Consider the following 60,948-nt stretch of genomic DNA (forward strand, 5'->3'; position numbering starts at 1 on the left):
AAAGATACACAAGTAATTGGGCAGGACAGGAAGAAAAGTACCGGGTTGGGAATTGTGCCCCTAGGAAGGGACTAAGTGGAAAAGGCACTGCACAGGTGGACATTTTCCCTGGGGAATGAGGAAGTTGTGTCACCGACTGGGTGCCCCAGTCCTGGGGTCCTACACATAGGAGACAAGCCATCCCATGTCTGCTTGAAGAACAGCTAGGACAGATACAAAGGCTGGAGAAGCCTAGATTCAACTCATGAGGAGTATTCAGGTGCTGTCTTGCCTCTAGGCAAGGGGCTGGCAGGGTAGAAAGAGGTTTTCACTGGAAGCTGCCTTGCCACACTCCCCAGTCTAAGTCAAGCCAACATTCAGGCACCACTCAATCCATGCCACAGCTTGGCACTGGAACTAGGGTGGACAGGACCTGGGAAAAGACTTTGTCAAGGGGCACAGAGGGGATTTGGGAGCCCAGGGTGAAGCCCAGGCGGGGCAACAGTAGCCATTGTTGGAGCTTATTCAAATAATGCCCCCAAAGCAGCCACACTTCTGACTATAGTGTGGCTGCTGGATTGCCCATGACTATGTGCTCCAACCCAAACCAAGCAAACACTTCAGCCCTACCTGAGGCAGGAAAGACAGGGCCAGACCCAAAGCCAGCCTCCTCCCTCATAGGCACTAGGCAGAAGGCAAAGACACCTCCTGGCTTTGCACTTAATGAGGCCATATGGCATAGAGGAATATCATCTAAAACAAACTTTTAAGCATTTGAGCAAGAAACTCTAACTTTAAAAACTATGGAACATGCACAAATAAAAATGCATAAACTGCTGATGATTGAATGAAAAACAGAGGCTGACCACCACAACTTCCCCAGTTTCGTGGTCAAGATTTCCCAGCCCAACACATGTGCAAAGGTGGGTCTCAAGTCACCCTCTAGTAAGGTTACTCACATTGTAATATCATTAGCATTGCAATTATAACTCCCTTCCCCCGTGAGTTTCACTTAGGTATTTGGAATGGTTCCTGGTGCAAGTCCAAATAAGGAATTGTAGATGACATGATCATAGGGGAGGCTGATCATAATCACCCTCATGGGGTGACTATGGGGTTAATCCCCTGGGGTTTAGATGAGGGTGACTATCTCAACCCCAGAATATTAACCCCATATTACCAGCCTAAACTACCTCTATTGCACACTTCTCGTCCATAAGGATGCTTACACTCTTCATCTTCAAGTGAGTAGATTTTGCTTCTGACCTAAATAAACTTCTTCTTTGCAAGCTGTCTTCCAATAAACTCTGTGCCTGTTTTACAATCTTGGTCTCTTTGAAGAATTCTTTCTTCAAAAAAGATAAGAACTGAGGTCCTCTCACCACTGCAATCACATCCGTGCCACACAAGAACTTAACGCTGGATCTAGAACAGCCACAACAGGTAAAAGAGGTGACTGTGGGCTGTAACTGAGCAAAGCTGCACACACCTACACAAGTAGTGCATCAGATCTCTGTAAGCACGTGAGTTCCACTTACTTCAGCATGTTCCTCCTTTGAGGCAAAGGACCCAGTAGAGAGAGAAGGAAAAACACACAAAGAAAACAGTCAACTTAAACCCAGCACACAGAGCTTCTGTTCCAGCAACTGGAGAGCAGACACTACTCCTAAAAGGGTGGTGATTGCGGCTAAGCAGAGAGGAAGTTCTGCCACACGCCCTGCACATTATCTACTTCCCCATCATCAGCCACACATCTACTAAGGTGATAACCATCACTCCACTCTAGGGAAAGTCATGACTAGAATCCACATCAAACCTAGCCTTCCCACTAAAGATGCTGGGCAAATATTCTACATAGGAATGCTCCCACATAAGAACACCCCTTTAATATCACAAAAGACAACTTTTTCTCCCAAATTCATAGAGACAGAGAATGTTGAGTAAAACAAAAAGCCAGTTACTTTGTTTTGTTTTGCTTAAATATAAATTTATTTATTTTAATTGGAGGCTAACTACTTTACAATATTGTATTGGTTTTGCCATACATCAACATGAATCCACCACGGGTATAGAAGCCAGTTACTTTTTGATTTTCAATCAAAAGTGCAAGACAAAAGTCATGAAAATAATGAAACAGTAAGCAATGTAACAGGGAAAGAATTTTATTTTATTGGTAATAAAAAAAATATTAACTGAATCAGGAGAGAGAATTGATCTAAACACTGACCATTTTAACAAAGAACTAGAAAGTATAAAGAAGGCCCAACTACAATTATAAAAGGCACATGTACCCAAAGGTTCATTGCAGCACTATTTACAGTAGCCAGGACACAGAAGCAACCTAGATATCCATCAACAGATGAATGGATAAAGAACATGCGGTACATATATTCAGTGAAATATTGCTCAGCCATAAAAAAGAAATGAATTTGAGTCAGTTCTAGTGAGGTGGATAAACCTACAGCCTGTTATACAGAGTGAAGTAAGTCAGAAAGAGAAAAACAAATATCATATATTAACACATAATATGAAATCTAGAAAATGGCATTGATGAATGTATTTGCAGGGAAGGAATGGAAAAGCTATAGAGAACAGACTTGTGGACACAGTGGAGTAAGGAGAGAGTAGAACAAATGGAGAAAGTAGCATTGACATATACACACTGATGTGCAAAATAGACAGCTGGTGAGAAGTTGCCATATAACACAGGGAGCCCAGTCTGGCATTCTATGATGACCTAGAGGGTTGGGATGAGGGGAGAGGAAGGAGGCTCAAGAGTATGAGCTGAGTCATGTTGTTGTATGTCAGAAACCAAAACAACATCATAAAGCAATTTTCCTCCAATTCAATATATAGCCTGTGGAAATTTGCTGTATGATTCAGGAAACTCAAACCAGGGCTCCGTGACAGTTTCAAGAGGTGGGATGGGGTGGGAGCTGGGAGAGAGGTCCAAAAGGGAGGGGACATATGCACACTTATGGCTGATTCATGTTGACCTATGGCAGAAACCAACACAATATTGTAAAGCAATTATCCTTCAATTAAAAATTGAAAAAAATAAAATGAATAACAAAAAGATAGAATAACAAGTGAAAAATTAAAAATTAAATTAAAAAAAAGAAGACCCAAGCAAAAATAGATAATTCAACATCTGAGATTAAAAGCACCATAGAAGGAATGAATAGAAAACTAAATGACATAGAAGAACACACAAGTGATATGTAAGTAGATTAATGGAAATCACCTCATTAGAGCAGCAGACAGAGGAACACATTTTTTAAAATGAAACCAATATATAAGATCTATGTAATAACATTAAACATGCCAACATTCAGATCAGAGATCCCTGAAGGAGAAGAGAAAGAAGGGTATTGAAAATGTATTTGAAGAAATTATGACTGAAAACTTCCTAAACCTAAACAAGGAATCAGATATCCAGATACAAGAAGCACAAAGGATTCCAAATAAGATGAACCCAAACAGCACATCAAGACATATAATAATTAAGACAGCAAAAGTTAAAGATAAAAAGAATTTTCTGAAGGCAGAAAGAGAAAAGCAAAGAGCCACATACAAAGGAAATCCCCATAAGGCTATCAGTTGATTTCTCTGCAGAAACCATGAAGACCAGAAAAGAGTGACATGACATAGTCAAAGTGCTAAAAGAAACAAACAACAACAACAACAACAAAAAAAAACACAAAAATCTGAAACTTGGATACTCTACTCAGCAAGATTACCATTTAGAAGAAGAGATAAATAACTTCTCAGACAAGCAAAAACTAAAAGAATTCAGTAGTAATAAAACTATCCTAAAAGAAAATGTCAATGGACTAAATCCTCCAATCTAAAGATGTAGGTGGTTGATTGGATTAAAAACAAAAAACCATCTTTCTAAATTCCATATATGTGCGTTAGTATACTGTATTGGTGTTTTTCTTTCTGGCTTACTTCAACTGTATATAGGCTATACAGAGTGAAGTAAGCCAGAAAGAAAAACACCAATACAGTTTACTAACGCACATATATGGAATTTAGAAAGATGGTAACAATAACCCTGTATATGAGACAGCAAAAGAGACACGGATGTATAGAACAGTCTTTTGGACTCTGTGGGAGAGGGAGAGGGTGGGATGATTTGGGAGAATGGCATTGAAATATGTATAATATCATATATGAAACGAGACGCCAGTCCAGGTTCGATGCATGATACTGGATGCTTGGGGCTGATGCACTGGGACGATCCAGAGGGATGGTATGGGGAGGGAAGAGGGAGGGGGGTTCAGGATGGGGAACACATTATACCTGTGGTGGATTCATTTAGATATTTGGCAAAACCAATACAATATTGTAAAGTTTAAAAATAAAAAAAAAATAAAATAAAATGTATAATAGGCTCCAGTTTCATCCACCTCATTAGAACTGATTCAAATTTATTATTTTTAATGGCTGAGTAATACTCCATTGTGTATATGTACCACAGCTTTCTTATCCATTCATCTGCTGATGGACATCTAGGTTGCTTCCATGTCCTGGCTATTATAAACAGTGCTGCGATGAACTTTGGGGTACCCATGTCTCTTTCAATTCTGGTTTCCTCGGTGTATGTATGCCCAGCAGTGGGATTGCTGGGTCATAAGGCAGTTCTATTTCCAGTTTTTTAAGGAATCTCCACACTGTTCTCCATAGTGGCTGTACTAGTTTGCATTCCCACCAAGAGTGTAAGAGGGTTCCCTTTTCTCCACACCCTCTCCAGAATTTATTGCTTGTAGACTTTTTGATCACAGCCATTCTGACTGGCGTGAAATGGTACCTCATTGTGGTTTTGATTTGCATTTCTCTGATAATGAGTGATGGAACACGTGTATACCTATGGCGGATTCATGTTGACATATGGCAAAACCTATACAATATTGTAAAGTTAAAAAATACAATAAAAAAATAAAGTGCAAAAAAAAAAATAAACACAGAGACTGGAAGGTAGGGGATGGAAAAAGATATTTCATACAAACAGAAATGACAAGAAAATGGGACTAGAAATACTCATACAGACCAAATGAACTTTAAAACAAAGATTACAACAAAAGACAAAGAAAGGTATTATAAAATATCCTGATGAAAGGATCCATGCAAGAAAAGGACATGGCACTCATTAACATATACACACCCAATACAGGATCACCTAAACACAAGAAGCAAACACTAACAGACATTAAGGGAGAAATTGATGATAATACCATAATAGTAGACGGTGGAAGGGATTAGGGGCAGGAGGAGAAGGGGACGACAGAGGATGAGATGGCTGGATGGCATCACTGACTCGATGGACGTGAGTCTGAGTGAACTCTGGGAGTTGGTGATGGACAGGGAGGCCTGGCGTGCTGCGATTCACAGGGTCGCAAAGAGTCGGACACGACTGAGCGACTGAACTGAACTGAAATGAACTGAACAGCTCACTGACATCAATGGACAGACCCAGACAAAAAATCAACAAGACAACAGTTAGAGGTCTTAAAATGATACAATTGGACCTAAGCAGTTGCTGTTAACTGATATTCTACAGAACATTGATTTCAAAAACAACAGAATACACACTCTTTTAAAGGGTACATGAACATCTAGGTTTATTTTTCTGGAATTGAGCTGCAGGAGTTGCTTATATATTTTTGAGATTAGTTGTTTGTCAGTTGCTTCATTTGCTATTATTTTCTCCCATTCTGAAGGCTGTCTTTTCACCTTGCTTATAAACATGTATAATATCATATAAGAAACGAATCATCAGTCCAGGTTCGATGCAGGATACAGGAAGCTTGGGGCTGGTGCACTGGGATGACCCAGAGGGATGGTATGGGGAGGGAGGTGGGAGGGGGGTTCAGAATGGGGAACATGTATACACCCGTGGCAGATGCATGTTGATGTATGGCAAAACCAAAACAATATTGTAAAGTAAAATAAAAATAATAATAATAATAAAATAAAAAAATAATAAAACTAACATAAAGGGTACATGGAAACTTCTCTAAGATCATAAATTATATGCCAATAAATTGGGCAGCTTAGAAGAAATGCACAAATTTCAAGAAATACTCAGTTTGTCAAGACTGAGTTAAGATACAGACAATATGAACACACTGATTATTAGTAAAACTGAGTTTGTACTTAAAAATAATAAATAAAGGACAACATAAACCTCCCAGCAAGCAGAAGTCTAGGACTGAACAGCTTTACAGGGAAATTCTACTAAATGTGTAAAAAAGAACTATACGTATCCTGCTCAAGCTATTACAAAATTTTGAAGAGGAAGGAATAATCCCAAATTCATTCTACAAGGCCACCATTACCCTGATACCTGAACCAGACAAAGTATGAGTATTACCAAAAACAAAAACAGAAAATTATAGGACAGTATCTTTGAGGAATACAGATGCAAAAATTCTATAAAACTCCTAGGGTAAAACATAGGCAAAACACTTTCTGACATAAATCACAGCAGGATCCTCTATGACCCACCTCCCAGAGTAATGGAAATATAAGAAAAAGTAAACAAATGGGACCTAATTAAACTTAAAAGCTTTTGCACAATGAAGAAAACTATAAGCAATGTGAAAAGACAGACTTCAGAATGGGAGAAAATAAGAATTAAACTCAAAAATATACAAGCAGCTCCTGCAGCTCAATTCCAGAAAAATAAATGACCCAATCAAAAAAATGGGCCAAAGAACTAAACAGACATTTCTCCAAAGAAGACATATAGATGGCTAACAAACACATGAAAAGTTGCTCAACATGACTCATTATCAGAGAAATGCAAATCAAAACCACAATGAGGTACCATCTCACTCCGGTCAGAATGGCTGCTATCAAAAAGTCTACAAACACTAAATGCTGGAGAGGGTGTGGAAAAAAGGGAACCCTCTTACACTGTTGGTGGGAATGCAAACTAGTACAGCCACTATGGAGAAAAGTGTGGAGATTCCTTTAAAAACTGGAAATAGAACTACCATACAACCCAGCAATCCCACTGCTGGGCATACATACACCGAGGAAACCAGAACTGAAAGAGACACGTGTACCCCAATGTTCATCACAGCACTGTTTACAATAACTAAGACATGGAAGCAAACTAGATGTCCATTGGTAGACGAATGGATAATACATAATGTAATATTCAGTTCAGTTCAGTTCAGTCACTCAGTCGTGTCTGATTCTTTGTGACCCCATGAATCGCAGCATGCCAGGCGTCCCTGTCCATCACCAACTTCCGGAGTTCACCCTAACTCATGTCCATCGAGTCGGTGATGCCATCCAGCCATCTCATCCTCTGTCATCCCTGTCTCCTCCTGCCCCCAATCCCTCCCAGCATCAGAGTCTTTTCCAATGAGTCAACTCTTCGCATGAGATGGCCAAAGTATTGGAGTTTCAGCTTTAGCATCAGTCCTTCCAAAGAACACCCAGGACTGATCTCCTTTAGGATGGACTGGTTGGATCTCCTTGCAATCCAAAGGACTCTCAAGAGTCTTTTCCAACACCACAGTTCAAAAGCATCAATTCTTTGGTGCTCAGCTTTCTTCACAGTCCAACTCTCACATCCATACATGACTACTGGAAAAACCATGGTTGACTAGACGGACCTTTGTTGGCAAAGTAATGTCTCTGCTTTTGAATATACTATCTAGGTTGGTCATAACTTTCCTTCCAAGGAGTAAGCATCTTTTAATTTCATGGCTGCAGTCATCATCTGCAGTGATTTTGGAGCCCCAAAAAATAAAGTCTGACACTGTTTCCACTGTTTCCCCATCTATTTCTCATGAAGTGACAGGACCAGATGCCATGATCTTAGTTTTCTGAATACTACTCAGCTATTAAAAAGAGTGAATTTGAATCAGTTCTAATGAGGTGGATGAAACTGGAACCTGTTATACAGAGTGAAGTAAGTCAGAACAAAAAAACACCAATACAGTATATTAATGCATATATATGGAATTTAGAAAGATGATAACGATGACCCTATATGTGAGACAGCAAAAGAGACACAGATATAAACAGACTTTTGGACTCTGTGGGAGAAAGCAAGGGTGGGATGGTATGAGAGAATAGCATTAAAACACATATATTACCATATGTGAGATAGATCGCCAGTCCAGCTTCAATGCATGAGAAAGGGTGCTCAGGGCCAGTGTACTGGGATGACCCTGAGTGATGGGATGCGGAGGGAGGTGGGAAGAGGGTTCAGCATGGGGAATACATGTACACCCATGGCTGATTCATGTCAATGTATGGCAAAAACCACTACAATAATTGTAAAGTAATTAGCCCCCAATTAAAATAAATTAATTAATTTTTTTTTAATTCTCAAAATATTAGTAAACCAAATCCAACAATACATTAAAAGGATCAATACCATGTCAAGTTGGATTCATTCCAGGGTCACACAATGGTTCAACATAAATTAATCCATGTTATACACCACATCAACAAAAGGACAAAAACCACATGATTATCTCAAAAATACAAAAACAGCACTTGACAAAAGTTAACACTCATGATAAAAACTCACATGAAAGTGGACATAGACAGGTCATTGTTATTGTTCAGTCGCCAAGTCGTGTCTGACTCTCTGTGACCCCATGAACTGCAGCACAGCAAGTTTCCCTGTCTTTCACTATCTCCCTGAGTTTGCTCAAACTCATGTCCATTGAGTCAGTGATGCCACCCAACCATCTCATCTTCTGTCACCCCCTTCTCCTCTTGTCCTCAATTTTTCTCAGCATCAGGGTCTTTTCCAGTGAATCGGCACTTCGTATCATGTGGCCAAAATATTGGAGCTTCAGCATCAGTTCTTCCAATGAATATTCAGGGTTGATAACCTTTAGGATGGACTGGTTTGATCTCCTTGCAGTCCAAGGGACTCTCAAGAGTCTTCTCCAGCACCACAGTTCGAAAGTATTAATTCTTCAGTGCTCAGCTTTCTCTCTGGTTCAAATATCACATCCATACATGACCACTGGAGAAACCATAGCTTTGACTTTATGGACGTTTGTCAGCAAAGTGATGCCTCTACTTTTTAACATGCCATCTCAGTTTGTCAAAGCTTTTATTTCAAGGAGCAAGCATCTTTTAATTTCATGGCTGCGGCCACCATCTGCAATGATTTGGGAACGCAAGAAAATAAAATCTGTCCCTGTTTCCACTTTTTCCCCATCTATTTGCAATGAAGTGGTAGGAGAGGTCATATGCCAATATAATAAAAACCATTTATGATAAACCCACAGTTAACATAATAAGCTTGGAAAAGCTGAAAACTTTCCTAATAAGTATAGGAACAAGACAAAGATGCTCACTCTCACCACATTTATTTAACATAGTTTTGGAACTCCTAGCCGCAGAAATCAGCTAAGGAAAACAAATAAACGTTCTTCAAATTGGAAACATAGAGGTAAAACTGTCACTGGATGCAGATGCCACGATACTTTATACAGAGAACCCTAAAGAACTAATCAAGGAATTCAGTAAATTTGCATGATATTAAAATACAAAATTCTGCTGTGTTTCTATATAATAATAATGAAATATCAGGAAGAGAATTTTTTTTTTAATCCCATTTAAAGTTGCGTGAAAAAAAAAAAGCAGCCCTAAAAATACATTTAATCAAATAGATAGAAGACTTATACTCTGAAAACTGAAACATTAATGAAGGAAATTCAAGATGATTCAAAGAAATTGAATGATATCTAATGGTCTTGAATTGGAAGACATAATATTGTTAAAATGATCATACCATTCAACCTCAGAATACAATGCTCAAAACAGTAAAAAATATTTGCAAGTCATTTATCTGACAAGGCATTGTTTTAGTATACATTGTATAACAGAATACCATAAACTTGGTTGTGGGGAGCCGGTGAGGCATTCCACTCGTGACAAAGGTCATGAGGAAGGAGGCTCGGCATACGCAAAGGCGGGATCGAGCCTCAGGAGTCCCCCCGGATATTCTCGAGCATTTTCCCCCAAAAAACCAGAGTCTGCCTACTTTATTGCTTTGTGCTCTCACCTCTGACTTTACTGGGGGCTGTCCCCTACCACCATCTCGCTCTCTCTCTGTCAAAGAGTTAACTTACAACTTCAATTAATAAAGTTCCTGGGCAATTAGGAGTGTTTAAATCCAAACCCTTCTGATGGCTCTCTAACTCGCCTGACAAGTTTACCCGGACTCCTGCAGCTATGCATACGATTGTTTACAGTCTCCCAGCCTCGAGAGGCATGGGAAGCTTAAGATATTCAAATAGCTTAGAGCCTCTCAGAGAGTTAAAAACTGTCAGAATAAACTAGTAAAGGATTTCATTGATGAGTCAATGCTTGTTGCCAAGTTTTCACATCCCCTGAATTGTATCCTTGAATATGTATCAATTAATAGTGGGTATGTAGAAAAAATAAGTAGTGGCCTTGGTGTTAGTAACTTTAGACCCTTAAGGTAATAAATTCTTTCTTTGTTGTAAACCCATTACACATCCGCCCTATAGGAATGCAATTTTATCTTTGGAAGATGGTGCCAAACCTTGAAATAATTACTCTTAGAGAAAATAAGTCTTTGTTGATAAGTCCTTGTCAAGAGTCATAAAATGTTAGTAGGCCTTCTGGCCAGAAGATGATGTAAATCACCTAAACCATTTGTATACGATACATTTGCAGGAAAGAAACCTTGGTTTTTGATAAGAACCAAAGACTGCTGACTTTGCATCCCCTATTATCCTCTATGTGTAACTTAGGGTATAAAAGCCCCTGTTAAAAATAAAGCTATGGGCCTTGCTCACCAACGCTTGGTCTCCCCATGTCATTCTTCCCTTTAACTTCCAGCTGAGTCTCCATCTGGAGCGCGGAACCCACCACGCTTACTAATCATACCTGGGCTTCTAAGACCCACTCGAGAAGGTGTCTAGGGTGAGACACCTTCCGCTATTCGAGAGGGCGCCTGCGGCCTACGTAAGTGGTGCAAACTTCTTGTCTTGAAGTTTTATTGGTCTCCCGCGTAAACCAAGCTACTCAGCTTCTTTTCTCCACTGAATTTTCCTACTGAGCTATTCTCATTCTATTGTTCTCTATATCTCTAATTAGCATATAAATAGTCGCCGACGCCGTCTCCCCTTCGAATACCCTGGATCAGCCGGGGCTGGTCCTCGGCACTTGGTGACTTATAAAGAACAGAAATTTATTCCTCACAGTTCTGGAAGCTGGAATTCCAAGACAGATGGATGCCTGATAGATGCAGAGAGTAGATGTCACTAGTCTTTAAGGAAACTCAAATTAAACCACAACTAGATGCTAGTTCACACCAATTAGGATGACCATGGTAAAACACACACACAAACACACACTTATGCACACACTGAAAATAAGTGCTGGCAAGATTGTGGAGAAATTGAAATACTGTGCATTTCTTTTGGGAATGTAAAATGGTCCAGCTGCTGTCAAACATAGTATAGAAATTCTTCAAAAAATTAAACATAGAACTACCATATGAGCCAGAAATTTTACTTCTAGATATGTATCCAAAAGAAGTGAAGGCAGAGACTCAAGCAGAAATTTGTACACCTTCTATTTTTCCTGTGTACATTCTAAAGTCTCTCCTAATTGATCAGACAGTTACTCTGGAATCTGGAGGAAATTCAAGTAACTCTGGGGGAATAGAATTAATTAAACTCTTGTGGCAGATTTCCCAATGGCTAAGACCTGAGGGAGTCCCCAGAGCAGTTACATAATGGCAGACACTGATTTCATCAGGCATTTCCCCTGACAGATGCACTGTCTGGTACTTATTTCTCATGTCCTGGCAGATCACAGCCCACTGCATTGTTGGGCTGTGTTTTCCTTTGGTTGAGCTGTGTTTTCCATTAGTTGGGCTGTGTTTTCCTCCATGAATATCAAGCCAATCACATGGATGAATCTAAACACAAAGAATAGATATGATTCCCATGGGGTAAGCCAATTTTCCAAGGTCAATGATGACTGAGCGTAAGAAGGTTTATCAATTGCCTGGTGTGTTGGGACTAATAATCTGGTGTTTGCCCAGTATGATGTAAAGTCAATGTCCAGGTCATTTCTTCAGTGTGCATTAACTGTACCTCCCTTCAGCAGTTAATAAATGTTTCATCTTCACTGGCCCTGAAATCTACAATTGGGGAATCCTGGACACATAATCTGAGTAGAGCCAGTAGTTTTATATGGAAGAAGTAAAGAGCTAAATTGAGGCTAGCGGCCTTACATGTACCAGGGCCTGGGCTGAAGACAAGCCTTGGGGGCAACAGAGAAAAGACCACTGGGCCATGTCCTTTTACTCTTGCTCCATCTCCCTCCTTCAGCACCACCCCAGATGTTGCATTCCTGATGTGGTTCTCAGTTAAGGTGAGACAGGGGAGCAGGATTGTCTATGTTTGGTCCTGGGTGCACTGGGGGCTGAAGAGGTTGAACAGCCTGAACAGAAGGGACAAAGGAGGGGAGAGCATGGCTATGGTAGTCACCCACAGGTAAGAGACCGCACATGGACTCTGGGAGTACTTGCTCCAAATCAAGGCTCTGTGCTTGTTTATCATGGTCTTAGGCATGTGAGGTAATGTCTATGCTGGAATCCCCCATCTGCACACTGGGAGAGCAATTACTAAGTTCAAAGTTGTTAAAACTGTGGCCTGCTCATAGTTAAGACTTAAGTCACATTTACTATTACTGTTTCAGCTCTTATTATCTGTCCTGTGTGTTGGCCTTTGTTCCTGTCCAGGAATTTATTTGAAAATTTAAAATTAATTATTTCCGTGGAAAAGAATCTACCTGCCATTGCAGGAGACACAAGAGATGTAGGTTCAATCCCTGGATCAGGAAGATCCCTTGGGATAGGAAATTGCAACCCACTCGAGTACTCTTTCCTGGAAAATTCCATGGACAGAGAACCCTGGTGGCCTACTGTCCATGGAATCACAAAGAATCAGTCAGGACTGAGCACATACACATATTTATTCTTTTTAAGTTTTGGTGAAAAACAGTATAATTCTGGGATCATCTTGTTCATGAAGGGAGTCAGGCTAGATGAAACCTGAACCATCCAAGTCAAATGAAAATCAGCCTCCAAGGAAGATTAGATAGCAGACCCTCCTCGTGCATTCCAGCATCCACCAATCATGCTTCATTTAATGCCAATTTCTGCTTATGTTCTGAGAAAATAAGAGTAAATTTCCTCGTAGGTGGCCCTCCACATTCAACCAGCTCAAAAAGGAAGTAACAAAGTATTACTTACATAAGACAATTCTGTTGGGATTCCCAGGAGAAATTGATCCTACTGGGTTTCCTTGTATGCTTTTTTGTCTCCCCCTTGCTTATCTCCTTTCCATATATTAAGTAGTCTTGTATGCTAGGCACTATGTTTTAGCAGTGAAGGTTAAGAAAATTAATGAGGAAGTCAAATTTCTCACAAGCTGGGGACAAGCAGCAGACATATGAACAAATAACCAAAATGCCTATTATTCAAATGTAAAAAGTTTTTATGAGAACCCTGATAGTAAATGTGTTGATGAATAGTGCCAAGTCATTTAAAACTGCCTCTCTACCTAAGATGGAGAAGGAAATGGCAACCCACTCCAGTATTCTTGCCTAGAGAATCCCGTGGACAGAGGAGCCTGGTGGGCTGCTGTCCATAGGATCACACAGAGTCGGACATGACTGGAGTGACTTAGCATGCATGCATGCATTGGAGAAGGAAATGGCAACCTGCTCCAGTATTCTTGCCTGGAGAATCCCAGGGACAGAGAAGCCTGGTGGGCTGCCGTCTGTGGGGTCGCACAGAGTCGGACACGACTGAAGCGACTTAGCAGCAGCAGCAGCTCTACTTAAGAATTGCAATACTAGTTGGTGTTTAAGATTCAAAGGCATGTTTTTATTTTAAAAACCTCCTCTGTAGAGGACTCAAAAGCTTTTTCTCACATCAGCATATAACGTACTTTGAAAATGGAATTGATCTTAGAGGGAATTACCTCATCAACTCCCGCTCAAGAGACAGAAATGTCTCATCCACGCCCTGAAGGCTAGAGAGACATAACAAGAATGAAATGTCTCTGAAGAGAAGCATTGTACAAAGAACTGACTGTTGGCACCCAAGAATAGCCTATGAGGTCAGGGAAGGGAAGGACAGAGATGGAAAAAAAATACAAGAGACAAGCCCTTCACAAGTTTCATCATCCCAGGTTTGGGAAGAAGTCCAAAAGTTTCCATTTAATCTCATGTTATCTATGGAAAGCTCCAAATTTACAATCAGGGTTATGAGAGCATAAATTCACTCATCCAAATGGTTCTGAATACATACAAGAGGACTTCCATGTGGTCAAAATTTACCCAATTTTATGAACTGAATTTTTTTACCTAGTCATCTAGATATCTTGAAATTTATAAATCTTGAGTTGCAAACTCATGTATCTTTATCAAACATATTTTTAAAAAGAGTGATGTGTCTAGAGCTGAGATAAGAAGAAGCGGTGGAAGCTGAACCAAATGAGAAAGTGTAGGGCCTTTAAAGGTGGTCAAATTACATCTTAAGATGCACTGGTCAAACAATTCATCAGTATATCAGTGTGATATGCTTTTGAGCCACCTGTGTGCTCAATTCAAAACAGTGCCTGTAATTAGAAAATTTGTTTGGTTTTCCTTTATTAAATATGATTAAGAATATCTAACAAGGTGGCTCAGATGGTAAAGAATCGGCTTGCAATGCAGGAAACCCGGGTTTGACCCCTGCATTGGGAAGATCCCCTAGAGAAGAGAATGGCAACCCACTCCAGTATTTTTGCCTGAAGAATTCCATGGACAGAGGAGTCTGGCTGGCTACAGTTCATGGGGTCATGAAGAAAGGAACATGACTGAGCGATTTACACTTTCACTCTGCTTGAAGCAATTACCCTGTGAAGGCTATTTACCCTTACTTTGAAGAAGATATTTCTGAAACTATGTGAGTGCAGATGGGCTTAAAACACTTCCTATTTTTCCACAGAGAAACATTTTCACATCTCATTATAAGTAAATTGACAAATGCATTCTCATATGTGTAAAGCATGAGGTTACTATGACCTTTCAAATTTGAATAAAATTGACTCAAATGTATATGCAAAAGGAGCCCCTAGCAAACCCTAGCATCTCTCAAACATCTATAGACTCCTGTGATTGAAGGTTTAGGAAGCAGCTGAGTATCTCCAATTTTTCTGTTTTTCTTCTGTTTTTCATTCATTACCTGATTTATGTTGCCAATCCACTCATGCATTTCCTTCTTGTTTCACAACAGCCCTTGCTAGATACTACTCCTGCCCTGCTCTTTCACTTCACAGATACCTCCAACAAAAAGCTACTTGCATAGCAGACTGCCCTAAGTTTAAGGACAATAAAAGATGCTTACATACCAGAAGCACACCCACATACAATATTAACATGAATCATATGCTTTCTTATTATTTTAAAAATATTTGGCTGTCCTAACCCTGGGAATTTCTCACCAATCAGTATCCTCTAAAGAATACAGTCAGTTCTTTTTGACCCGCCTCCTCTGATCTGTTCATGTTGATATCAACCACAAATTCATGTTAATGGTGCAGCCAAAGTTTTTAGATGTTCCATTCTTCAGCCGCAGGAGCTCACAACCAAGGGTATTTTCCTGAAAAGAGAGCTTCTTTTCTAACAAGATACCTTTATCCCAGCTGTCAAATATTTTTTATCTTTTTTTTTTCCTTGGCACTGAAGGATCTTCAAAGAGAGTGTTTTCAGTAAAGTCATAAGAAAAACAAAAGGCAGGCAGGGCTTCATCAGAATTGCACTTTTAAAATTTTGTTTCCTCCATATCCTCTAGTTCTAGTCTGGAGATTGGAACATGGATGGAAAAAATGAAACATTGACTGATTTCTTTCTCCTGGGACTTTTCCCAGAGCTACAGTACATCAGCATCCTCATCACCTCCATTCTTCTGGTCTACATCATTGCCTTCACTGGCAATGCCATCCTAATCCTCTTGATTTGGGTGGACTCCCACCTCCACACCCCCATGTATATACTGCTCAGCCATCTCTCTCTCATTGACTTGGCCTTAATTTCTACCACAGTTCCAAAAATGGCCATCAACTTTTTCTCTGGGAAGAAAAACATCTCAAAAGTTGCCTGTGGAACCCAGATTTTCTTTTTCTTTGCCCTCGGGGGTGGTGAGTGTCTCCTTTTGACCCTTATGTCTTATGACCGCTATGTGGCCATTTGCAACCCCCTGAGATACACAGTCATCATGAACCCAAGAGTCTGCCTGCAGATGGCTCTAGTGTCCTGGGGCGGAGGTGCACTGAACTCCCTCTTCAATACCATCTACACCATGCATTTCCCCTTCTGTGGCTCCAGGGAGATCCACCACTTCTTCTGTGAGATGCCTGCTGTCTTAAAGCTCTCTTGTGAAGACACTTCCCTCTATGAGATGTTGGTGTCTGTCATCTGCATTGTATTTGTTCTTCTTCCATTAGGGCTCATCATGGCTTCCTACATGCTCATCTTCCTCACAGTCCTCCACATGAACTCACCAGAGGGCAGGAGGAAAGCCCTGGCTGTATGCTCCTCTCATTTGGCTGTAGTGAGCCTCTACTACGGGCCAGCCATGATCATCTACATGACTCCCCACTCCTTTCACACTTTGGAACAGGATGAAATACTCTCCATGATCAATACCATCTTCACCCCCATGCTCAACCCTCTCATTTACAGTCTGAGGAACAAGGAGGTGCTGGGTGCTCTGAGAAAAGCAATGAAAAGAAGATTCATTTTGAGTTAAATCTATCTTCATTCTGTAAATAGTCTGCCACATCTATAGAAACTCTGGAACCACAAAATAGATGACAAACCACATCTCTATACTTACAGTATCTAAGAGGTAAATATTTATCCCTTAAAGTATTTCCTATACTTTGGCTCAAAACTTAGCAGTCTTTTCCAGTGAGTCAACTCTTCGCATGAGGTGGCCAAACTACTGGAGTTTCAGCTTTAGCATCATTCCTTCCAAAGAAATCCCAGGGCTGATCTCCTTTAGAATGGACTGGTTGGATCTCCTTGCAGTCCAAGGGACTCTCAAGAGTCTTCTCCAACACCACAGTTCAAAAACATCAATTCTTCGGTGCTCAGCCTTCTTCACAGTCCAACTCTCACATCCATACATGACCACAGGAAAAACCATAGCCTTGACTAGATGAACCTTTGTTGGCAAAGTAATGTCTCTGCTTTTGAATATGCTATCTAAGTTGGTCATAACTTTCCTTCCAAAATGTTCAAGCTGGTTGATGTTCAAGCTGGTTTTAGAAAAGGAAGAGGAACCAGAGATCAAATTGCCAACATCCGCTGTATCATGGAAAAAGCAAGAGAGTTCCAGAAAAACATCTATTTCTGCTTTATTGACTATGCCAAAGCCTTTGACTGTGTGGATCACAATAAACTGTGGAAAATTCTGAAAGAGATGGGAATAACAAACCACCTGATCTGCCTCTTGAGAAATTTGTATGCAGGTAAGGAAGCAACAGTTAGAACTGGACATGGAACAACAGACTGGTTCAAAATAGGAAAAGGAGTTCATCAAGGCTGTATATTGTCACCCTGTTTATTTAACTTATATGCAGAGTATATCATGGGAAATGTTGGACTGGAAGAAACACTAGCTGGAATCAAGATTGCTGGGAGAAATATCAATAACCTCAAATATGCAGATGATACCACCCTTATGGCAGAAAGTGAAGAGGAACTAAAAAGCCTCTTGATGAAAGTGAAAGTAGAGAGTGAAAAAGTTGGCTTAAAGCTCAACATTCAGAAAACAAAGATCATGGCATCCGATCCCACCACTTCATGGGAAATAGATGGGGACAGTGGAAACAGTGTCAGACTTTATTTTTCTGGGCTCCAAAATCACTGCAGATGGTGATTGCAGCCATGAAATTAAAAGATGCTTACTCCTTGGAAGGAAAGTTATGACCAACCTAGATAGCATATTCAAAAGCAGAGACATTACTTTGCCAACAAAGCTCCGTCTAGTCAAGGCTATGGTTTTTCCTGTGGTCATGTATGGATGTGAGAGTTGGACTGTGAAGAAGGCTGAGCGCCAAAGAATTGATACTTTTGAACTGTGGTGTTGGAGAAGACTCTTGAGAGTCCCTTGGACTGCAAGGAGATCCAACCAGTCCATTCTGAAGGAGATCAGCCCTGGGATTTCTTTGGAAGGAATGATGCTAAAGCTGAAACTCCAGTACTTTGGCCACCTCATGCGAAGAGTTGACTCATTGGAAAAGACTCTGATGCTGGGAGGGATTAGGGGCAAGAGGAGAAGGGGATGACGGAGGATGAGATGGCTGGATGGCATCACTGACTCAATGGACTTGAGTCTGAGTGAACTCCGGGAGTTGGTGATGGAGGCCTGGCGTATTACGATTCATGGGGTCGCAAAGAGTCGGACAGGAGTGAGCAACTGATCTGATCTGATCTGATCCCTGAGGAAGACTTTAACTCAAATTCATAAAATATGTTCAAAGAGCTAAAAGAAACTATGAAAAAGAACTAAAGAAAAATCAGAAAAACTGTGTATAAATAAAATGAGAATATCAATAAATAATAGAAATTATAAAAAATAAAATAGAAAGTCTGGAGCTAAAGAGCAAAGTAGTTGAATGAAAAATTCACTAAACCAGTTTATCATAAAATCTGAGTAGGCAGGAAAAAGAATTAGTAAATTTAAAGTTAGGAAAATTGAATTTAACCACTCTGAGGAGCAAAAAGAAAAAGAAAGAGGAAAAGTGAGCAGAGCCTAAGGAACCTGTGGGCCACCATCGAGGACCAGTATACATATTATGGAAGTTCAGAAAGTGAACAAAGAGGAAAATGAGCAGAAAGAATACTTGAAGAAATAAAGACAGAAACTTTTCCAAATTTCATGAAACAAATCTTCACTTCTGAGAAGCCTGCTGCTGCTTCTGCTAAGTTGCTTCAGTCGTGTCCGTCTCTGTGCGACCCCATGGACAGCAGCCCACCAGGCTCCCCTGTTTCTGGGATTCTCCAGGTAAGAACACTAGAGTGGGTTGCCATTTCCTTCTCCAATGCATGAAAGTGAACTGAGAAGACTAATGAATTCCAAATAAGATAAATTTAAAAGATCCACACCAAGACATAGTACAGTTGACCCTTGAACAATGTGAACATTGGGGCACAGAACCTTTGTACAGTCAAAAGTCTGCATATAACTTATAATTTGGATGTTGTATACACAGTTCCTCCATATCTACAGTTTGCATCTACAGATTCAACCAAGCATGAATTGTGTAATATTGTAATACTTACTACTGAAAAAAAAAAAAAACAATCACAAGTAATTGGACCAATCCAATTCAAACCTCTGTTGTACAAGGGTCAAGTTGCCAAAATGCTAATATACATTCAAGTTGTCAAATACTAATAAGAAAGAGAGAATTTTAAAAGCAACAGGAGAGAAGCAATTCACATAAATGAAATTGTCAACATGATTAACAACTAGTTTATCACAAAAAACCATGAGGGCAAAGGCAGTGGGGTGGCATGTTTAAAGTGCTGAAAGAAAAAAAACTGCCAGAAGACTTCTATGTCCTTCAAAATATTACCATTCAAGAATGAAGAAGAAATTAATACTGTCACATATTTGTGAAAGCAAGAGTACCTGTCCTATAAGAAATGCTAATACAACTACTTCAGGTTGAAATGAAAGAAAGCTAGACAGTAACTTGAAATTATATGAAGAAGTATGTTAGAGAGCATATAAACATGTATATAATATATATTATCATATACAGATCAGATCAGATCAGATCAGTCGCTCAGTTGTGTCTGACTCTTTGTGACCCCATGAATCGCAGCACGCCAGGCCTCCCTGTCCATCACCAACTCCCGGAGTTCACTCAGACTCACGTCCATTGAGTCAGTGATGCCATCCAGCCATCTCATCCTCTGTCGTCCCCTTCTCCTCTTGCCCCCAATCCCTACCAGCATCACAGTCTTTTCCAATGAGTCAACTCTTCGCATGAGGTGGCCAAAGTACTGGAGTTTCAGCCTCAGCATCATTCCTTCCAAAGAAATCCCAGGGCTGATCTCCTTCAGAATGGACTGGTTGGATCTCCTTGCAGTCCAAGGGACTCTCAAGAGTCTTCTCCAACACCACAGTTCAAAAGTATCAATTCTTTGGCGCTCAGCCTTCTTCACAGTCCAACTCTCACATCCATACATGACCACAGGAAAAACCATAGCCTTGACTAGACGGACCTTTGTTGACAAAGTAATGTCTCTGCTTTTGAATATGCTATCTAGGTTGGTCATAACTTTCCTTCCAAGGAGTAAGCATCTTTTAATTTCATGGCTGCAATCACCATCTTTAGTGATTTTGGAGCCCAGAAAAATAAAGTCTGACACTGTTTCCACTGTCCCCATCTATTTCCCATGAAGTGGTGGAACCGGATGCCATGATCTTCGTTTTCTTTAAGCCAAACTAAAGTTGGCTTAAAGCTCAACATTATCATATTATCTTACATTATATCATATTATATTATGTAATATTATTCAGCCTTTAAAAAGAAGGAAATTCTGTATATGCCATAACATGGATAAACCTGTACTACATTATACTAAATGAAATAAGCCAGACACAAAACAGACAAAGACATGATCTCATATGTGGAATCTAAAATAGTAAACTTCATAGTGAGAGAGTTTAATGGTGGTTTTCAGGGGCTGGGGGAGGGGAGAAAGAAAAGATGTACCTTAATCAAAGGGTACAAAGTTTCAGCTACACAAGATGAATAAGTTTTGGAGAGCTCACTTACAACAGTGTGGCATATAGTTTATGCTGTTTGTCATACAGTGTATGATGTATTTAAAATATACTAAGAGGGTAGATTTTAATTGTTTTAACTAAACACACACAAAAAGATGGTAATTGTGTGAGCTGATGGTTATATTAATTAGCTTGATTGTTGTGATTATTTCACAATGTATATAAAGGTCAAGTTATCCACATTAAATATACATTATTTTCAATCTGTCAATTATACGGCAATAAACCTGGAAAAATAGTTTAAAATCTAATCAATTCTAACAAAGGTCTCATCTCTTTAAAAATTGGAACACTCATCCATTACTGGTGGCAGTATAAAATGGTGCACGTTACAGCCACTGTGGAAAACAGTTTGTCATTCCTCAAAATGTTAAATATATAAAATTATCAAATGACTCAACAATTCCACTCCTAGTTCCAGCTGAGAGGGAGTTATTAAGGCAGGCCTCTGGGACCCACTACCAGTGGGGCGAGAGGCAGGGCCCCCATTGCAGAGTTCCATGGGCACATTTGAGAATTATCAAATATTGCAAGACCATTTCAATTAAATTAAAAATAATAAATCAATAAAAAAAGGTTTTAATCTGAGCTTAACCTATACACAGTAAACTTAAAGATTCTAAAGTCCTGGATCTGACATTTCATATCTCTGTGACCTTGGGTAAGTTACTTGATAACTCTCTGCTTTGGTTTCCCCATCTGCATAATGAGAGTGATAATAGAGCCTGTCTCACTCAGGATTGTGTTGTGGAAATAATGCATTGCAATCATAAACACAGGCACATTGAGTCTTCTACTCATATTCCCATCAGAGCCAGGTGAAAACACAGTGTTACAATACTTCACTTTTAATGAAGTGCTTCTGAACTTGGGGCCCAAGTCCTCAAGTAAAAGAAGCACAGCTCTACAAGATTTATATATGTCAAATGCATAGCACCTTTTTGTAAAGGTGTTAAGGAGACTCATTGGAGAGAAAAGTGACATAAAGGCAGCACATAAATTTACTCTGACCAGCCATGATATATACCACTGCCTTTATGGAAGAGCCAACAGAGAAGGAAACTCTCCAAAGGGAAAAATGAGTGTCTCTGTGGGAGTCAAGGTGAGGACCATTTGGTTTTTAAATCGGATTACTTATTTATCCACATGCTTCGGATTACTCATTTATCCACATGCTTACGGGCGTCCCTAGTGGCTCAGATGGTAAAGAATCCGCTTGCAATGTTGAAGATACCGGGGTTCAGTCTCTGGGTTGGGAAGATCCCCTGGAGAAGGGAATAGCAACCCATTCCAATATTCTTGCCTGGAGAGTTCCACGAACAGAGGAGCCTGGCAGACTACAGTCCATAGGGTTGCAAAGAGTTGAATGTGACTGAGCTACTAACACTTCCACTTTCACTTCAAGCATCAACATATAGTGAGTCCTCTGATGCTCCACAGTTTATTGTGATCACAATAAACTGTGAAAAATTCTGAAAGAGATGGGAATACCAGACCACCTGATCTGCCTCTTAAGAAATTTGTATGCAGGTCAGGAAGCAACAGTTAGAACTGGATATGAAACAACAGACTGGTTCCAAATAGGAAAAGGAGTATATCAAGGCTGTATATTGTCACCCTGTTTATTTAACTTCTATGCAGAGTACATCATGAGAAACACGGGACTGGAAGAAACAAGCTGGAATCAAGATTGCCGGGAGAAATATCAATAACCTCAGATATGCAGATGACACCACCCTTATGACAGAAAGTGAAGAGGAACTCAAAAGCCTCTTGATGAAAGTGAAAGTGGAGAGTGAAACAGTTGGCTTAAAGCTCAACATTCAGAAAACGAAGATCATGGCATCTGGTCCCATCACTTCATGGGAAATAGATGGGGAAACAGTGGAAACAGTGTCAGACTTTATTTTATTCTGGGCTCCAAAATCACTGCAGATGGTGACTGCAGCCATGAAATTAAAAGATGCTTACTGCTTGGAAGGAAAGTTATGACCAACCTAGATAGCATATTCAAAAGCAGAGACATTACTTTGCCAACAAAGGTCCGTCTAGTCAAGGCTATGGTTTTTCCTGTGGTCATGTGTGGATGTGAGAGTTGGACTGTGAAGAAGGCTGAGCGCCGAAGAATTGATGCTTTTGAACTGTGGTGTTGGAGAAGACTCTTGAGAGTCCCTTGGACTGCAAGGAGATCCAACCAGTCCATTCTGAAGGAGATCAGCCCTGAGATTTCTTTGGAAGGAATGATGCTAAAGCTGAAACTCCAGTACTTTGGCCACCTCATGCGAAGAGTTGACTCATTGGAAAAGACTGTGATGCTGGGAGGGATTGGGGGCAAGAGGAGAAGGGGACGACAGAGGATGAGATGGCTGGATGGCATCACTGACTCGATGGACGTGAGTCTGGGTGAACTCAGGCAGTTGGTGATGGACAGGGAGGCCCGGTGTGCTGCGCTTCACGGGGTCACAAAGAGTCAGACATGACTGAGCGACTGATCTGATCTGATCTGATGCTCCAAGAATTGCTTGGAATTCTACAGTGGGGGCCCCACCTTTCGCCCCAGTGGTAGTGGGTCCCAGAGGCCTGCCTTAATAACTCCCTCAGCAGCAAGATTCTCAGCTGGAACTGATTATCTCAAATTTGTGCTGTCTGCTTAGGGACCATTCATGTGGTTCAAAGATGCCTACCAGGTATGGTCTTGGAAGAATGGTGAGAGAGAGAAAGCCTTGAAGTCACCCCATGACTTTTCCAAAAAGCACAGTTCAGACAGCTGGAAATGTCCTCAGGTCTGTGTGGGCAGCCTGTGTTATTCAACTTCCTTCATTCATTTCATCAGAGACCAGACAAAAAGGGACAGATTTTCTGAGTTCTCTGTAGACATAGTCCAAGCCACCAATGGAAAGTTGCTTCAGCCTTCTGGGATTTGGTCCTCTTTATCCTTAATGCAAAGTCTGGAGAGCGATTTCATACAAATATACAAAAATAATTATCTGCACTCTCTCCAATGAGAAGTATGAAAACCTGGCTTTAGTTCTTTTCAATTCCTTTGGGATGAGCTGGATAAAAAGCACCTTTTCTGGTAGATTATAGCTATAATTAAATCCAGAAAAATAGACTGACATTTTGAACATCATTAACAATTGATTGAAGATAATCAATTTGATATTACTGTATTTACTATTTTAAAAGTATTATGGTATAAATAATGAAATAAAAGGTAAAAGAATCACCCATCACTCATCAACTCAAGATTTGTCTTACATTCCTTTTCTATATGTATTAAAATATGCAATTTTTATCATTATAATCACAGATAGTTTTATGGTCTGCTTTATAATTTTGTTATTTTCATAAGATTTCCTCCAGGTTGCTACATATTTTAAGTATGTGTAACTTTCAAACAATTGATGATACTCTACAGGGTGGATGTAACAAAATTTATTTATCCATTCCCCTATAGGTAGGCATTTTTTTTCCCATTTGTTCTAATACAGTATAAGATACATGGGATATTTTTATGAACACAGCTTTATTGTTCTTATTAATAATTGTTTTAGCATAAATTCCCAGAATTAAAACTATAACGTTAAGGTGTTTTCTGAATGTTGGTTTACACAGTTAAAAGAAAAGTTTTTATTTTTAACTTATTTTCAGGGGCTCCAAAATCACTACAGATGGTGACTGCAGCCTTGAAATTAAAAGATGCTTGCTCCTTGGAAGAAAAGTTATGACCAACCTAGACAGCATGTTAAAATGCAGACACATTACTTTGCTAACAAAGGTCTGTCTAGTCAAAGCTATGGTTTTTCCAGTAGTCACGTATGGATATGAGAATTGGATTATAAAGAAAGCTGAGCACTGAAGAACTGATACTTCTTAACTGTGATGTTGGAGAAGACTCTTGTGAGTCCCTTGGACTGCAAAGAGATCTAACCAGTCAATCCTAAAGGAAATCAGTCCTGACTAGTCATTGGAAAGACTGATGCTGAAGCTGAAACTCCAATACTTTGGCCACCTAATGTGAAGAACTGACTCTTTGGAAAAGACCCTGATGCTGGGAAAGATTGAAGGCAGGATGAGAAGGGGACGACAGAAAATGAGATGGTTGGATGACATCACCAACTCGAAGGACATGAGTTTGAGTAAGCTCCAGGAGTTGGTGATAGACAGGGAAGCCTGGCGTGCTGCAGTCCATGGGATCGCAGAGTCGGACACAACTGAACAACTGAACTGAACTGAAAAGCAAAGTTTGAATATGTACACAAAACTTATGTACACACAATTTGTGGTTTGATATTTTTAAAAAACAGCACTTGGGAGTGGTTCCATCTGCAGGTTTATCTGAAAGAAAAGGACTTTGTGCATGTTTAGCTACTCCAGTGATCTACTGGATTGATGGGTTTGATGGACCTGACTGCTCTAGCTCTTAATCTAGTCAGCAGAAGTCATAATGCATTGATTGCTCTTGAAAGAACTCCAATTCCTTCATAATTATTTGAGTAAATTGTTTTCACTGGTGATGGTGATGTGATTGTGAAAAATGTTTTTCCATTTTGGTTTGGGAAATGTTAACCCAGTGATAAATCCCCAAAACATCCATATATTGGGAAACACACTCCTAACAAGTGAGGCTTTAGGAAATGACATTCCTTGCCTTAAATCCTGGTTCTGCTGGTTATGCAGTCTTGAGAAAGTTACTTAAACTTTCTGGGCCTCCATGTGACTCACAGATGTAATAATCCATACTTCATATGGTTGGTGTGAGCATGTAAAACTTATGGCTCAGTGACTTATATATGGTAAGTGTACAACAAATGGTAGCTATTATTATTACTGTTATTCAGAATAATAACAAAAGTAGCCAAAAAGCTGATAATGCTGATTTTTAAATATCCCATTAATAAAAATATTTCAATGTGTATAAAAATACAAGAATTGCTGTCTTGAAAAAGAAGAATGGGGCTGGAGGAATCAACCTTCCTGACTTCAGGCTATACTACAAAGCTTCAGTCATCAAAACAGTATTTACACAAAAACAGACATATATACCAATGGAACAAGAAAGAAAGCCCAGAGATAAACCCTCTTGCTTATGGGCACCTTATTTTTGACAAAGAAGACAAGATGTTGAAAAGATGTTCAACATCACCCATTACTAGAGAAATGCAAATCAAAACTACAATGAGATATCACCTCACACAGTCAGAATGCATGCATGCTCAATCATAACCAACTCTTTGTGATGCTATGGACTTTAGGCCTCCAGGCTCCTCTGTCCATGGGGTTCTCCAGACAAGAATACTGGAGTGGATTGCCATTTCTTTCTCCACCAGTCAGAAAGGCCATCATCAAAAAGTCTACAAACAGTAAATGCTGGAGAGGGTGTGGGAAAAAGGGAATCCTCTTGCACTGTTGGTGGGAATACAAACTGATACAACCACTATGAGAACAATATGGAGATTCCTTTAAAAAACTAGGAATAAAACCATATAATGACCCAGAAATCCCACTACAAGGCATTTACTCTGAGGAAACCAAAACTGAAAAATACACGTACCCCAATGTCCACAGCACTATTTACAATAGCTAGAACATAGAAGCAACCTAGATGTCCATCAACAGATGAATGAATAAAGAAGCTGTGTACAATTATACAATGGAATATTACTCAGCCATAGAAAGGAACACATTTGAGTCAGTTCCAGTGGATGAACCTAGAGCCTATTACACAGAGTGAAATCAAATAAGTCAAAAAGAGAATAATAAGAGAAGAAAAGAGAGAATAATAAGTCAAAAAGAGAAAAACAAAAATTGTATAGTAACACATATAAATGGAATCTAGAAAGATGGTACTAATGAAATTATTTATAGGACAGCAATGGAGACACAGACATAGAGAACAGACTTATGGACCCAGAGGGATTGGGGAGGAAGGAGAGGGTGGGATGTATGTACAGAGTAACATACAAACATACATTAACATATGTAAAATAGATAGCCAGTGGAACTATCTGTTTGTATTGTTGTATGACTCAGGGAACTCAAACCATGGCTCTGTAACAATCTAGAGGGGTGAGATAGGGAGGGAGGTGGGATGGAGGTTCAAGATGGGGGCATAGGTGTGTCTATGGCTGATTTATGTTGATGTTTGGCAGAAATCAACACAATATTGTAAAGTAATTATCCTTCAATTAAATAAAATTTTTAAAAATGTACAAGGCTATGTTAGGAGGAATAAAAAATAGATATCTGAAAAAAATATAAGAATTGCTATATTTTGTACAGATATGTTCAATTGCTGTGAAGAATTTAAGTAGGGACTAACACAAGTGTGTAGACATAGGTTCAAAAAACTGGCATCCCAAAACATGATTTGGACAGTTTAAACAGGTACAAGTAATAAAGCAAATAATTAGGGAATTTTAGATTTCCATAAGCTAAGTAAGTCAAATTATGCAGTGGAAGAATTTAAAACAAACAAACAAAAAAGCCTTCAAGGACCCAAAAGTCACCATTGCATCTCTCATCAGTCAGAAATGTTTCAGGCATTCTGTTTAACTTAGACAACCACAACACACTTACACAGAATATAGAGAAATTGCAGTCGGAATGAAGAGGGAATGTGTTCAAGAGTAATGGAAAACAGCCTGAAAAGGCAAGTTTTAAAATATGTGGGTATTCAACAACAGAAGACAGGAGCTAACTTTGTTAATCGCTCCTGAGTTGATCTGTCCTACTAAAGACAAAGGAATTTAAAAGCAAATGAGAGTAAGCAAGACTATAGCTGGATAATATTCCATTGTACACATAAGCCACATTTTCGTTATCCATGCATCCATTAATGGATATTTAGGCTGTTTCCATATTTTGGCTACTATATAGAATGCTACAATGAACATGAGAACATTGGTGTCTCTTCAAATTCTGATTTCAATTTTCTTGGCTAAATACTCACAAATGAGATCATAGGGCATAGAAAGAGGGGGAAGGAGAAATGGGGAGATGCTGGTCAAGGGGTACAAAGTTTCAGTTATGCAAGATGAGTAAGTTCTAGAAATCTAATGTATAACATGGTCAAGATAAAATTTGCCTTTTGAGGTAGATCCTGTGTATGCCAACTAAAAAAAAAAAGATTAATTATGTGAGGTGATGCATAATGATTAATAAGCTTAATTGTGGTGATTATTTCACAGTGCTACATAAGTCATCAAGTATGCACCTTAAGTATGCACAAGTTTTTAAAAGACTATGGCTAGCCATAAGCTCATTTTTATTATCAGCCCAATTAGACTCTGGAAGGCACCATAACAGCCCAGGTACCCCAGGTACTTTGAATTGTCTTATGCAGAGAACTGGATCTTATGACCCCTTGGCATATTGTGTTATGATCCCTACAGAACTAGAACAGCTCAAAGAAACAGTCCATACCTCCCTCAGTACAGGGCTTCCTTGGTGGCACAAATGGTAAAGAATCTGCCTGCAATGCAGGAGACACCCAGGTTCGATCCCTGGATCAGAAAGATCTCCTGGAGAAGAGAATGGCAACCCACTCCAATATTCTTGCCTGGAGAATTCAAGGACTGAGGAGCCTGGCAGACTACAGTCCATGAGGTCGTAAAAAGTCCGACACAACCGAGCGACTAAACACTTTCATTCGGTACAAGCACAGCCTTGGAGATACTTAATAAGTATTGTTAGATAAATAATGAGAGAAGTCACATTCGAGAGAAGAAAAACCACAGAGAATCAAGTACAAAGCAGTAAATGGGGATTTCCCTGACTTTAGCTGCAGACCAGCGTTACACGAGTCATGTATATGTGGATTATTCAGTCAAGGGGGACTGAATGTGATACACACCAATAAATCCCTGGGCAGAGAGCATGTATGAAACACTGTTGGTCTGTTCTGTTGCACTGACATGATGAGATTAGGTCATGATGGATACTTGAATCTGAGGATCCTTGGATCTAAGGTTAGGCCATGATGATGGAGATTGGGGAGATGGCTGAAGCTGAGGACAGAAAAGCCACAGTGGGGTAGAAAGGAATACAAGGGAATAGAGAAAGCATACCAAAGAAAAATACTCTATAGTCTTGGCTATGGTGATCCCAATAGCACTTTAAGTATAAATGAAAATATGACAATGGAACAGGACAAAGGCCATATACTTTTAAAAAAATAAAACAATATTATTCCATTTCTCACTTAAAAGTAATGTTGACAAAGTGCACATTAATAGACCTGTGTAGCCATAACCACCAAACAGCCACATTATGGGAGTCCATGCATGTTAACTTTACCTAAATTCCCTCATATTAATCTGGGTTTGGAAGATTACACATAGCACATGCTGGCTGCATGTAGACAAAGATCATAGGCTTCACCAAAATCTAGACCTGGTTTACACCCCAGATCTGACACTTCCTGGGCAGATGACCTTAAGCACTAAGCTAATTAACTGAATTTCTGTTTCTTCATGTGTAAAACAATGATCTGTTTACTTACATGATAAGATTACTACGAGGATAAAGTTAAATTAAATAGGTTGTATCTAATATAAAATGGGAGATAGAATAATTAGCTTGCTTCCCATTCTGATTCCTTTCAGAACTGAGGAATAAAAACCCATTAGAACAACAGGGCTTCTGTGGTGGCTCAGATGGTAAAGAATCTGCCTGCAATGCAGGAGACCTGGGTTCTATCCCTGGGTTGGAAAAATCTCCTGGAGAAGGGAATGGCTACCCACTCCAGTATTCTTGCCTAGAGAATTCCATGGACAGAAGAGCCTGGTGGACTACAGGCCATGGGGTAGCAAAGAATCAGACACGACGGATTGACTAACACTTTTACTTTTCACTTTCAGAACAATAGGACCAAAAAAAAAAACACCCAGCTGTAACCCCAGTAACTTAGTAAATATTTTGAAGAAAGGAAGGAAGGGAGGCAGGAAGGGAGAAAAGATGCTTCTTTATATCTCTAATTGCTGACTAGGGAGCAGTTTCCCTCAGACACCAAAATGATGCTGCGCTGATCTAACCAGCAATTCCCAAGCCTGCTCCACAAGTACCCTGTGTATATAAGGGTTTGAAACAATAGTGTGGGGGCCCTGAAGGCCCTGAAGACACTGCATCATGGCTAAGAAAATATTTGTGTGTGTGTGTGTTTCAGAGAGGCCCCCCATGTCCAGAAACCATGAACTTTATCCCAGATCTTGATATTTGCTCTTACTTACAATTCTTTTCAATATAGATTGTATCTTCTTTCTGAAGCCACTTAACTGCCTACATGTCAAAAAAAAAAAAAAACCAGGAAATATTTAGGAGCCAACAAGGAGAGAATTAAAGCTTTCAGTTTTGGAAAACTCATCCTGTCCAACTGCAGGGACTCAGGTATCTGCACAGGTAAGGAACCTGCTCACCAATATGTAAAAATATCCTGAAGGATGGAGAGTCACAATCTTCCTCAATCAGCTATTTCAGAAATAAACAGCCTTCTCTTCCAGGACAACCTTCTTATAATCCACCTCATTCTACATTCATTAACCATGGGGACTTTGTTAAAGTTCTGGTCTGGAGGAGAACTAGGAGGTCTTAGTCACCCTCCACCTTCTTTCCTCCTGCCCATATGTAAGCAGTTTCTTTTGATGTTTCTACCTAGGTATTTTAATCATTTTTTTAAATTGCAGTATAGTTGATTTACAATATTATGTTAGTTTCAGATGTAGAAAAAAGTGGTTTGGTTATAGAACATTCTCTAGGATAGATCCACTCAGGTTTTATTTGAGCAGAGTCTGTTGGAATGGCAATCTACTCCAGTGTTCTTGCCTGGAGAATCCCATGGACAGAGGAGCCTGGCAAGCTACAGTCCATGGGATCACAAATAGTTGGACACAACTTAGCCACTAACACTGCTACTACTACTCTTGGCTCAAGGTTAAAGTACATCAACTGACATTTCTAAAAGTAATTACTTGAATTTAGGCTGGCATTTGGTGACCAGTCACACACAAATTTTGGAGCTGTGAGATTTCAGAGAGCAGTCAGAAAGCTGTCTAAACAAAATGGCTTGGTGCCACAAGTAGTGGCTTCAGGTCAGACTGAGTTTGAACCTATCAGCCTGGCATCTGCCATGTCTGAATCTTGGCTTTCTACCCTGTAAAACACATATAACAAAGCCTATGTAGACTATATACATTTAGCACACTGAGCCCAATCCTGGCACACAGTAAGCCGGTAGGTAGAAATATTAAAGCCATGTGTGTCTACAGATGGCTTGTAAACTCTTGTTGGCTGAGAAATCCCAGCAAGCTTACCTCTCCTCTCACCATCACTATTCCCTGACCTCTCTCAACAGGTGGTGATACTGCTCACAAATTAGTCATTCGTTGTCTCCCTGACACCAAGTTTAGATTTTGGCCACAATTACAGAGCATCAAACAAATCAGCAGAACTGTAGAAAGTTTGTCCATAAATGAGGCCAATGGCAAGAGTGGCAGTTTTTCCCTCACGAATCCTGAACTATATCCATGAAAGCCCAATTCCATCCCTGTGTTATAGAGTAACCACACTTACCAATGTTTTGGTGTATATCAAACAACCTCAAATATTCATCAGTGGAATTAGTTGTTTGTGCCAAGCTGCCCACTGCTTTGGAAATGCCTGACCATGTTTGTTTGCATCCTATAAAACCCAGGCTGAGGTTGTTTTGATGCTCTAAATAGGTGTGAATTTTCACTGCTTCAAAAGCATCTCCTTTAGTCAAATGGATGAGCTTTGGTCCATCCCTTTACTTCTGTCATGACTGGTGGTCTTCTCCATTCACTTAACCACTCAACAGCCTCATTCAGCTGCCATAACATGCACCGTTCATCATATTGCTCCATGGAACTTGTTATAGGAATACCATTAGGGAACATACGTTTGGGCAAAAATCACCCAGGAAATCAGAACGATCAGTAGAAGTTTTCCTGCTCTTGGCACTATGGACATTTGGGGGCTGGTTAATTCCCTGTTGCAGGGGTTGCTGCCCTGTGTACTCATGTTCAGCAGCACCCTGACCTCTTCCCACTACATGCCATTAGCACTCTTCCTTCTAGTTGTAACAACCAAAAATGTCTTCAGACAGTGACATGTGTCCCCTGGGGGGGCAAAATCACCCTCTGGATTACAGAGAACCTCTGGGCTACAGCAGTGGTTTTCAATTTTTAGCAAAATGAGACCAACTGAAGGGCTTGTGAAAACAGACTTCTGAGCCACCACCCAACATTTCTAATTGGATAGGTCTGAAGTGGGCCCTGGGGATTTGCATTTTGACAGTGACTGATGCTGCTGATCCAGGGACCACCTCTGGTCTAAGGAGATCTGGCTGCCAGCTGTTGGCATATCTGGCATGTTTGTGAAATCCCTAATTCGGTGGTTTTCAGATTTGTCTGCAGATTAGAAACACCTGGAAAGTATTATTTAAAGTATTTTATTCAAAGTGAAAAGTGAAAGTGAAGTCGCTCAGTCATGTCTCTTTGTGACCCCATGGACTGTAGCCCACCAGGTTCCACCATCCATGGGATTCTCCAGGCAAGAATACTGGAGTGGGTTGCCAGTTCCTTCTCTAGGGGATCTTCCCGACCCAGGGATTGAACCCAGGTCTCCCACATTTCAGGCTTTACCCTCTGAGCCACCACCTTCCAACAATCCAGCTGTATTCCAGACCAAATCAATCTCCACTTCTGGGGATGAGGCACAGGCACTGGTATTTTGAAGCTACCCAGATAATTTTGATGCGTAGACAGATTTGGAAACCATTACTCTAAATATCATTACCTTCTTTGTAATGTGGGGTTAAGCAGTTTATATCTTCTCAGGACATACATCCTACAAGTCTCAACAGCACAGCTAAATCAGGAGAATGGGCCTACGTCGGACTGTGCAATCCTTGCATCTGTGGATGAGAAAATGGGGCAAATGTAGTTACAAAAGCTTTCCAGTCATGGCACTCTGAAACTGGAAGGAGCACTAGGAACAGGCAACAGCTCACACTAATCATGGTAAAGGTCGATATGATAAGTTTTGCAAAGACAGGGCTCTAGGGGGCAAGCAGGAAGCCTTTTGGCATGCCCTGTTGAAAGGAGGTGGATTTCAAGCTTCAGCTTTCAGATTCTCTAGGTGGACTCCACAAAGGACCTGCCCTGGTTTCTGAACCTCAGCCTGGAGCCTAGGGAGGAAAAAAGTCAACAAGAGACTGAGACTCCTGATGGAAACTGCAGATTGGGACAATGTGAGGTGAGTAGGGGGATGAAATGGGAGATGGAGAGGTGGGGAAGTAATTTAAAACTTTTACCTCCATTTATGCAGCCCCATAAGTGATAAAAGGCAATTCTACAACTCCCTTCATGTAAAACTTTGCAGCATTTAAAATCTCTAACTGGAAGTTGTTTTTGTTTGTTTGTTTGTTTACACCACTCATCTCCAAAAATGAGACCTCTTAAATTGTAAAATCCAGGACTGTTCTTTATAAAAAGAAAAAGAAAAATCAGTCACACTGCAAGGGAATTAAAAAAATCATATCAGTGCAGAAAAATCATAAGGGAGAAAACAAAGCCTTAGGCTATATTTAGCCAACACCATGAAATGACCATTTACACTGAGGATTTCTTTGTTGTTGTTCATTGTGGTAATTCTTTAATGTTTGCTGGGTGCTACTTCAGATCTAGGTAAGCTAGAAGATGAAAGAATAGAAAAATAATATCCTCTTCCTCCATGGAACAGCTTGAAAGAAAAAGAATCACCCTCAATTATTCTGAGACACACACACACATCACACATTCACTGCGTACACTGCATTGCAGATATCTGTGTCAATACTGAGAAACAGTCATGAAAAAAATAATGAACAGTGTCAGGACAACCAAAGAAGCATCTCTGGGTGCAGGTATTCATGCACAGCCCCACAGAGCAGACACTAAATTCAGATGGCTGTGCCAGAGGATGGCCACAGAGGTAATAGTGTTTTGTGGATAAGTGTGTGTTTCTTTCAGATACTCACCACACATCCTACAAACATTGCCGATAGTGAACCACATTCTGTGCAAAGAAGGAAAGGACAGAGTCAGTCACTACAGGTAACTCTCAACCAAGATGGGAGATTCTGTGTGCAGTGAAGAAGCCCATCCTATCACAACAAACAGAACCCCCTCCAAAGTTTCTGAGAGGAAAACCTTGGAAAGTAAATCTCCAAGTGGAAGAGACTAGCGGCTCTTTGCAGGTACATGTATTGACTATGTGATTATTTTGCAAAACTAATTTGCTTAAGTGAGGAAAGGAAGAGTTCTAACATTTATTGAATATGTATTATGCAAAAGACACACTCTCAACGTTTTTCTTACTCAACATTTTGAAATAACCCTGAGAACTGAGTTTTATGATCCGTTTTACAGGAAGATAAGGTTATAAAAATTGTAATAGGCAGAAAGAATGTGCTATTTAAGTTTCAGCTGCTATTAATGCCAAGACTATTACCAAAGAGCACTAAATGTGTACTAATTATTTAAAACTCTCAATAGTTCCAACAATTTTTGAGATAAGGAGCCTAAGGCTGAGTAGCTTGTCCAAGTCACAGGGCTAGGAAATGGTGGAGTTGAAGCTTGGGACTAAGCTGCCTGACTTCAGAGACTAATTCCTTAAGCACAATGGCTTAAACTGGGTAAAACCTGCAAAAGACATTCTATCATATCTGCATTATTGCAGGTTCTACACATGTGAGTTCTTATTTTTCATTTGCCTTAGAGGAATGGGCGGGAATGGAAAGAAAGGTAACTGATAGTAGAATTTTAGTGCTGAGTTTCCCAACCGGGGACAGTTTCGCAATGTCTGCACTATTGTTTGCCACAAGGGAGAGCCAATGCTTCTGGCGTCTAATGGAGGAGTCCAGGACACTGCCAAGTGCCCTGTACCGCGTAAGACAGCACCCTCCCTCAGCACTGACCGCCTTAAAGTGCCAGTTGTGCCCAGGTTGAGAAAGCCTACTCTAGAACACTGAGAAAAGTTGGGATCTGACCTAGAAAATAAAAAATGTATTGACCAAGGCTCATGCTGCTTTCCCATTGCAAAAATGGGAATGTTTTACAGCTGTAGAATCTATGGAGGCTGAGCCATGTGAGATGCCAAACAATGCAAGCTGTGCCTGCAAGATGCCAAAACAGGGACAACATGAGAAAACACTCTTTAAGGGAATTTTTAAAATATACCTGAGATCTTACTTTTATTGAAGGAATGGTGGGAAGAACAGATCAGGAGATCATCACCATTGAAAAGATTGCTTTTCACAGTTCCCATGAGGAGAGAAAATGCCACACTATATAAGACCATACAGGAAAGAACTAAGGTTGGTCAGAAGGCAGGAGGAGTGAGAGGAATGCGTAAGTCAAAGCCTTATGCGTTCACTGGGTTTTGTGGGAAGAATTGAGTGAGGCAGGGTAAGCAACTGAGAAAGTGTAGGATTACATTGAATAGTAATATCAGGAGGCTCTGGGCGACAGGGGTAATCTCTCATTGTCTGGGACATGGCCCGATGGTGATTCAGGGCATAGGAATAGTGTCCTGGACTCCAGAATCCTGATATTTGGAGGCAGATGGTTGGTTTTCACATCAGAGTCATTCTCCCAGGCAAGTTGTTTACTATGTATAAGAATTGGCTAACCCTCAAGAGGAGCAGTTCTTCCTGTCCTGTGAGCCATCAAGAAAACAAAGCATTGTAAAACAGAGAAAATAGATGCAGTGTGTTATATCTTAACTAAAAGCTCATCTTGAATGTTTGGGTTTAACAGTGTTAACTTCTCATGTTCAGCTTCAGAGACAGGCTGTGGGAGCAAGACCTGCTATACTCTGAGTATATTTGATTCAACTGAAAGGGATCTGTGTGTGTCCAGTGTGAGCAGCCTGGAAATGGTGGAGTTTAAAGCCATAGATTAGAAGAGCCCTATGGTTTAGCAGGATGAGCCAGCACAAACACTGAGGAAAGGCTTTCCTTGTGATATACAGTGAGACCCAAGGCAAGCTGTGTCTTCTAAGTTCCTTTGCACATTTAACCATGAGATGTGGGCAGTGGGTCTCAACTCAGATCACACATCAGAGTAGCCTGGGAGGTTTCAGAAGCACAGGTGCTCAGGGCCCATTCCCAGGGATTAGATTCAGGAAAACAGGACATACAGATTTCCCATAGATTATATGGGCTTCCCAGGTGACCCTAGTAGTAAAGAAGCTGGCTGCCAGTGCAGGAGACATGAGATGCAGGTTCGATCCCTGGGCCAGGAAGATCCCCCTGGAGAAGGGCATGGCAACCCACTCCAGTATTCTTGCCTGGAAAATCTCATGAACAGAGGAGCCTGGTGGGCTACAGTTGATGGGGTTGCAAAGGGACACGACTAAGGGGACTTGGGACACATTGGGAACCCACGCATTGGGTTGCCCATACTGCTTGCCCTTAATTTGTAAACTTGTAAATTTGTAATAGATTGTACAGCCCTGCTAGTGATTCTGAAGGACATACAAATAAAAGCTATAATTTGTCACATCTCTGGCATGCCTCTGAAATTTGTGGCGCCTCCAGCCCAGTCTTGGTGACCCAGTGGTGTCCACCAGCTCCAAAATTCTCCCATATTCTCAGCTCATAATAGGACACTAGGCAGTTCAATTTATTTCCTTTCAATCTCTTCATTCAAATCACTTGCTATCAAACTCAAGACTGGAGATACAAGCCAGAATTCAAGTCATTTCCTAGGATTTGGGACATTTGGAACTAAGAATCCAGAAGAACTCAATATTTCTGGTAATTTGTCTGGTGGGCAGCTCCCTGCAGGCTCACTTATAGCAGAATAAGCAGTCTGAGTTTGACCCTTGTCTACACTTTTTAAAATTGCCTTAGGATGACATCTTTGCCATCATAGCTTGACATTGACTGAAATTAACTTTGCCTGAATAAATGTAATTTAACAAGAGAGAATTTTAAAGCCTCAGAGCCTTCCTAAGAGAAACATTGAAACTGATTTACTTACTCCTACCATGGCATCTACAGGTTTATACTTAGCGCAAAGACCATTTACTATCAAAAATTTAAAAGGGATCTTCTTACTAAGATAATAAGACTTAGCTATAGGGAAACCATTTAAACGAGGTGACGGTTATGAAGATGAGAACAATATACTTCCAGAAACCCATGTAAAAAACGATTATAAGCTCTGAACACAATGAATGTATCTGGGACTCCTGAGGGACAAAGTGACAAGAGAAACATGGCCATGCATGGCTCTGCTAGCTGATAAAGCACACTTTGTCTGCCACAGTCACAGGCTCTCGTCTATCTCTAAGAGAAATGCATCACATGGATACCCAAGTACATAAAAATGTGTGTGTATGCTCAGTCACTCAGTCGTGTTTGACTCTTTGCCACCGCAGGGACTGTACTTCCTAGGCTTCTCCGTCCACTGGGGGTTTTCAGGCAAAAATATTGGAGTGAGTTGCCATTTCTCCCTCCAGGGGAACTTTTCAACACAGGGATCAAACTCGTGTCTCCTACATCTCCTACATTGGCAGGCAGAAAAGAAGAATTTTGAACCATATAATTCATATAGGTGTGGATCTACTCCTCAGACTAAGCATTAGAGTAAATGTTTCCTTTTTATAATTTTTTTCCTGTGTGCCTATTTATTCACTGGAAATATTGCTAAGGATGCTAAGTATATTTTTATAAAAACATAAGGTGTTCTAGTGCACTGTGGTTCCTTTTCTAACTTTTTGAGATGGAAACTTTGGTCATTGGTTTGTCTTTCCTCTTTTATAACATTTGCATTTTGAGTGTAAGTTCCCCTCTGAACACTGCTTTGGCTGAATACCATGCCTGTTATAGTAGTTTTTCATTGTGAAAAAATGTCGACCCTATAGCAATCTGCAAGACTGTTAGGAAGAACTCCCACAGCCCCTTAGCCAGCCTTGCCAGTCACTTTCTGCTCTTCATCTATCACCTTCTCTCTGACTCAGAGTGGACGCTTCTGAGTCCTTGGTGAGCCGGTTCACTTTCCTCCCCACAGTGAAGTTCAGCAGGAGGCAGTCAGAAGGACCTGGAACCATTCCTCCTCCACTAGCTTTGTTCTCACCAGCCTTTTTAATGAGAGCCGGATGCACTTGTTCCTCTTCAGCATGGTGGTGGTCATCTACACACTCGCCATGGCCGGCAACACTGCCATGGTCCTCCTGATCTGGGCAGATGCCCGGCTCCACACACCCATGTACTTCCTCCTCAGCCAGCTATCCTTCTTGGACATCTTCTTCACCTCAGTCACTGTTCCCAAGATGATAGCAGGCTTCCTCTTTGGATGGATAAGCATCTCATTTGGAGGCTGTGGGGCACAAATGTTTTTCTTCATGTTCCTGGGGGCTACAGAGTGCATTCTGCTGGCCCTCATGGCCTATGACCGCTACGTGGCCATCTGTAATCCTCTGCGCTACCCACTGCTCATGAGTCGCCAGACCTGCCTGCTCCTGGTGGCTGCCTCCTGGCTGGGAGGGTCACTCAACGCCTCCATCCAGACTGCGCTGACCCTGCAGTTCCCCTACTGCGGCTCACAGAAGATTGCACACTTCTTCTGCGAGGTGCCTTCACTGTTGAGGTTGGCCTGTGCTGACACGGCTGCCTATGAGCAGGTGCTCTTTGTGACGGGTGTGGTGGTCCTCCTGGTGCCCATTGCCTTCATCACCACCTCCTATGCCTTAATCCTCGCAGCTGTGCTCCGGATGCACTCTGTGGAGGGGCGTAAGAAGGCCCTAGCCACCTGCTCCTCCCACTTGGCAGTCGTCAACCTCTTCTATGGGCCCCTTGTCTACACTTACATGTTACCTGCATCTTACCACTCTCCTGGCCAGGATGACGTAGTATCTGTCTTCTATACAGTCCTCACACCCATGTTGAATCCTGTCATCTACAGCCTCAGGAACAAGGAAGTAACAGGAGCAATGAAGAAGGTTATAGGGAAGTGTGGGGTAGGTAGGACTATTTAAGACCCAGGAGAGAAGGAGCCTCACCTCTAAGATGAGCCTGTAGCTCCAAATGCCCATTCTAGGATTGTGTTCCAGAATGAGCAGTCTCAAATCCACATACAGAGAAGTGAAAGGTGCTCTCCTCATTCCCTTCCAGCTCCCACACTTCAAAGAGATGTCCAGATAGTTTGTGTACACTCTCCGCTCACCTTCCCCACCTCAACAAACTCCAGGCCAGCTTCTCCATCCATCCCTTGTCTGAAGCAGCAATAACTCATCATCTCCATGTCACTGAGTGTCCAAGGGCTTCCCTTCTCTTCAAAGGGCCTTCATTGCTGGCTATTTCCCCAAACATCTCCTTTATTCTTCTCCAGCCACAATAACTCTCTGGCTGTTGCCCAAAATTCCTAAGCACAATCCCACCTAAGGGTCCTTCAACGCAGAGATCTCAATGCCTGGGCACATCCCCCTATATTTTTGCATGGTTTCTGCCTTCACTTCATTTAGGAACTGCTCAAATGTGACCTTTTAGGGATTCCTACACCAGCCACCCTGTCCAAAATGTCATTCCCACTCCATCATCTTTTTCTAACTTCATTTGTGTATTCCATACTTCTTTTTCCCTTTAGAATGTATGGGAGTACAGAGGCTTTGATTCTTAATTCTGATTCTAGAAGAATGACGGGCACAGGATCCATCAATAAATACCTGTTGAATCAACAGATAAAGCTAAAGAACATTTTCTTGCCTTAACCAATGTTGGCACTGTTGTTGGTTCCTCCTTGAAAATCTCTCTTCTGGCCCACCACTTCCTATTAAGTGATGAGTGCCTCAGAACCTGGTGCCTACCCCTTCTCAATCCACACCCTCTCTTATCACTCTAATTCATGGCCATGACTTCAGTTACCACCTGACACCAAACTCAGTCATATATTTATAAGCTAGCCAGATATCTCCTACAAGACTTTTCACACCCAACTCCATATTACACCCCACTGGATGTTTCAAAGGTACCTCAAATTCATCATGCCAAGACATAAAGTCATGATCTCACTTTCATGTCAGGTAATTGAGCGAATGTCTCACCAGGTCAGTAGGTGTGCATCGCCACTCATTCAGTCTCTCACAAAGTCCTCAGGACAGTGCATTTGACTGTAAATGCTTACCTTCCCACAAGGTGTATTCCCTTAGGGTTGCAGCTACCACTACCGTAGTCTAAAGATATGTAGATGAGTCAGGAATTTCCAAGCAGGTCTCCTTGCCCCCATTCTTAAACACCTCATGTACAAAATCACAGGTTTTTTTCCTCGAGATGTAGCCAACGAGATTTCTAAACACAAATCTAACCCCATGCCACCGACTTCACCCCATAACCTCCCCTTAAATTGTTTTAGCAATTGCCATTGTTCCTTCACATGTCATCATCTGATACATGATATATTTTTACATACATATATTTTTTACCATCTGTCTTCAACTATAAGGTAAGCTCCATGAGAACAAATGTTCTTTTTGCACTTGACACATAGTTGGCATTTATTAAATATTGAATAATCACTATGTGAATGAATTAATGCACTCAGGTAAAATAAATAATCTTTCCCATTGCTTACAAAGCCCTGGACAGTCTGGTGGTCTTGGCTTCATCTCATGTTTCTTTATCCTTAATCCTGCTCCTCTGCTCCTTCTTCCTTCCAGGTCATTTCCAGAGCTATTCCTCTGCCTGGGATGCTGCTTTCTCCTCTATGCTTAGAATCCTTCCTTCCTTAGCCCAGGTATCATCTCTTCAAGGAATTCTTCTCCATAATTCCAAACTAAGTCAAGTTCTTTTAGATATGTCCCATATCCTTCCTAGCCTTTATTTCTTCGATTAAGTCTGTCTCTTCACAGTACATGAGATCAGGGAGTCTCCATGACTTCACCACAGTGCCTAACTTTGCACCTGGCACATTATAATGCCTCAATAAGTATCAAAAAGAAAGAAAAGAAGAAGAATACAGGCAGAAAGGAGGGAAAGCAGCAGGAAGGCAGGGAGGTAGGAAGGGATAGAGACTGATTTGCAGTCTTGTACCTCCAAATTAGACCATACTTTGCCACCATAAATCTTTGCTTATATAATGCAACTGTCATAAGAGATGCCACCAATCACTCTATGTACTTTAAGACATCTCTAAAAGTCTTCAGAGGCCAGAAATCCATCCTGAAAGCCCAATCTACATTCTTTATACTGAAGCTGGATAATAAAAATTGAGAACAGTCCAGCCTTTTCTTCCACTTCTGGTCATACACAGTGAGGATCACATTGTGCTTCCAGCAGCTTCAGGGGCATCTTTAGTAGGAGTGAGCAGTATAGCAGAAGAAATCAAGACCAGAATCAACTACCAGACTGTTCCTTTCGACAGTTGCTTCCCCCACCAGGATCAGACCAGAACTACCTGACTTCCACTGCTATGAGAAGGCAATGACTGCTAAAGCAGGAGAGAGAAGTGTCATGTGCTAATGGTACCTGCATGTGTAAAAGTCCTTCTGCCCCATATCCTGGGTATCAGCCTGGAATGATTAGCAGACAGAAAGCATATTTCCTGGGAAGATGTGACCTGGCTCCATCCCACTTCCTCTGTCCTCCATCCTTCCCCCAGTGTGGTGAAGGGGACCCTAAGTACATGGTGATCCCCACCCTAGAATCCTAAATCATAGCTTAACTAATTATAAATTACTCATTAGAAAAGTTGGGGATGGGGGGGGCGGAGATGAGAACATCATTGAGAAGTATGTTTCCACCCAAACATTTTAACCACATTCGCTTCGCAAGAAGAAATTAACTAAGGGTAGAGTGAGTTCTATTCCAAAGGATTATGTGCAGGCCAACCTCTCATAATCTCATCCCACCACAGAATTCCAGAACAAGATCCTCTTCTTCACCACAATTCCCAACCCTGTACATTAGAAGCATGATCTTTAACTCCTTAGCACTTGCCCAAGCAAAGGAGAAAGCCATAATTTGCAGCTATTGATATGTCTGACCTCTCACTCATCAAATAGGTAGGCAAGTTTTGAAAACTGACAAGTGGAAGATAACCTGTCTACTCATGCCTTCCTGTGCTACAGAGAGCAAGCTCTATTAAGATATAAAATTTGACCTTCTTCTTTGTAAATATACCCCAATTTCAACTGAGCAGACACTGCCTAGTATACATTTCCCAGTTATCATTGCAGCTAGGTATGGCTATGTACCTAAGCTCTGAATGGTGGCCCCTAAGCACAAATGTAGCCATTCTGCAGGGTCCTCAGATGTTAGGGCCATGTCACATTCCTCTCCACCCCACCACACTTTCCTTCTGGTTGACATGTAGTCATAACAAATGGAGCTTCAGTGGGACATCTTGGAATATGAGGTAGAAGCCAGGAAATGAGAATATCAGAACAGCAATAAGGAAGGGAATTGAGTTTCTGAAATCATGGAGTTGATCAACTACTGTGTTTTCTGGCACTTGCAGTGAATCTAATTCTAATTAACAACATTTCACACCACAAAAGTGACAGGAAGAGTTGACTCTTTTCGTGGTGTGGCAGGAATGGCTGTGTAGCCCCATACTGCTGGAATGCCAGGGAAAAAAATACTTTCTGAAAACTAGGTTAAACACACCAAAATGTACACACCAGAATACAACATGAGGACTATAAGTAGTTTTGAGAATTTGATCTCCACATGGAAAAAAATGGCAAACTCCAATTAGAACTGGCATTTAAGAAAGTACACATCATAGAATTTCCAATTAATGATGTAAGCTACTAGCTTTTTCCTTTTAATAGAATATGAAAACATGAAAATGGGAAGATTTTAAAACTGACTCAGCAGGAACTATTTGGCAAATGACATGGGAAAGCCTAGCTCTATTAGACATGAGAGATGCCAAGCATCCTTCATCATAAGTCCTATACTTAAGAAGCAGAAGAAATAATAAGGAACATAATCTAGATAGGGATCTTGTTATGTGTGTTATGTGTGTGCATGTGTGCTCAATCGTGTCCAACTCTTTGCAACCCTATGCACTGTAGCCCACCAGGCTCCTCTTCCCATGGGATTTCCCAGGCAAGAATACTGGAGTCAGTTGCCATGTCCTTCTCCAGGGGATCTTCCCAACCAAAGGATCAAACCTGTGTCTCCTGCATCTCTTGCATTGGCAGGCGGATTCTTTACCACTAAGTCACCTGGGAAGCCCATAGATAGAGATCTAGATAGAGAAAGCTTTTAGATATAGATCTCAGATAGATGATAGGTCATATACTTATATACACATACAATAGATAACAGATAGATGATAAATAGATCACTCACTAGATAGGTGATAAATAGATACATAGATAGATAATCACATTTTCTTCATTCTCTCCTGCATGGATGGACACTTACATTGTTTCCATATCTTGGCTATAGTGAATAATGCATCAATGAACATGGGAGTACATATACCTCTTCAAGACACTAATTTCATTTCCTTTGGGAATGTCCAGAATTGTGATTGCTGGATCATATAGTAGTTCTATTTTTAGTTTTTTGAGGATAATGTTTGTTTATGCAATGGTAAGTAGTCTTTCCATCTTCTTCATAGCCTTGATATTCCTCTGGAGAGGTGATTTATAGTACTTTTCCTCTCAGCTTCTTCCTAAGAGTAGGCCCACCCCCAAAGAAAGAATTGATGGTAGCCTCATTTCTCAGAAGTTGTTGCTTTTAGTAAGATAAATGAAGCTCTGAGAAGGTTTCTTTCTTTGAATCTGTTAATGTCAAATATCTTCAGCTTAAAATAATCTTCATATCAACTCAGTTTCTGAGCAGGTCCCCACACTTCACCTCAAAATGTTCAGACATAAAGATTCTCCAATTTCCTACCAGCTGGCATTTTCTCATCCTTATCAGTCAGTGTAAAGGACCTGCCCTCAACAGGTAATTCTTACTGCTTTTTCCCTCTGTAGCAGCAGCCCCAAGATTTGAGCTTAAAACTGGTATCCCATCAAAGGTCTGATAACTCCACATGAGGCATTTCCTTCAAGGATCCTTTCCAGCCTTTCTTTCTCCCTTCTTTATCTAGAGAGAGACCTGGGAGACTATACTCAATAGGCAGATGGAAGGGCAGGATTTCTACACTTTCAGATACTCCACCTCTAATCTACCCAAGCCTAGGACATCACCCACACCTCCCTGCAGGGCCTTTTCCAGCTATTTTCTCACAGATACTCTCATTCCCTTGGTCACTTTGGCAGTGTGCCTACAGACTACCTCCTTGCCATCGGGTGCAGGAAAGCACACACCTGGGACAGGGAAGTAGTGATATAGCCAGCTGTGTCTCTCCCTTTCTTGCTCTCCGCTGTGACATAGACAAGGCAATCTCAGAAGATCTTTGACTGTTCCCTCTGTGACCTTCACCACTTTTTTTCACTTCTAAGTCAACTTCCTCATCAATTATTTTATTTCTTTAATTTTGGACTATTTATTCAAAAGATCATGGCACCTGGTCCCATCAGTTCAGTTCACTTCAGTCGTTCAATCGTGTCTGACTCTTTGCAACCCCACGAATCGCAGCACGCCAGGCCTCCCTGTCCATCACCAACTCCCAGAGTTCACTCAGACTCATGGCCATCAAGTCAGTGATGCCATCCAGCCATTTCATCCTCTGTCGTCCCCTTCTCCTCCTGCCCTCAATCCCTCCCAGCATCAGAGTCTTTTCCAATGAGTCAACTCTTCACATGAGGTGGCCAAAGTACTGGAGTTTCAGCTTTAGCATCATTCCTTCCAAAGAAATCCCAGGGCTGATCTCCTTCAGAATGGACTGGTTGGATCTCCTTGCAGTCCAAGGGACTCTCAAGAGTCTTCTCCAACACCACAGTTCAAAAGCATCAATTCTCTGGTGCTCAGCCTTCTTCACAGTCCAACTCTCACATCCATACATGACCACTGGAAAAACCATAGCCTTAACTAGACGAACCTTTGTTGGCAAAGTAATGTCTCTGCTTTTCAATATGCTATCTAGGTTGGTCATAACTTTCCTTCCAAGGAGTAAGCGTCTTTTAATTTCATGGCTGCAATCACCATCTGCAGTGATTTTGGAGCCCAAAAAAATAAAGTCTGACAGTTTCCACTGTTTCCCCATCTATTTCCCATGAACTGATGGGACCAGATGCCATGATCTTCATTTTCTGAATGTTAAGCTTTAAGCCAACTTTTTCACTCTCCACTTTCATTTTCATCAAGAGGCTTTTTAGTTCCTCTTCACTTTCTGCCATAAGGGTGGTGTCATCTGCATGTCTGAGGTTATTGATATTTCTCCCGACAATCTTGATTCCAGCTTGTGTTTCTTCCAGTCCAGCGTTTCTCATGATGTACTCTGCATAGAAGTTAAATAAACAGGGTGACAGTATACAGCCTTGATGAACTCCTTTTCCTATTTGGAACCAGTCTGTTGTTCCATGTCCAGTTCTAACTGTTGCTTCTTGACCTGCATACAAATTTCTCAAGAGGCAGATCAGGTGGTCTGGTATTCCCATCTCTTTCAGAATTTTCCACAGTTTATTGTGATCCACACAGTCAAAGGCTTTGGCATAGTCAATAAAGCAGAAATAGATGTTTTTCTGGAACTCTCTTGCTTTTTCCATGATCCAGCAGATGTTGGCAATTTGATCTCTGGTTCCTCTGCCTTTTCTAAAACCGGCTTGAACATCAGGAAGTTCACGGTTCACATATTGCTGAAGCCTGGCTTGGAGAATTTTGAGCATTACTTTACTAGTGTGTGAGGTAAGTGCAATTGTGCGGTAGTTTGAGCATTCTTTGGCATTGCCTTTCTTTGGGATTGGAATGAAAACTGACCTTTTCCAGTCCTGTGGCCACTGCTGAGTTTTCCAAATTTGCTGGCATATTGAGTGCAGCACTTTCACAGCATCATCTTTCAAGATTTGAAATAGCTCCACTGGAATTCCATCACCTCCACTAGCTTTATTCGTAGTGATGCTTTCTAAGGCCCACTTGACTTCACATTCCAGGATGTCTGGCTCTAGGTCAGTGATCACAGCATCGTGATTATCTCAGTCGTGAAGATCTTTTTTGTACAGTTCTTCTGTGTATTCTTACCATCTCTTCTTAATATCTTCTGCTTCTGTTAGGTCCATACCATTTCTGTCCTTTATCGAGCCCATCTTTGCATGAAATGTTCCCTTGTTGTTTCTAATTTTCTTGAAGAGATCTCTAGTCTTTCCCATTCTGTTGTTTTCCTCTATTTCTTTGCATTGATTGCTGAAGAAGGCTTTCTTATCTCTTCTTGCTATTCTTTGGAACTCTGCATTCAGATGCTTATATCTTTCCTTTTCTCCTTTGCTTTTCACTTCTCTTCTTTTCACAGCTATTTGTAAGGCCTCCCCAGACAGCCATTTTGCTTTTTTGCATTTCTTTTCCACGGGGATGGTCTTGATCCCTAGACATTTTGTATTGTCTCCTTTGTAAGGTGCTGTTCTGTCTCTTTACTTATCACTTTATGTAGTCTCATTATTAAAAAAATTTTTTCTGGCTTACTTCACTCTGTATAATAGGCTCCAGTTTCATCCACCTCATTAGAACTGATTCAAATGTATTCTTTTTAATGGCTGAGTAATACTCCATTGTGTATATGTACCACAGCTTTCTTATCCATTCATCTACTAACACCAATACAGTATACTAACGCATATATATGGAATTTAGAAAGATGGTAACAATAACACTGTATACGAGACAGCAAAAGAGACACTGATGTAGAGAACAGTCTTTTGGACTCTGTAGGAGAGGGAGAGGGTAGGATGATTTGGGAGAATGGCATTGAAACATGTATAATATCATATATGAAACGAATCGCCAGTCCAGGTTCAATGCACAATACTGGATGCTTGGGGCTGGTGCACTGGGACGACCTAGAGGGATGGTACGGGGAGGGAGGAGGGAGGAGGGTTCAGGATGGGGAACACGTTTATACCTGTGGCGGATGCATGTTGATGTATGGCAAAACCAATAGAATATTTTAAAGTTAAAAATAAAAAAGAAAAGAAAAAAAAAATTTTAGACAAAGTTAAAAGCTTTTTTTCTTACCAGAAAAAAGAAACAAGAAAGTGTCCAAGTGCTCAAACAGTTATTGATGTTGCTAAATATTAGTCTGTATTAAACCTTAAACCTTTTCACAGAAATTCCTCTCCTTCAAGGCACATGCTAGAATTACTCTGCTCCAGCCCCCTGAAGTTGCTACTAAGTCACGTAAGTTGTGTCTGACTCTGTGCGACCCCATAAACCGCAGCCCACCAGGCTCCCATCCCTGGGATTCTCTAGGCAGGAATACTGGAGTGGGTTGCCATTTCCTTCTCCAGTGCATGAAAGTGAAAAGTGAAAGTGAAGTTGGTCAGTCATGTCCGACTCTTTGTGACCCCATGGACTGCAGCGTGCCAGGCTCCTCTGTCCATGGGGATTCTCCAGGCAAAAATACTGCAATAAGTTGCCATTTCCTTCTCCATATACCCATTAGAATGTGATCTGGGGGGACATTTAAGAATCAACCCAATGATTGATTTGTGTATATCCTCGCATCCCTTGAATAAATCCCACTTGAATATGATGTTTTATCCTTTTAACATGTTGTAGGATTCTGTTTGCTGCTATTTTGTTGAGGATTTTTGCATCTATGTTCATCAGTGATATTGACCTATACTTTTCTTTTATGTGGTATCTCTATCTGAGCTTGGTATGAGGATAATGGTGATCTCAAAGAATGAGTTTGGGAGTTTTCCTCCCTCTGCAATTTTTTGGAACAGTGTCAGAAGGATGTGTATTAACTCTTATCTAGATGTTTGATATAACCCTCCTATGGAGCCATCTGGTACTGGACTTAGTACTTGTGATTGGCCTGTATATATTTTCTATTTCTTCCTGGTTCAGTCTTGGGAGATTGTACCTTTCTAAAAATGTGTTCACTTCTTCCAGGTTGTCCATTTTATGGGCATATAGTTACTTGCAGTAGTCTCTTTGATCCTTTGTATTTGTGTGGTATAAGATTTGCCACATTGTCTTTCCCCTGCTGCAGTGACTGAGGAAGCTCAATTTGAGACAGAGCTTCCTGCCACTCCATGGCAACAAGGAGTATAATTAGAAATAAAATTATATGTCCGTAGTGTTAAGCTACTGAAAATCGTGGAGTTTGTTACTACAGCAAAACCTGACCCATTTTGACTGATGCATATTCTATCACTGTAATTTACACAGGAAACCAGCCTGATCAGGTATATACACAGTGTGTGTTGCTATATCTTTTGATTGTTGAACTCCAGTCTCTTACTGGACTCTGAGTTCCTTGAGGATAGAAATAGTATGCACTTAATTTCTTCACACTACCATTAGATCTGACACATAGTTAGAAGTTAGCACATATTTGAAGACTGAATGGAACAAATGAATTAATCGATGAGTCTCATAACAGGTAGCTAAGTCTTTTGGGCAGGGAGATTTCTCAGACCAAGATAGAATAGAAGGAGTAAAAAGATTGCCAAATTAAGCTTGGCGCTCAAATAAGTATAATAAGTTTATTGTAGCATATAGCTACAGATATGAGAGTTCATTTTTGGTTTTCATTTTGTTCTTCTGTTTGCTTGCTTGCTTGCTTTTTTGTTTTGTTTTTGCTAGCCCTGCTCTAGTGCCTGTATGATTCCAGAGGCAGATGTTGGCAGGTCACCTGACAAGAGAACTAAAGCAGTAAAGGTGTGAGCCACTAAAGAGACAAGAACTAGACTCTAAACTTGATCAGCAATGATTTGGAAAGATAAGAACTCCCCGTGGAACGTGATAGAAAGGTGTGTTTATAGCAGTTGAAGCATTAATGGAGCTTGAAAAATCTTCCCACCATTCATCAGGCTGGGAAAGAAGACATAGATAAATACCAGGTGCAAAGTTAACAGGAAACATTTCTCCTGGGGTAGGAATAAACTTTTTATCTCTTCAGTGATAAAGTTGAATGACTATTGCTTTCTTAGTGAGAAACTTGCCTTTAAAAATCTAAGTCACTTTGCAGACAAATATCCTTAATCTCCAACCTAGGAGCAAAGGTGCAGATATGAGATTTCAGGCATTCACGTCTATCTTAACTTTGTCATTTCGGCGGTCCACCTCACAGTCCAAACCTGACAAGGATCTGTTTACATATAGTTGTGCTTCACTTCAAACTTCATATAAATTTCTCCCAAGTGTCACTCTTCTCCCAACTTCTGTAATAATTCTTTGTTTGGTGATATGTCGCAGAGTTCCTACTCAAATCCAGAAACTTAACTATGTGGGGCTACAGGGTTATCCTTAGTTATCTAGTTTCTGAGTCTAGCAAAGTTTCTCAGCCTCAGTACCATTAACATTTTAGGTCAGATAATTCTTTGTTATGGCGGCGAGGGAGACAAACCCCGTGCATTGTTCAGCATGCTCTGCAGCTCTGGTATCTGACCTCTAGACACCAGTAGCACCCCCAGTTGTGTCTTGGTACACTGCCAAATGTCTCTGGGGAATACGTTCACCACCAGCTGAGAGTCACTGGGCTAGGACATACATTATCAATGGTGACTGTATCACCAGTAAGATCTTCAAATTTTTAAGTTTTGTAATTGGAGCATTTTTGAGGAAGGGGGAAGAAATCTTATATATCACAATAGTGTGTGGCCCTCCAAAAGAGGGCCACACACTATTATGTACAAATAAGCAATATAACAGTGGTATTAAAATTTCACAACAGAGGAGCCAATAGGAAGAAAAGGGGTCTAAAAAGGCCCTTGTAGAAGGGCAATGATGGAAAGAAGTTGAGAAACTACAGGCCTGGGTAAACTGCAGTGTAAGCAGAAGTGAGAGTGTTGGAAAGAACTGAAGTTAGAGCATAAGTAATGGCAGACTCCACTCAGGGACATCTGTCTAGGAGTTAAGAATCCTATTCTGTGGTTGTGTGGGAGTGCAGGGCAGGCAAAATGCAGAGGAGAGCAATCTGATAGCTCTGGGGTTTGGGCTATTTGAGTTTAAAGTACTTTAAGTTAACATTCCAATTTCCCGCCTAACTAGCCACATTCCAAGTGTACAATCACCTCCAGAGTAGAGGGGGGCCACTTCTACTGGTTACCTAGGGCTTCTGTAACAAACTACCAAAATGAATGGCTCCAAACAACAGAAATGTATTCCCTCATTGTTCTGAAATCAGGTGTTGGCAGAGCTACCCTTTCTCCAGATACTCGTGGGGAGTGTCTGTTCCTTGCCTCTTCCTGCTTGTAGTGGCTGTCAGAATTCCTTGTGATCACATCAGTCCAACCTCTGCTTCCATAGTCTCATACTCCTGGTCTCCTGAGTCTTCTCCTCTGTGAGTCTATCTCAAAACTCCTCCTGCTTCTCTCTTCTAAGAATACATATTAAGGGCCACCAAGATAATCTAGGGAAAAGGTCTCAAGATCCCCAACTTAATCAAATCTTTTGCCATCTAAGGCAATATTCACAGGTTAAAGATTAAGATATGGATATAACTTTAGGGCCACCATCCAACCCATCACAGTACTATACTAACACAGATATAGATCATTTTTTGTTGTGACTAAAAGTTCTTTTGCACAGGGCTATAGCAAGGAAAATTATAAACCAAGAGTCAAAACATTTAATGAGGGCTTCCCTGGTGGCTTGGTGGCAAAGAATCCAACTGCCAATGCAGGAGACACAGGTTCAATCCCTGATCCAAGAAAATCCCATATGCTACGGAGCAACTAAGCCCATGCACCACAACTATTGAATCAGCACTAGACTCTGTGCTCTGCAAAAAGAGAAGCCCCCTGCTCACCACAAGTAGAGAAAAGCACCCCCAGCAACAGAGACCCAGAACCCTCAAAAATAAATAAATAAATAAAATTATTTCCAAAAATTCTTAAGAGTGGTCAGAACTTACCTGGTAGCTAGTGAACTTATCACAAAGAATGAAGTCAATGTAAATGTCAAGGGAGTAGTTTTTTTTTTTTAATTGTGGTTTTGAAAAGCCATAAAATTTCCCATTGTAATTATTAAGTGCATAATGCAATAGTGTTAACTATAGTCACATCATTGTGCAACTGCTGCTACTGCTAAGTCACTTCAGTCGTGTCCGACTCTGTGCGACCCCAGAGACGGCAGCCCACCAGGCTCTCCCGTCCCTGGGATTCTCCAGGCAAGAACACTGGAGTGGGTTGCCATTTCCTTCTCCAATGCACGAAGGTGAAAAGTGAAAGTGAAGTTGCTCAGTCGTGTCCGACTCTTAGGAACCCCATGGACCACACGCAGCCCACCAGGCTCCTCCGTCCATGGGATTTTCCAGGCAAGAGTACTGGAGTGGGGTGCCATTGCCTTCTCCGCATTGTGCAACAGATCACTATAAATTCTTCATATCGCAAAACTGGACCTCTACAATCCATTGAACAACTACCCCTTTCCTCCTCTCTCCGCCCCCCAGCCCTAGCCCCTAGTAACAATTGCTTTGCTTTCTGTTTTGAAGAGATGGAGCAGAGACGTTTAGAGTTGACAGGTAAGAGGATCAGCCACCGTAAGACATCTTTAATCGGGTATGTGAGTGAACATCAAACAACTAGGAAAGGCGGTAACTCAGCTTGACTCATTTCTCTCAATTCTCTGCACCATGGAAACAGCCCATCAGGCTTTTTCCAGTCAAGTGAGCCTCTGAGGCCCTAGAATCTCGTTGGCCAGCGCTCCCGCGGAGTGTGAAATGAGCAAGAGGAGGGACCAATAGGGATGGGCCAATTAGGAAGCAGAGACCCCCACCGCTCCCCCCCCCCCCGCCCCTGCGCTTGCGCAGTACTCTCTGGCCCACTCCAGGAAGAGCTGTGTTCCCGGGTGCAGGTGCTAGATAATACGTGTGGCAACTTGCCTGGCCACACAACACACCAGGGAGCTAGACACAGCCCACTTGCTCCCGGAACCCTGTAGAAAGTAGCGGACAAGCCGGAAGGAGCCCCAGACCACTTCTGAATACCAGGTGCCTCCAAAGGCCAAGCTCACGGTGGCCCACCCAGCAAGTAGGGCCTCAGGAGGGGTTCACAAGTGGCAGAAAGGCTATTCCTATGGGAGGTCGATCCTGGACAGACTGGGTGTTTCTTCCTGTGGACCTGGGCTGACTAGCTTCTGTCTTTCAGAGAGAAAGGGACAAGGCATCAGCCATGCAACAAGCAGCTCCCAGCAGCCTCCTCTTGGCCTGTAGCCTGGCCTTGGCACCTTTCCTCACAGGTAAGTGTACAGGGTTTGTCCCTAGCCAAATTCTCTCATCACCACATCCCCACCCACATTCCTGTATCCCTAGCTGAATTATCCTCTGTATTCCTCTTTGCATTCTTTCATTAATGCGCTCATCCCTGCATTCCCACCCTTATTCTTCTGCAGACCTCAGTGACACTTTTCTTGTGGGTGCTGTGCTCGCCATGGACATCTGCAGTGATTATACAGGCATCATTCCTGCCCTCATAGGTCTTACAATGTACTGACCAGTGTTGGGAAAAGAGTCCTGAGTGTCAATTCAAATCAACTCCAACTCCTTACTGCCTGAAGTCACTCAGTCTTGTCCGACTCTTTGTGACCCCATGGACTGTAGCCTACCACACTCCTCCGTCCATGGGATTTTCCAGGCAAGAGTACTGGAGTGGGTTGCCATTTCCTTCTCCAGAGGATCTTCCCAACCCAGGGATCGAACCTGGGTCTCCCACATTGTAGGCAGACGCTTTACCATCTGAGCCACCAGGGAAGTCTCTCCTTACTGCCTGGCCTCAGGCAAATAATTGAGCCCATCCACGGGGCTTCCTAGGTGGGGCTAATGGTAAAGAACTCGCATGCCAATGCAGGAGACATGAGAGATATGGGTTTGATCCCTGTGTTGGGAAGATCCCCTGGAGAAGGGCATGGCAACACACTCCAGTGTTCTTGCCTGGAGAATCCCATGGAGGGAGGAGCATGGCAGGCTACAGGCCATAGGGTCACAGAGAGTCAGACATGACTGAAGTGACTTAGCCCTCACGCACATGCCTCTAGTGTGTGCTTCCTGGGTGGCCCAGTGGGTAAAGAATCTGCCAGCAATGCAGGATACATCCCTGCATTGATTTGATCCCTGTGGGAGGAGGGCATGGCAACCCACTCCAGTATTTCTTCCAGTTCCGATATCATTGCTTTGGGCACCAGAGGGCACAAGGAGGCTCAAGGGCAACTTCAAGGGGAAAGGAAGAAGTAATACTGCCACACTTAACCTGGTGACCATTTTTCTTCAAAAATTGCCCTCGTTTACTCTGCTAGTCAGAGCTTGTTTTGTGGTTATGATTTATAATGAAGTTTTCTTGAATGTTCTCTACAATAAGCCTTTTTCCTGGTTTTATTAATATAGAATTAACATACATCACTGTACATCACTGTATAAATTTAAGGTGTGCAACATAATGGTTTGACTTACATTTATTGTGGAATAATTACTGAGTACGTTCAGTTTTTCCCTTGTGATGAGAACTAAGGATTTACTCTCCTAACTTTCAGTGTTAACTATGGCGTCATGTTGTATTATGTCCCTCGTACTTTTTTCTTATCACTGAGAATTTGTGCCTTTTGACCACATTTTCCCAGTGCCCCTCTCCATTACCTCTGGTAACCACAAGGCTGATTGCTTTCTCTATGGATTTGTTTTAGATTCCGCATATAAGTGAGATCATACAGTATTTATCTCTCTGTCTGGCTTACTTTACATAGCATAATGTTCTCAAGGCCCATCTATGTTTCCACAAATAGCAGAATTTCCTTAGTTTTTATGGATGATATCTATACACACACACACACACATATAAAGAGAGAGGAATCTCACAGTTTCTTTATTCATTCATCTATTGATGGAAACTTAGGTTGCTTCCATTCTTGGCTGTTAGGAATAATGTTGTGAACATAGGGGTGCAGCTATCGTTTTTTTGTTTGTTTGTTAATGTTTTCATTTCCTTTGAATGTATTCCCAGAAGTAAAATTGCTGGACTAAATACAGAGGTACTGTATTTAACTTTTTGAGGATCCTCCATACTGTTTTCCATTGTGGCTATGCCAGTTTATAGTCTCTTTTCTCCACATCCTCACCAGCATTTGTTATCTCTCGTCTTCTTTATGATGAGCATTCTGTCAGGTGTAAGGTGAAATACTGTGGTTGTGATTTGCATTTCCCTAATGACTAAATATTGTGCATCATTTCAGTCCTGTTGGCAATTTGTTTATGTTCTTTGGGAAAAATGTCTATTCAGGAATTTGGCCTATGAATGTTTGGTTTTTTCCAGGCCTTTTTTTAAGGGACAAAAGCAAACTTTAGGACCCATCTTTTCTATTATTTTCCATTGTTTTTATTTACTTATATTTATTTGTTTTTAATTAGATAGCTTTTCAAATAAATAATATATGCCCATGGTATAAAATGAAAAAGGTATAGGATGGAGACTGTATCATCTTCTCCTCTGTAGACCCCCAGATCAGATCTTTGGAGCTGTGGATAACCAGTTATCCCTTTCATGTTTACCATTCCAAAGATGGTTCATGTATTTATAAACATATTCAAATGTACCTTTTTTTTCCCATGGTAACATTTTATACCTAGCATTCTACATCTTCCCTTAAAGGTACACCTTGGAGAGCTTTTCATAACAGTGCATGTTAGAACAACATATTCTGTATATATCCATCTCATGGACATGCCAGAATCCATGTAACCATGAGCATTTCAGACACTTAATCATTTATTATCACAGGGAATACTTCAGTAAATGACTTGGTACAATTACACATGTAGGAAAATACCTAGGAATTGCTGGATCAAAGAGTGTGGGATCTAAATTTTTATTCTATATTATCAAGTTGCCCTTTAAAGAAATTATACTAATTTACTCATTAGAAACAGATAATGCCTGTTGCTCAAACTCTCACCAACATGCTTTAGTTTCAATTTTCAATTTGTGTTCGTCTTACTATGAAAGACTCTAGAGCAGTGCTGTCCAATAGTATATTCTGCAGTGAGCAATATGTCTGTGTCTACACTGTTCAGGACAGTGGTCACTAGCCACATGTGGTTATTGAGCATTTGAAATGAAACAGGTGGAGCCAAACTATTAATTTTTTAAATTTTAACTAAATTTAAATAGACACCCTGGACAAAGTAGCTTCAATCAGAGTGGGGTGTAAAAGAGTTTGGAAAGAGAGAAAGGGGCATATGAGACATATTGGTGAAAAACTATGAATTGGAAAACCTTTTTAATGACTTAAAATTTTTATAGTTTGCTTGATTTTTTTTTAATTAATTTTGTCTTTCTGTATGTGCTCCATCAAACAAGACTCTCTAGGTAAAGCAGGCCAGGTTACCCTTAAAAACCTTAAATTTCAAGGTTTTATGTTTTGTTTTGTTTTGTTTTTTGGATTTTAGTTACTAGTAATGTAACAGTGTTGGTTTTTTTAATTGAAGTATAATTGACTTCTAGCACTGTTAGTTCCAGGTATGCAACAGAGTGATTTGATATTTCTAATACATTACAAAATGAGCATGATACATCTAGTTACCATATGTCACCATACAAAGTTACTTCAATTTTATTGATTATATTTCCCATGCTATACATTTCATCCCTTTGACCAGTTTATTGTGTAACTGAAAGTTTGTACTTCCGAATCTCCCTTATCTATTTCACTCATCCTCCTACACCCCTCCCCTCCAACCACTTGTTTGTTTTCTGAATTTATAAATCTGTTTATTTTGCTATGCTTGTTCATTTGTTTTTTAGATTCTGCATGAGTTAAATCATATGATATTTGTATGTTTCTTGCTGAATTATTTAACTTAACATAATACACTCTAGATCCATCTATGTTGTTGAAAATGGCATTCTTTCCTACTGCTAATATTCCATTGTGTATATATATATATAATGCATCTTTATCCATTCATCTATTGATATTTAGATTGCTCCCATATCTTTTTTAATATAAATTTATTTATTTTAATTGATTTTGTAAGTAATGCTGCAGTAACAGGGGTGCATATATCTTTTCATATTAGTGTTTTTGTTTTCTTTGGAAATAGAAGTGAAATTGCTAGAGCGTTTAGTATCTCAAAGGGTTTTAATCTGGATTCTGCTTCTTCCTCTTTGTATGGCAGCATGTGACTCTCAGCCCCTAGAAGCCAACTCCCCAACCCCTGCTCTTGCCCAGGATAGAAGGCTTGCTGCCCTCACATTTGCAGCACCAAGGGCAGTATGGCTCAATATTTAAAAGGTACACATTAGGCTAAAAACAAAAAGGTGTAGATGGAATCTTTGTTTTACTGCACAAACATACCTTCAGAATGACCTAAAATGCCTGGGATTTTCACACTCCTTGGATTCCATGCCAGGGAATGCCAGCACTGAAAGATTCCCACCCTGGTCTCCAGCCCACTTCCTCTCACCACCCCACCTTCCCCTTCACTGACACACGCGTTTTCAAGTCCAAGCTCCCCCATTCCACCTGCTCTGCAAACTGCTTGTGGTACTTGAGCAAGAAATTTCAGGAGTGTTGATATCCAGGAAGGATGAGGGGAGGGTATGCAGGCCACAATAAACTGTGGAAAATTCTGAAAGAGATGGGAATACCAGACCACCTGATCTGCCTCTTGAGAAATTTGTATGCAGGTCAGGAAGCAACAGTTAGAACTGGACATGGAACAACAGACTGGCTCCAAATAGGAAAAGGAGTTCGTCAAGGCTGTATATTGTCACCCTGTTTATTTAACTTCTATGCAGAGTACATCATGAGAAACGCTGGACTGGAAGAAACACAAACTGGAATCAAGATTGCCGGGAGAAATATCAATAACCTCAGATATGCAGATGACACCACCCTTATGGCAGAAAGTGAAGAGGAATTCAAAAGCCCCTTGATGAAAGTGAAAGTGGAGAGTGAAAAAGTTGGCTTAAAGCTCAACATTCAGAAAACGAAGATCATGGCATCCAGTCCCACCACTTCATGGGAAATAGATGGGGAAACAGTGGAAACAGTGTCAGATTTTATTTTTCTGGGCTCCAAAATCACTGCAGATGGTGACTGCAGCCATGAAATTAAAAGATGCTTACTTCTTGGAAGGAAAGTTATGACCAACCTAGATAGCATGTTCAAAAGCAGAGACATTACTTTGCCAACAAAGTTTCGTCTAGTCAAGGCTATGGTTTTTCCTGTGGTCATGTATGGATGTGAGAGTTGGACTGTGAAGAAGGCTGAGCACTGAAGAATTGATGCTTTTGAACTGTGGTGTTGGAGAAGACTCATGAGAATCCCTTGGACTGCAAGGAGATCCAACCAGTCCATTCTGAAGGAGATCAGCCCTGGGATTTCTTTGGAAGGAATGATGCTAAAGTTGAAACTCCAGTACTTTGGCCACCTCATGTGAAGAGTTGACTCATTGGAAAAGACTCTGATGCTGGGAGGGATTGGGGGCAGGAGGAGAAGGGGATGACAGAGGATGAGATGGCTGGATGGCATCACTGACTTGATGGACGTGAGTCTGAGTGAACTCCGGGAGTTTGTGATGGACAGGGAGGCCTGGCGTGCTGCAGTTCATGGGGTCGCAAAGAGTCAGACACAACTGAGCGACTGATCTGATCTGATCTGATGCAGGCTCCAAGTGGGCATGTCCCCCTGGTATCACACTACTCTCCCTGTGGGGATTGGCAGAGTCAGCAGAGGGGAGGTCCTATTGGAGCGGGAAGCTAACTAATTTGAAACCACCTTTCAGTAGTCTGAGAAAGTTTTGCTGATAAATACTGACTTGTACTCCCTTTTTTCAATGTGCTCTTACTTTCCACAGGTTTCTGCTTCTTCATCCATCATTTCTTCTATTCCCTGCTCTGCTGCACATCTTTCACTGGGGCAGCCAGATCTAGTCTTTGTTCTTAACAGTACTGGTAGTGGGGACACTTGGATAGAGGTACAGGGGCTGGTCAGTGGACTTCAGTTCACTATGATGTTATCAAGCCCCAAAGGCAGAGAATGCAGGAGTTAAGGCTGCTTCTTGTCGGCCCCTTCATTGAACATCCTGTGCCCTTTATTTGTAAGACTTAAGTTTTTCTGTACAGGTATTTGGAAGAAGATCTCTTTTAGGACTCCATTCAAAAGAGTTTCTCTTTCAGTGAGAACTTCCCGAACCATGCTATAAATTGCAACCACACCCTGCCCTTCCTGTCCTGTTCTGTTTTCTCACTAGTATTTATCATCACTTGACATACTGTGTTGTTTCTGTCTGCCTTCTCCATCAGAATGTAAGCTCCATAAAGGTAGGAATCTTTGTGGTAATTCCAGCGTTAAATGTCACACACAAAATGCTTGGGTAAGGTATTGGGGAGGGTGAATGGGGCACATCGAACTCTAATTTTGCTCCATGAGCATGGGTTCATTTGCCTGCCAGTGGTAAATAACCAGCCAGTTTTCTTTCTTTTATTTTTTATACAGTCTCCTGGGAGATTAAAGTAAATGACTTCGATGAGAAGGATGTTAATAAATTCCAGTCCAATGGCTATCAGTGTCCAACATGCTTTGCTGTGATGGGAAGAAAATGTAATGCCGATCTCAAGTGGTGCCGAGCAGACAAACTGCAGTGTGTTGAATTTTCTGGCATCATAAACACAGGTACTTTTCTAGGTACTTTTCCTTCTGGAGAAGGAAATGGCACCCCACTCCAGCACTCTTGCCTGGAAAATCCCATGGACAGAGGAGCCTGGTAGGCTGCAGTGCATGGGGTCGCAAAGAGTCGGACTCGACTGAGCGACTTCACTTTCACTTTCTAGGATGCAGTGTAGACCCAACAGGTGGCACTTAAACCAGTGGCAGTCTCGCACAAGCTTATGGGGCACAGGCCCTGAGGGTGGGGTTGAGGAGAAATAAGCTTTTGTTCAAATCTCTTAAAAATAAGGATACCCACGGTGGTTTGATTCTGAAAATATGTCTAATTAGTTTTCTCACATTCATTTGTTCACATATGAATTTTTGCATGCTCTTTTTAACAGACTTTCTGATACCTTTGAGGAAGTTATTTCAGCATATTGGTAACCTTTCAACCTCTGCAAACTTTGGTTAGTTTTTTTAAACACAGGGGTAGTTTGTGTTGCCTCTAACCCTGTTTGTTTTTTTTTTTTTTTTTTTTTAACTTTGAAAGTAAGAATTTTGGAGAAAGGCAGTGATTAAACTTAAACTTTCCTCAAAGATATCATAAAGCATAATGTACTGTGCTTAATTTGAGAAGATCCTACATAAAATTCTAAATCAACTGAAGACACAAATTAGAAATTCATTATATTTAGTAGCATAGTGTGGGTCTTCCCCAGTGGCTCAGCAGTAAAGAGTCTGCCTGCAGTGCAAGAGGTGCAGGAGGCATGGGGTCAATCACTGGATCACGAAGATCCCCTGGAGGAGGGCATGACAACCCATTCCAGTATTCTTGCCTGGAGAATCCCATGGACAGAGGAGCCTAGCATGCCACAGCCCATAGGGTCACAAAGAGTCAGACACAACTGAAGCGACTTAGCACACATGCACACAATATTGTGTAGTGTGAAGAGCAGTGGGCAGAGTACCATGAGGGTTGGGTTGTTTTCATAGCTCTTCTTCTTCCTCCTGCTAATTCTGAGGAGCTCAGCCTTCTTGAATTCTTCATTAATGAGATAATCACAGGGGCCAGTCATTTTGGTTGGTCTCTGGGATTTTTACATTTCTACTTTCTATAATTTGCATAACAGTGATTCTTTGCTTTAACATAGCAGTCACTGGAAATGGCACCCAGAGGAGGTGAGATGAAATCACCAACAGCTGCCATGTGAAAGGATGTATCTGAAGGCACTTCAAAAGGCAGGGAATACAATCAAAGTGATGGCCTTTTTATGGCTGATATTGACATTTTAAAAAAGATAAAGAATAGGAGATTGGATTTATGTCCTTAAAATCAGAAAGGGTTTATACCCAGCTGAAACACAGAAACATCAAATCCTTATAGATCAGCAGCATGCAAGATGCTACTAACAAAGTCATTTGAGGACCAATAAAAGGAAGAGATTCTTATTATCTGCATAAAATGTCTATAAAAACATAATGCTAGATCTCAAAGTGATAATAGGAATTGGAAAAAAGCTTATTTAAACCCACTCCAGTGTTCTTGCCTGGAGAATCCCACGGACGGGGGAGCCTGGTGGGCTGTCATCTGTGGGGTCACACAGAGTCAGACACGACTGAAGTGACTTAGCAGCCAGCAGCAGCAGCAGCATAAAGTTCCATGAGGGTTCCAGTATTTGATTGAGATGGGCTGTGAGGGGATTTGAAGGCCCTGTGATTGGAGAATACCAGCCCTGTTAGAGAGAGTCATATTTAATGACTCACACTCAATTGTGTGGCCTGGTTTCTATTTTACTCCAGCCCAGTCAGAGGTGGTAAAAAAGGGATTATAAAGATGGATGAGAGTGGAAGTCTCATTTATGGTTTCTTGCAGGTCTTAAAGACATGGCTATTGAAGTGAAAAGATGCATACAAGCAGATCTGTGCAAAGAGACAGTAACTTATATGAGTTTTCCAATTGCTAACCAGAGTAAAAATTGCAGACCAGCCACCAGCAGTGGGACCAGGATCAGACCCCTACCTCCCATCATCTTTATTCTCTTCCTGGAGAAGCTGCTTTACTGAGCTCCTGCAAGGGCCCAGCTATCTCCATTTATGAATTAAACAGGTCTTTTTTTGGTTTATGAATTCTTTCATGGCTATTAAATTTTCTATAGGTGTGTTCAGTTGTCCATTTATTTACCATTCAGCAAGGTTTATTTGTGTATCCACCCTTACACAATCAGTGTTGGCTCCCTTCTTTTAAGAAGATCCCAGGGCATTTTGAGAATAAGGATATGCACCTGTTAAATTTTTAAGAGCAACACAAAAAGCAAGAATGAGAGTGGTACTCCTGCTCAGGTAGCCAAAGCTGATTGCTCTAGACACAAGGTAT

The 60,948-nt window shown here is 41.0% G+C and overlaps 3 protein-coding genes and 1 pseudogene across 3 annotated transcripts; all 4 read left to right on the plus strand.

Annotated features, from left to right (window-relative positions):
• The first annotated feature begins 15,717 nt into the window (after positions 1-15,717).
• Positions 15,718-16,807, plus strand: LOC147369246 (olfactory receptor 2M2-like). Its single transcript, XM_086413812.1, has one exon. It carries the CDS (start codon positions 15,872-15,874, stop codon positions 16,805-16,807), a length of 936 nt encoding a protein of 311 aa, XP_086269938.1. The 5' UTR covers positions 15,718-15,871.
• A 20,865-nt stretch (positions 16,808-37,672) lies between these two features.
• Positions 37,673-38,908, plus strand: LOC147369247 (olfactory receptor 2T27-like). The gene has a single exon (XM_086413814.1). The coding sequence runs from the start codon at positions 38,030-38,032 to the stop codon at positions 38,906-38,908; it is 879 nt and encodes a 292-aa protein (XP_086269940.1). The 5' UTR covers positions 37,673-38,029.
• Positions 38,909-39,964: 1,056 nt separating this feature from the next.
• On the plus strand, positions 39,965-41,483 carry LOC147369248 (cytochrome c oxidase subunit 6B1 pseudogene; annotated as a pseudogene).
• Positions 41,484-51,757: 10,274 nt separating this feature from the next.
• On the plus strand, positions 51,758-60,735 carry LOC147369249 (uncharacterized). Its single transcript, XM_086413614.1, has 4 exons — positions 51,758-51,924; positions 52,082-52,172; positions 58,422-58,598; positions 60,448-60,735. Exons 2-4 carry the CDS (start codon positions 52,106-52,108, stop codon positions 60,636-60,638), a joined length of 435 nt encoding a protein of 144 aa, XP_086269740.1. The 5' UTR covers positions 51,758-51,924; positions 52,082-52,105; the 3' UTR covers positions 60,639-60,735.
• Positions 60,736-60,948: the final 213 nt, after the last annotated feature.

The sequence above is a fragment of the Bos grunniens genome, chromosome 7, assembly GCF_055505025.1.
Source record: "Bos grunniens cultivar Pamir isolate PY7600 chromosome 7, Bosgru_T2T1.0, whole genome shotgun sequence".
In the NCBI taxonomy this organism is placed as follows: domain Eukaryota; kingdom Metazoa; phylum Chordata; class Mammalia; order Artiodactyla; family Bovidae; genus Bos; species Bos grunniens.

Coding starts and splice junctions, on each gene's coding strand:
- LOC147369246 (XM_086413812.1), top strand. CDS start 15,872: ATGGATGGAAAAAATGAAACATTGACTGATTTCTTTCTCCTGGGACTT.
- LOC147369247 (XM_086413814.1), top strand. CDS start 38,030: ATGCACTTGTTCCTCTTCAGCATGGTGGTGGTCATCTACACACTCGCC.
- LOC147369249 (XM_086413614.1), top strand. CDS start 52,106: ATGCAACAAGCAGCTCCCAGCAGCCTCCTCTTGGCCTGTAGCCTGGCC. Junction 52,173..58,421: donor CTTGGCACCTTTCCTCACAG/GTAAGTGTACAG, acceptor TTTTTTATACAG/TCTCCTGGGAGATTAAAGTA. Junction 58,599..60,447: donor TTCTGGCATCATAAACACAG/GTACTTTTCTAG, acceptor GGTTTCTTGCAG/GTCTTAAAGACATGGCTATT.